The sequence below is a fragment of the Phragmites australis genome, chromosome 6, assembly GCF_958298935.1.
Source record: "Phragmites australis chromosome 6, lpPhrAust1.1, whole genome shotgun sequence".
Classification (NCBI taxonomy): Eukaryota; Viridiplantae; Streptophyta; class Magnoliopsida; order Poales; family Poaceae; genus Phragmites; species Phragmites australis.
In genome coordinates, this window is record NC_084926.1 from 13,286,005 (window position 1) to 13,357,049 (window position 71,045).

The 71,045-nt window shown below is 43.2% G+C and overlaps 4 protein-coding genes across 8 annotated transcripts; 3 read left to right on the forward strand and 1 right to left on the reverse strand.

The window, feature by feature from the left end:
• Positions 1–5,640: 5,640 nt before the first annotated feature.
• On the forward strand, positions 5,641–10,015 carry LOC133921762 (uncharacterized). Its single transcript, XM_062366769.1, has 8 exons — positions 5,641–5,837; positions 6,422–6,529; positions 6,838–6,963; positions 7,090–7,200; positions 7,280–7,396; positions 7,979–8,084; positions 8,161–8,218; positions 8,337–10,015. Exons 1-8 carry the CDS (start codon positions 5,708–5,710, stop codon positions 9,774–9,776), a joined length of 2,196 nt encoding a protein of 731 aa, XP_062222753.1. The 5' UTR covers positions 5,641–5,707; the 3' UTR covers positions 9,777–10,015.
• A 19,912-nt stretch (positions 10,016–29,927) lies between these two features.
• On the forward strand, positions 29,928–36,068 carry LOC133921763 (uncharacterized). 3 transcript variants are annotated; one of them, XM_062366770.1, is made up of 6 exons: positions 29,928–30,085; positions 31,681–31,812; positions 32,208–32,272; positions 32,809–34,617; positions 34,847–35,033; positions 35,119–36,068. In XM_062366770.1, the coding sequence occupies exons 2-6, from the start codon at positions 31,770–31,772 to the stop codon at positions 35,769–35,771; spliced, it is 2,757 nt and encodes a 918-aa protein (XP_062222754.1). In that variant the 5' UTR covers positions 29,928–30,085; positions 31,681–31,769; the 3' UTR covers positions 35,772–36,068. The 3 variants fall into 3 exon arrangements, with proteins under 3 accessions (XP_062222754.1, XP_062222755.1, XP_062222756.1); XM_062366771.1 differs by having other exon boundaries at positions 29,929–30,085; positions 35,122–36,068; XM_062366772.1 differs by lacking the exons at positions 29,928–30,085; positions 31,681–31,812 and having other exon boundaries at positions 32,223–32,329; positions 35,122–36,068.
• Positions 36,069–45,680: 9,612 nt separating this feature from the next.
• Positions 45,681–47,972, forward strand: LOC133921765 (uncharacterized). The gene is made up of 2 exons (XM_062366773.1): positions 45,681–46,986; positions 47,073–47,972. Exons 1-2 carry the CDS (start codon positions 45,978–45,980, stop codon positions 47,558–47,560), a joined length of 1,497 nt encoding a protein of 498 aa, XP_062222757.1. The 5' UTR covers positions 45,681–45,977; the 3' UTR covers positions 47,561–47,972.
• Positions 47,973–50,020: 2,048 nt separating this feature from the next.
• Positions 50,021–56,219, reverse strand: LOC133921766 (filament-like plant protein 7). Of its 3 annotated transcripts, none has more exons than XM_062366775.1 (4): positions 55,720–56,219; positions 51,142–53,015; positions 50,976–51,036; positions 50,021–50,862 (listed from the first exon to the last, which is right to left on the reverse strand). In XM_062366775.1, the coding sequence occupies exons 2-4, from the start codon at positions 52,932–52,934 to the stop codon at positions 50,395–50,397; spliced, it is 2,322 nt and encodes a 773-aa protein (XP_062222759.1). In that variant the 5' UTR covers positions 52,935–53,015; positions 55,720–56,219; the 3' UTR covers positions 50,021–50,394. The 3 variants fall into 3 exon arrangements, with proteins under 3 accessions (XP_062222759.1, XP_062222761.1, XP_062222760.1); XM_062366777.1 differs by lacking the exon at positions 55,720–56,219 and adding an exon at positions 55,543–55,630; XM_062366776.1 differs by lacking the exon at positions 55,720–56,219 and adding an exon at positions 53,091–53,396.
• Positions 56,220–71,045: the final 14,826 nt, after the last annotated feature.

Below are 71,045 nucleotides of genomic sequence, written 5' to 3' on the forward strand. Positions count from 1 at the left end.
ATCGATGACATAGGAACCGGGGGTTCCGAGTCCCTAGGTCAGGACAGCAGAGTGCCACGTGACGCTCTCCCTTAGGGATTATCTTCCTGAGATTCGAGAAAGTCCAAGTTTCGAGAGAGGGTGCTCGGGGCCATAAACAGTGGCCCCCCGAGTACCCGAGTTCCCCGAGGACCTGAGAAGTACAAGTTCCGGGAGAGAACGCTTGGGGCCATGAATAGTGGTCCCTGAGTACTCGAGTTCTCCGATGACCCGAGAAGGTTAAGTTCCGGGAGAGGGAGCTCGGAGCCATGAACAGTGGTCTCTGAGCTCCCGAGTTCCCCGATGACAAGAGAAGTCACAGTTCCGAGAGAGGGTGCTCGGGGCCATGAACAGTGGTCCCCAAGCACCCGAGTTCCCCGAGGACCAAGAAAGGGCATATTCGGGAGAGAGTGCTCGGGGTTGTGAAATAGTAGTCTCCGAGCACTCGCAGTTCCCCGAGGACCTGAGAAGTCCTTCACCGGTGGTCCTCACAAGAGCTCAGCGGTGAGGTGTCAATTGGTGAAAGGCCTGATGCTGCATTTAAGAGGGCGCGTGGCCTGTCACTTCCAACCACTCCCCCCACGTCTGCTATCAGTCCCTGCCACGGTCTGGCAGGGAGACGTGGGGACATTTAATGCGCGGGTCCCATCGCACGTCATCCGGCGCGCCTCGGTATAACGTCGCAGGGCTCGAGACATATCGCCTGCTCGCTCTGATCGGGCGGGCACGTGGGGCTGCTCGGTGGCTGCCCGGCGGGCCCTCCCCGCGGCACCCGCGTTTTCAACCCCCCGGCTGCTCTGATCGTATAAGCAGGATGATGACGATAGGACCGGACGGGGGCGCGTTTTCAACCCCCGTCACATCAGATTGCAGCCCATGATGGTTGCTTTCCATTTATAGTGCCTTGGAACTCGCGTCATCCTTTCTGGACACGCTAACCGCCCCAACGGGTATAAAAGGAGGACGGGCTCCCTGGAGAAAAGGGAGGCAAAACGAAGATAGACGAAGCTGGAGAATAGTACGATCGAGCTCACGACGGATCAAGTTCTTCAGATCAAGACAAGCCAACGAAACTCTAGACTTAGACAAACATCCTTGTAACACGAGAGATCATCAGAGAGGCATTCCCTGAGTATTTATAGCATACACACAGGAATAGGGTATTACGCTCCGCGCGGCCCGAACCTGTTTAAAATCTACTGAGCATTTATTTCCTCTTGCATCTGATCATCTAACCTACCTGCATCTCATTACTCTCATTTATTTCACGTACGAGGTAGATTCAGTAATACGGACATTCTTTCAACTATGATCTATGCATTTGACAAGAAGAAAAAACACTCCAACATCTCTTTCTCTTTTGTAATTTTGACAGGAGATGTTAGGATATTGTCGATCTTCAGGTCTTGATATGGTCCCAGTCTTTGGATATTCTGAACACTTTCAAAGCTTTCCTATCGGCTCCATTCTTTATGGAAATCAATATACTTCTGGCATGAAGTATATGGTGGACCCCTAATGCTTGGATCTTTACCAATAAAGAGCCGACAGTTTACGTTTAAGTATGAATTAACTATGGTTGTCCATAGAGCTAAACCAAGACTGAAACCTCTTATTTCAGCATAGCTTGATGCTCTAGGCTGATTTTTTTAATTCTTTTCTGTTCTTTGGTTTTTATAATATATAATCTGTAGGAGTAACCCCTCCGGTTCCCAAAAAAAGATCATGCAGCTTGTCGGGCGGCTCTCACAGGAGGAATTGGTGACTCAACTGCCTTCATTTTTACCAGCACTCTTTGATGCTTTCAGTAATCAGAGTCCAGATGTTCGCAAGGTGCTTAACTATTTTTCTGGCAAATGTCTTTCTTATACAGTTCTCTTACGCCTTGCTAGTTCTTCAAACAGGGAATCTATAAAGGTTATGTTAAGAAACAATAAGAACCAGGGTTTCATGTATAACGGTGCTAAGCTTATTTACAATATTAAGGACCTGAATTTCACAGTAATTTCACGGAGCCGATTAGGAACATGGAGGTAGGGTGGTAGAACAGGGATAAGGATGGTAGGGTCCAGTGGTCTCCAAATAGAAGTAGAACCCATATATGGTCATTCCTTGATTCAATATCAAATTGAAAATCATCATAAATTGCCGGAGATACCGCAGATCTGCTATGACAGTACAACTCCAATGTTGATGTTCTTGCCGACTTAACTACACTTAAGCTTTAGAACGTTGTCTGTTTTGAATTTCTAATGGGTCATCTGTCCATCTTGGGCCACTGTTTTTTTTTTCAATTACTGTTAATGAACAACATTAATACTTGGCTTGCACTTGCTGGCCGCCGTTGTCATCTGGGTCATGTATGACATATTCATCTTTTATAATTTTATTTGGTATTTCTGGTGGTCCATATCTGATATCATTTACACTTTCCTTCAGGCTGTTGTATTCTGTTTGGTGGATATCTACATCATGCTTGGGAAAGCATTTGTACCATATCTGGAGGGTCTTAGTAGCACGCAGCTGCGCCTAGTAACAATCTATGCGAATCGGATATCACAGGCACGGTCTGGTGCACCAGTTGATGCTAACCAATGAATCATGTCGTTTGTGTACCATATGAATATTTGTTTGTATGAGCTGCCCTTTGGGCTTCAATCATTTGTATATAGAGCAGATGAGATGCCTCCATGTAATTTGCTTTTGGCTTTTCTCGTGTGATACGTGTTATTCTTGTTTGTTTTGTCCCCTGTATTTTTGGGGATTATGTTTTGTGTTGACATGTGCCATCCGCACTGTACAAAGAAAAGAAATGTAGCTTCAGGGGAGCTTCTTTCCCCACATTTTCCTGTGGGGGTTTGACAGGTCGATTGTTGAGGTAAACTGCTAAAAACTGCTTGTGAATATATAGCAGCTTTATTCAGAATATTGTTGGTTCAATCTTTCGATTATTTTCTTTCTACAGTTTTACATGTGACATGGTTATTAAATTTGTGAGAATTTTTCTTTTGTATTTGAAAATTATGTGTGCCACGTGCTAGACAGATGCACTGAATCAGATGCTGTGTTTGTGAACCACAATTGCTAGATGCGAATGCGCTACGTTTAGTTCATATGATTGCCATCATTTCTACCCGTTTGAGGTTGATGCCAATAGAATGCATTTGGCTGTGATCTTACTGCAGGATCATGTATTTGTTCTATCACTAGTACCAATGAATTAGATGTAATCTATACATTACTTCCTTTGTTATTTATAGATAGGAGTATCTGAAGTCCTGAACTGAAGTTCGCCGCCATAGTTTGTCGTTCTTTGAGTAACATGTTGCACAAGTTAAAAGGAGATAGCTCCGTTGTAAATTAAACCTTCCAACGTTAGGTCGCACTGAAGTCAGAAATCGACCGCGACCATAACGTGGACCATACCATGTGTTATGTGCTGGGATTTCAATTTCGTTTTATAATTTATAATTTTTTTACCGATGAAAAGACCGAAATTTAGTTATTTTTCGTTCTCAATTCTGAAATTAGATATTTCATTCCCATCTCAATCCTTCACCGTTGTTCTCTTTATGCCGCCGCCGCCGCCGTCATCTTCCTTTCACCAACTCCCACGGACATTCGCGCACATCTGAGCATCCTACATTTCTTCGGCATGGTTTCAGGGCTCCAAACCAACCTACAAAAATGTGCCACCGTCCCCATTTGCTGTGATGACAACGCAATCAGATCCGTCAGTGATCATCTCCCTTGCGCTAATACAACTTTCCCAATTCCCTACCTCGGTGTGCCTCTGTCGACTGGTCGGCTTCGTAGACATCACCTCCAGCCTCTCGTGGATAAGGTTGCCCGCAAACTTCCTACATGGCAAGCCAAACTCATCTCCAAGCCCGGACATGCTACATTGATGAAGGCAGTGCTCTCCTCCACGTCGATACACACACTCATTTCCATCTCGGTCCCACCTTGGTTGTTAAGGAAATTCATCGAGTTCGGAAAGGCTTTCTGTGGACGGGCGACAGAGTTGTTTCTGGGGGACGTTGCACTCTAGCATGGCAACGTGTATGTCGCCTGGTGGTTTATGGCAGCATGGGAATATTGGACCTCCAGAAGGCAGGCTTAGCTCTTCGACTCAGATGGCTATGGAGCCAACGAACGGACCCTTCCAAACCTTGGGCAGCCCTCCCTCTCCACCATGAGTAGGCCGTTAATGCTATCTTCAATGCATCAATTGTGTTCATTGTTGGTGATGGCAATTCCACACTCTTTTGGAATGACGCTTGGCTTGCCGGTCACTCCATCCATTCCCTGGTGTCGGAGCTGCATCATTGCATCAACCCATCACGCCGGAACACAAGGACTGTGAAGGGGGCGTTGACCAATCGGCGCTAGATCTCAGACATTTCAGGCCCTCTTTCTGTCCCGGCGATTGCTCAATATCTAGAGCTTTGGTCCAAGCTCCAATCTGTCGTTCTAAACGAGGAGAGAGACCGCATTATTTGAAGATGGTCTGCCTCCGGAGTATACTCGGTGAAATCAACATACCAATTCTTATTTCATGGATCCACATTTTTTGCTGGCGCCGATTTGGTCTGGCGAGCTTGGGCACCAACTAAGGTGAAATTCTTCGGATGGCTCGCGCTACACGGACGTCTCTGGACTGCCGTTCGCAGAAAGAAGCGTGGACTCCAACTTGACGACGATTGTGCTCATTGCTCCCAGTTGCCGGAATCAATCGACCACCTCCTGTTACATTGTGTTCTACCTCAGGAGATATGGTGGCAAGTCCTCGGTGTGACTGATCCTTCAGTGGACGTCACTTTCATCAACTGGTGGCTGGACCTTTGGAGACGTGTGGCTAGTGAATTCCGCAAAGGTCTCGATTCCATGATACTCCTAACATCCTGGCGGATTTGGCTCTCACGCAACGACATTGTCTTCAACGTCCGTCGGGCTTCTACTGACGCTCTTACAACCCTAATTCGAGAGGACATGGAACATTGGTGTAGTGCCGGCGCAAAGAACTTGGGCGCCTAGCTGCAGAGGCTGCATACCTTTGGTTCAATGCTCTAGCCATCGAGTCGCTTCTTGTCCTTCCTTAGGTCTTTTGGTTGTTTTCAGTTTGTAATAGTCCTATAAGAAAACATGGAACCGGTCTTAGACATTTGTCGGCCAATCGTCGGTCGTTGTATTAAACTTCTTCTCTACTTAATGCAAAGATACACAACTCTCCTGTGTATTCGAGAAAAAAAATTTGGTAAAATTTTAATCCCTAGTTACATGTGCTGGCGATAAATCATACAATGCTTAGTTTTACTTCCGAGCTTGTTTATTTACTCTCTTTTTTTATGCTTATTATTTGACTCTCTTTGACTCTGTCTGTCAGTGAAAATTCGTGGATATGGTGAATTCTGTCAAGTGATGCATGACTTGGTTTATTTTTTTAGAGAGAAGAAGATACACGACTTGGTTTTCTCATTACCGATTACTAATTTACCATACCGTTACAGTGGTGTAACCGTCACTGTTACGGCGCAGCAATTACCGGCTGCCAAGCCGCCACAGTGTAGAGACTTGTGCACGCATCTGTAACAAGCGCAAGAGGCGAAGGGGCAAACCGCAAAACGGCTCTTCCTTTCTTGCCCTCGAGTTTTGGCGCGCACCGACCCAAGCGTCGGCGGCGGCGGCGATGGACCGGCTCCGGCGCCCAAACCCTAGCAGCCGGCCCTGTTCCGCTCCGCTGAAGCCCCCGCGGCCCCCGCGAGGCCCGACCTTTCATCCCCCGCCGGCGCCGAGGACATTCCCAGAGTCCTCCCCAGGTCTCGCCCAACCCCACCGCTTTGAGCTTCTTGTTTCGGGTTCAGGAGTCTCCCTAGTTTTCATTCGACGTATGTATGCTGATTTCTGGGAGTTGGGGGGTTCTTGGATCGGAGCCTAAGGTTTGAGCTTGCGGTTGAGTTAGGGTTTTGACGTTTTGTGGGTTTGGGTTGGATTGGTAAATACGCAGTTCGATTGCAATTGAATTGGAATGCGAGATCGGAGATCCCGCGGTTCGTTCAAGAGGGAAAAAACGTGATCATGGAGGGTTTTGTGGATAGATGGAATCATAGAATCGTTTGCCTCTTTTGATATGTAGTAGTTTCCGGTGTTGTTTACGGTCGTCTGTTTCTGATCCCTACCTACATGGTTGTATTTTCCATTTATTGAATGTGATATGTAATGCTCTCTTTATAATTATTTACTTAGGATTTTCTAGGACTTCGCAAGTTGATATCTGGCTAATATCCTGCTAATTTGCCCTCAAGTACCATCAGTTGATTATTGTGGCCTTTGTTCATTGAGACATCTCTCTTTTGGAATCGTTCTGGGTTTCTGGTTTGATGCAATTAGTACCTAACGACAGATGGAAGGCAAAGGAAAAAGGTTCGATTTTCGGATGAAGTTGGTAGTCATCACATAGGTGGGAGACGGGTTGCTAACGTACATGAAGCTGCGAAAAGCAAACCTCAAGGTAGCCCCTAGTCTCAGTGTAATTCATACGTTTTCTACCATACTGAATATAGATATCTGTCTCCTTCGATTTTTCATGGTACATTAACTTCGTGTTACACACCATCTGTTTCTGCATCTTGGATTCTTGGTATTTCGGTACATTCGGGGATATTAATTTGTCTCTGATGGTATATTATGGGCTTTGTACCACTGTAATATCTTCAATTCCACATTGTTCTTATATAAGATCAACTGATCTATTTATCCAACATTTTCAGTCGTAAATAATATTTTCTTTTATATGCTAAACCGTAATTTCCTGTCCAGTTTGTGATGCGAAAACTGCCGAATACAAGTTCTTTAAGAAATTGTGCGAACAGTCAGGCCATAGCTCCCGTTCATACAAAAATTCTCATCAAAGCATTGAGCCAAAGATCTCCAAACAAAAACAAGGTATGGGATTGGGTTTGTATACTCTTTCCTTGCTGTCCTATTCTGTTCGTGCCTCTTACTTTAAACATCAGAATGACCCACAGTGGATAATTAGAATGAACTTCCTGTGTTATTGCTGTCTTGTAGAATCACATAATGTTCACCGAAATACTGTGTGTTGTGATGACCCCCCTGCTACACCTTCTAAGAATGAGGAAATCCCTGGCCAACAAGTGAACGTGCGATCCTCCCATTCTGGTCTGATATCCTTTATCTGACCCTCTCTGATCATGATGCATCTCTAGACTCCTATAACTGTGGATTCTCATCTACGCAGAATATGACGATAAGGATACACCTCAGTTCAACCCAAATGATTGCTTGCCGAGTATTCATGTTCTCACACCTATAGCTCAGACACCATTTGAAGTTACAGGGACTTCAAGAAATATTGGTGAGCACATGCTAACCTTCGAACATAAATATATAGCTTTAATTATTGCTGTTGAAGTTTTAGCATATCCAATGTCTACATTGCTAGAAATTTTCCAGCCATATCACCACACATGAAAAACCTAGGAGAGAGAAAAAAAAGATACTTCTGATTCTTTAGTCTTTATTTAGCAAGGTTAGGAGAAAAGAAAAAAATAAAGATATCTCACTAAATGAGAATAAAATTAAATTATGCCCACAATCATGGGCTGTTCCTTAAACGTGTTTTCTCCTTGCATCTTTTGACACATATGAACAAAAATGGATTTCTAAAAATGCTCATATGCTACTTGCAATCATGAGCTGGTACAAGCACAAATACGGATTAGATCGCTCATCTTTCTGACATGATGATTCTTCATGTATGAATTCAGTAGTAATACTTAAGTTGCAAATAGCTTTCTTAAATTAGTTCTTGCTTTTGACTATTCACATTTGTCGTGCATCTCAAAACATGTATTTGCATTATTATTTCTTTATGAATTGGCATTTGCTACACTAAGCTGGGATGCTAAGTGCATGACACCTATACTTGTGTTCATAGGAAGAGAGCCCGTCAGTGGACGGATTTTTTCAGAAAAGAGAAACAAATTATTAAAGCTAGCTGCAAAAACAGTGTCAATGGGAAGTGCTGAGTTGTTGCAAAGAAGGTTGTAATTATATATTGAATAATTCCATTGGCTTATATTTTCATATACTGGTACCTAATCATTGTAAATTTCTCAGGTCAGAATTTGTAGGTGACATCCTGCAAAGGCTAGGTGCCAACAACATTATAAGAAAGGTATGCTTTGCACTTTGTAATTCCACACTTGGGGGCAACAATGTACTGCCACCTACTAAGCATTAGTTCTGTTTATTATTTAGCACTTACACCATTGAAATTTATTAATGTAATGCAGCACCATGGAGGGTCTATGAGACACAGGAAAATTGACTGCAGACAAGCTCCTGCTATTCCCAAAGGCCATTTTGATAACTTGTTAGATTACGAGCGAAGGGACTTCAATTCATTGACTAGACTGAGAAGAATGGGTGGAAAGTCATCTTCTTATGCAAGTGATGAAGCATGTGAATTCATGGCTTTACCGTGGGGATACAATCGGGGCCTTCCAAGTTCTATTGATTGGAAAAATGACTTACCTGGTGAGGGTAAGGAAGCACGTGAATTCATGGCACTGCCATGGGTGTGTATTAAGGATATTTCAAGTTCTGATCAGAAGAGAGGCAGTATTCACAACCAGGTTTCAAACTTGTTACTAGAGGATGTCAAACCATACATCCATGGAAGATCAGCTTCAGCTAATGAGTTGAGCTTGAACGTTCAAACTGCTTCATATGATCAGCATGGATGGGGCCCTATGTTGTCGGTAACACTCGCTGGGTCATTTCGAGATAGATTGTCCTTGCCCTGTCAGATTGAGGAGCAGCATCACGCAGTACCATATGCAATTTCAAATACTTCCTTGCAACCTGATCTCGGCAGCTCCATAGAACAATGTATTTCTAGTTCAGTTGGACTGGAGAGGGAAGACCCAGAAGAGGCAGGATTGTGTGATAATTCTGACGCCGGGTTTTCAACTAGGTTTGATCAGTTACTTGCGAAATCAACTGCTTCAAGCTTTTTGGACGGTGGAATGGAAATTCTGGATCATAACGATTTCAGATATATCTCCAACTTCCATGTAAGTGAAAGCAACAACATGGTGTTGAATGCAAACACAAGTTGCCTGAGTGCCATGTGTTCAACTCCAGAGCATCCATATGAGCTGGGCCCAAAGCGCCTGCATGATTCTGCTGTTGGTGTATCTTGTTTGTTTGGACTGGAGGAGAAATATTCCAGAGAGGTAGAACTGTCTGATAATTGTGATGGGCTTCTGCAGGTGTTGGATCAGTTACCTATGAAATTGGCACATTCATGTTTTTCAAACGACAAGTCTGGAATTTGGGATAATCATCATCTCCGATATATCACTAGCTGTCCCCTGAAGGACATCAGCAGCACTTTGTGCCTGGATGCAAATGACTGTGGTCTGAATTCATTGTCTTCATATTCAGAGCATCCTTGTAAGCAAGATTGGAATAGTTTGCATGATTCTTCAGAATTGTGGTCATCAGTGCATCAGCTCCAATCTAATGCTAATTTGGGAGCCGTGCTTGGTTTCATGTCAAATGAAAGTGCTTACACTGATTTGGAAGGTCACCAGAGCCTCATGCTAGTCCAAGGCAAACCGAACAATGACGTTCTTGGTACAACCGATCTCTCATTCTTTGGTTCTTGCTCTGCTATGGATAACATCAGGGAGGCTCCCGTGTTGTCTTCTGATGGCATAACGTGGTAGTCCATCTGAAATTTTCATCCAGGTGCCTTTTTTTGGTTCACTTTGATTCTATTTGTTGCGATACATTTTGCTATATGCAATTTTAACTTTTGAACGTACATATGTGGATGTTACCTCAAATTACATACTTGAAGTTATTAGCTTTCCACTTCAGTTCAGAAAATGGTCAGCAACATTGTTTGGACTGATGTACTATGTTTGAAATTATTGCTACATGCTGTTGAATGAGGCTGAATAGCGGAAAGAGTAAGGGAACTAAAGGAAAGATGTTCTATTTCAATTTTCCTTTTTAACCGATCTATGCTATTTGTAAATGTTCCTAGAAATTCTATACTCTCTTTCGTTTTACGTTCCTTTTTGTACAGCCAACTATTCCCGTTGATGTTATATCGATCCCATAATTGGCCAACATCGTAATACTGGTTAAAAGTAGTTAGACAACTCCACGGTCAAGGTAAATCCTCGAGCTGTGTCCATGTAAAGGCCAGTTGCTTCCATAGCTTTTTGACTGAATATTTTTACCCTCAAACACGCGAGACTTTGTTCTAAGAAATTCAAACGGGATAAAAAGAACTCGACAGTACCATCTTCACAGTAAAAAGCTGCATATTCTCTGCACAGTTGAACGCTTGCTTTCCTTGAGGTTTTTGGCGACCAAAACTACTTTTTACTAGACCCAAAGGCACAACTTGGCCTCATCATCTGGTATGGCAGAGAAGCCAGAGATATTCCAAAAATCACGGCAAGGCGTGACTGGTATTGAATTGGTAATCATTTGCCCACTCCACTCCTACTACTCCATATAAATACGCATCCCCTTGCTTCAACCACGTCTAAGATGAACGGTTGTTTCATCATCCTGATCCTCACGTTAAAAAAGGATGGGTATTGTCATGGCTTGCTCGAAAACAGAACAAACGTTCTCATGTAGAGGCACATATCGAGCTGGTCCTCACGACTGTGAATCGGCCACGCGAGCCCCACCCGCTCCCTGTACGCTTGGCTGCATCCGACCGACGCATGCATGGACAGCAGCTAGGTGGCCAAAAAACTGCGATTTGACTGCTCATCATTTGATCCCAAAAGCGCCCTGCTGCTGCTCAGCGAGGAACACAGAGACGCTTATCGATGCTTAAGCTCAGCATGTGACCCACTGTCTGACTGCCAATGCACGGAGCAGCAGCATCAGCATCAGCTTCATCCCATCGGCCGGCGTCGCGTAGCGGCAGCGCTACATTATATTCGCGAGCTGGGCGGCCTGGCGGTGGGCGCGGGCGTTGTTGTGCCGTCTTGCCGAGCCATCCGCGCCCGTGCCTGCCTGCCCCGCGCGCGCGACCGACCGTCGTCACTGTTCACCGTGCCGGGGCCTGCTCGCTTCGCGGTGCGGAGGCAGAGGCAGCTAGCTGCTTACGCATGCATGAGCAGCAGTGGCCTCTCTGGGATGGACCGCGGCGCGGGAGGGGCCAAATGCACCACTTGCTGGAAACGGATAGATCCAGTGTAGCGAGTTGGGCACACCTATGCGCTACGGCTCCACTCCACCACCGTGCAGTTGCAGCTCACTGTTGAAAGGGACGGTTCTGTTCATCTTTTCCGATCCATTTCCTTTTAGAAACGAAAATAGTTGTGGCAAAAGATATTGGCTCTCTTCCCCGCAGAAAAAAAAGATATAGGTTCTCTGTTTACCAGACAGATTTCCTTATTGCACTATAGTATGGTGAAATGTCAAGTATCTTCCCGCAAAAGAAAAGAAATGCCAAGTATCTAAGTGACTTTTATGTTTATTTCTACGGTTCATGGTTAGAAATTGGGAATGACCCCATGCCGATGTATCTCGTCCCTTCCCCTGTCAAACCCTAGTTATATATCTAAACACTATGCATGATGCCTCTATCGCTTTTGGTAAGGGGCACCACCTCTTCCTCATTCTCATTATCGAAAGGAGAAAGGTGGATTTCAAGCCAGTGGGAAAGCCAAGATTTGATCGTTGAATGTGCTTGCTAAAAATATTCAAATCAAATAGATAATTATAAAATGTGTTAAAATTACAATATAAATATATTGAAGTTCTCAACGTTGTAAATTCAATAAATAAGTTTGGAATTTGTGAAAAGTACAATATAAATGGTCCAAATATAAAATAAAGCTATTTCTGGAATGTATACAAACACATCTCCGAAGCAATTAATGGCTCTAAAAACGTGTTTAGCAATAGAACATAACTTGCAGCAGTGTTCTTCGAAAGCACACATTGCAATTCCAACATATCCATATATGACAATTTCTAAATTGAAAAGGTGTTGCTACGATTTAGTTAGGCCATGCTATAATGAAACACTACGTATAAACCACCATAATAACAAAAGTTTGCATAATCAGCATGTGCAGGGAACCAAGAAAAAAAACAGCGCCGGTTAAAGAACTTACTTTCTGATCTCGGTACGCTTCATCAACCTGTTCCTGGCATTCAATGTAACTTGGGAAATCCTTACCAACAAGAAAATAATCTGCACGTCCATAACCTTCATTTCCTTCCAAAGAATCCATCAATTCACCATAAGTCCCAAAGACACCATTGCGGACAAATTCCTTAACCTCTTCAAATATTGGGTTACAAACTACAAGTGGAAAGGAAAATGGTGAGATTATGAATTTGCTTGAGCTGCACTATGTGGACTGCACATAGTTAGAGGGAGAAGAGATCTTACTAGCTTGCAAGAAGGCATCAATATAAGAACAAAGACAATACCTTTCCTTGAGCTCTCTCTTTTCGCAAACCAGCAATTTCATGTGACTTTGTGTTGGTAATATGCGCAAAAATCTAATTTCAGATTCTATACAAAGGCATATTTCACAATCTATAACAGATAAATATACTTCTAACCCTAGCAGCAAGCAACAGTACCAAAAATCCATCAGTTTCATCAAGAACTCACAGTCGGGTTGATGAAGGGATGAAGTTGACGATGTGTCGATTCGCTGCCGTGCAGATCGTAGATGAAGCAGTGCAGAGCGGTCGCGCAGGTGCGCTGCCCAGAAACCTTATTGCCGTCCCTCGTGCGGGCTTCACGACGGCAGAGGCTTGGAGATACCGCTCACCTTCCAACCTTGTGCACGGCAAGGAGAAGGGCCGACGAGATCCGGCAGCACAGCACACAAGACAGTGATTTGGATGGGTGGAGAAGAAAATGTGGAGCAGAGAGATCTATACTCAAAAGCCTGAACGTCTCCAGGATTTATAGGGAAATGACTGCCCTCTTGGAGGCGTTTTCTCTCATAAATTACCCACAAATTGCTGCCTCCATAACTGACCAATAACTCTCAGAATTAAGGCATTGATCGTGATTAAAATGACTGATTATGACATTGATCACAATTAAAAAAGGAGAGCAACAAAAGGGCTTGCAATTTTGTGCTGCCACGCCACACCACGTCCGCGCGTCGCAAGTCACAAGTCACGCAGAAATTCACGCGAAAAATACGCGAATACGCGCGCGAGCGTGCGTGTGAATATAGCAAAGTATACTCTCTCTTTCTCATTTTCTCTATTTCAAAGAGGCGAGAGAACTCAAGTATTTAAGTTGATCTACATCCCCTTGCCTGGCAATACGGGACTAAACCTTCTTGCTTTGCATTCTCATGAATGGGCTTTAAATGGGCCACATTCCAACAATCCCCCACCAATGCCAAAGCGAGAAAAAGAAGGAAAAAGATCACTGTATTATAGTGTTGTTAATATACCAGTCTTTTAGTATAAGTCCCGTACGGGTTGAACTTACACCTAGAATATCAAGATTCACCTTTCCACAACTGATGAATGGACTATGCCTTGAATTCACAGTTTTGTGTGGGCAGATTTCACTTGAAATTGCAATTGATACTAGGCTGCTAAAACAACCTCGCTTAAATAGAGCGTTTATGGTCTGCTCCCATATCTTCTCATGAGCTTTCTAAGAGAATGCCCTGTTCTCATGAACTGCGACCAAACAGTTAGGCTCAAGTAGGTGTTTTCCTTCAAGATATCTTGCAGGCTAATATCTTCTGCAACAAAAAATATTAAGGCTTTACGCCAACCTTCCATGCAGTCAAGAGTACTTTTATTTTGAACATGTGTAATATACTCTTTGGTTACATTATCAATTTGTTTTTCCTATTACCTAATTCACGGGATCTCCACTCAAAAGGATAGGTTACCATTGTGATGCACTAACTTAAATGGGCCTCATTCCCATGTCCTTGGACATCACTGAAATCACATTTCGTGGTAATCCCTTTGTAAAAGGGTCTGCCAGATTTTTCTCAGTACGCACGTAGCTCACAGCTATTACTCTGGAGTTTCTCATTTTCCTGACAGATTTAAGTCTACGCTTCACATGTTTGGAGGACTTAGTGTTATCCTTAGTACTCATAACCTTGGCTAGCACATTTTGATTATCGCAGTACATAAGGATTGGTGGTATTGGTTTCTCAACCAATGGTAAGTCCAATAGAAGCTCTCTTAGACATTCAGCTTCAACAGTGGCTGTCTCTAGTGCAACAAGTTCTACTTCCATGGTTGACCTCGTCAAAATGGTCTGCTTACAAGACCTCCATGAAACTGCACCACCTCCAAGTGTGAATACATAGCCACTGGTGGCTTTGATCTCATCTGCATCTGAGATCCAATTGGAATCACTATATCCTTCTAACACATATGGCTATCCTGTGTAGTGAATCCCAAATGCTGTTGTGCCTCTCAAATAGCGCAACACTCGCTCAAGTGCCTTCCAATGATCATCTTCTGGATTTGATGAGAACTGACTTAATTTGCTCACGGCAAAGGAAATGTCAAGTCTCGTTGCACCAGCCAAATACATAAGGGACCCAATTATTTGTGAATATCTCAATTGATCTATTCCTTGTCCTTCATTCTTTCGAAGTTTCACACTCGCATCATATGGAGTCGGAGAAACTTTACAGTCTTCAAAGCCAAATCGGCTAAGAATCTTCTCCACATAGTGGGATTGATTTAAAGTGATCACATCTTCACTCTTGATCAATTTAATATTCAAAATAACATTTGCCGGGCCCAAATCTTTCATCTCAAAACAACGAGACAAGAAGGATTTGATTTCATCAATCACGGCAATATTTGTTCCAAAAATTAGTATGTCATCAACATACAAGCACAAAATTACAACTAGACCCCCACCAAAGCGATAGTGTACACACTTGTCTGCTTCATTGACACTGAATCCAGCATATGTTAATGTGTTATCAAATTTTTCGTGCCATTATTTAGGTGCTTGTTTAAGACCATACAGGGATTTTAACAATTTGCACACCTTATTTTCCTGGCCAGAAATCTGAAAACCATCTGGTTGCTTCATATAAATTTCTTCCTCCAACTCTCCATAAAGGAAAGCTATTTTTACATCAATTTGATGAACATGAAAACCATAGGAAGCTGCTAAAGCAAGAAGCACTCTGATGGTAGTAATTCTTGCGACAGGAGAATAAGTATCAAAGAAATCCTCTCCCTCTTTTTGAGTATAACCCTTAGCCACAAGCCTAGCCTTGTACTTTTCAACAGTACCATCGAGCCTTAATTTCTTTTTAAAGATCCACTTACACCCAACTGGTTTACACCCGCTTGGAATATCAGTAATCTCCCAAGTCCCATTAGACATGATAGAGTCCATCTCGCTATGGACCGCCTCTTTCCAATACTCTGCATCAGGAGATGCAAAAGCCTCCGAAAGAGTTTTTGGCACATCATCAACAAGATATACAATAAAATTATCACCAAAGGATTTTGCAATCCTTGGTCTTTTGCTCCTCCTAGGAGCCTCATCAACTATATTGTCATCCTTGTCAGATATCTCATTATTTGATTCAGGTGGTATAAAGGTTTCAGGAGTATCTACATGAGTTTCATTATACTCATGATAGTTAGAACTGCATGCTGCTCTCATGGGATAAATATTCTCAAAGAATGAAGCATCTCTAGACTCCATGATTGTATTAGCACAAATTTTTGGAGTATCAGATCTCACTACTAAAAATCTATAGGCCATGCTATTTTGAGCATAACCCAAAAACACGCAATCAACTGTTTTGGGTCCCAGCTTTCTCTTTTTCGGCGTAGGTATATTGACTTTTGCCAAACACCCCCAAGAACGCAGAAAATTGACATTGGGTTTTCTCCCTTTCCATCCCTCATACGGAGTGACATCTCTATTCTTTGTCACAACTCTGTTTATGACGAAAGTGGCTATCAAAATAGCTTCCCCCCCACCATTCGTAAGGCATACCGGCACTCTCTAACATGGCATTCACCAAGTCTGTAAGTGTCTGGTTTTTCCTCTCAGCTATCCCATTCGACTGGGGTGAATATGGTGGTGTAACTTCATGGATAATTCCATGATCAGTACAAAATTGAGAGAATTCATTTGAGATATACTCTCCTCCACGATCATCACGTAATCGCTTAATTTTCCTCTCAAGTTGGTTCTCAACCTCAGCCTTATAAATTTTAAAGTAGTTTAGAGCTTCGTCTTTTGTTTTTAGTAAATAAATATAGCAATAGCGTGTTGCATCATCAATTAAGGTCATGAAATATATCTTGCCTCCTTTAGTAAACAATCCATTCATCTCACACAAATTAGAATGAATAAGATCTAGAGGTGCCAAATTCCTCTTTTCCTCTAATCCTTTAAAAGGTTTTTGAGGTTGTTTAGCTTGAACACATGATTGACACTTTGATCCTTTGACAAAATCAAATTTCGGAATTAACTCTAATCTGGACATTCAAGCAATGGTGTCAAAACCAATATGACAAAAATGAGAGTGCCAAGAGCTGGTCTCGCACATATTATTCATGGATGCAACATTCAAATTATAATTAGACTCAATAGTACTTAGGCGGAACAAGCCTCCGCTCTCATAGCCTTTATCAACAAAGTTCCCGAATTTAGACATGACAACTTTATTGAACTCGAACACTAACTTATAACCATCCCGACAAAGCAAAGAACCACTAATAAGGTTCCTGTTTATTGTTGGAGCATGCTACACGTTCTTTAAATGGACAATCTTCCCTGAAGTGAGCTTCAGTTCGACCGTACCAACACCAAGAACAGAAGCAGCAGATCTGTTTCCCATCAGGATGGAGGAAGACCGCGCTCCCTGGTAAGAGGAAAATAAGGAAATATCAGAACACACATGTATATTGGCACCAGTATCAACCCACCAATCTGTTGATTGTAATACTGAAAATACAACTGGTAGATTACCATACCCAGAAGATCCGGCCTCATTGCCATTGTTGCCAATAGTAACATTCACAGTCTTCTTGTTTGGCTGTCCATCTTCTCTAGTTTTGCTGTAGCGGCAGTTCTTTACAAAGTGTCCATCTTTGCCACACACAAAACATGCTTTGTCCTTCAATTTCTTCTCAGTGTTCTTCTTTTTGAAGTTAGTGGTTTTCTTTGGCTTTCCACCATCCTGCATCTTGCCCTTGTTCTTGTTGTACAATTTTTTCTCTATGATGTTTGCATTAGCACCATTTTCCGCTGCTGCGGATGTAATCGGCATGTCCTTTGCTCTTGCCTTTTCCTCCACATCAAGGGCTATAATAAGATCCTCGGTGGAGATCTCTTCCCTCTTGTGTTTCAGGCTAGTGGCAAAATCCCTCCATGATGCACGAAGTTTGGCAATAATAACTGCTGCCACAAACCTATCAGGCAGGACACAACCCAAACTTGCGATCTCCCCAACTAGAAGCTGTAACTCATGCGCCTGTGCAACTATCGACTTCGCAGCATCCATGCTGTAGTCATAGAATTGCTCACAGGTATAAAGCAAGCGACCAGATTCGGAGACCGCAAATTTGCGCTCAAGTGCATCCCACAACTCTGTGGGGTTTGTGTAATTCATATACACATCGTACAACTGATGTGATAACAAGGTCAAGATGCAACCGAGTGCAGTGTCTCTTGCACTACCAAAGTTGGTATTCTGATCAACCGTGAATGGCATCTGTGGATGGATTACCCACCACAGTCCCAACGACATGAGCCCAAACTTGACTCTAGTCTGCCAGCTACGGAAGTTCATGCCACTAGTAAACCTCTCAGGTTTCATTGCATCTGAAGCACCAGCCATTGCTGAATAAGAATTAGCGCGATAAGGTTTCTGGAATGTTGGTAATATGCGCAAAAATCTAATTCCAGATTCTATACAAAGGCATATTTCACAATATATAATAGATGAACATACTTCTAATCCTAGCAGCAAGCAACAGTACCAAAAATCCATCAGTTTCATCAAGAACTCACAGTAGGGTTGATGAAGGGATGAAGTTGACGATGTGTCGAGTCGCTGCCGTGCAGATCGTAGATGAAGCAGTGCAGAGCGGTCGTGCAGGTGCGCTGCCCAGAAACCTTATTGCCGTCCCTCGTGCGGGCTTCACGACGGCTGAGGCTCGGAGATACCGCTCAACCTCCAACCTTGTGCACGGCAAGGAGAAGGGCCGGCGAGATCCGGCAGCACAGCACACAAGACAGTGATCTGGATGGGTGGAGAAGAAAATATGGAGCAGAGAGATCTGTACTCAAAAGCCTGGACGTCTCCAGGATTTATAGGGAAATGGCTACCCTCTTGGAGCCGTTTTCTCTCATAAATTGCCCACAAATTGCTGCCTCCATAACTGACCAATAACTCTCAGAATTAAGGCATTGATAGCGATTAAAATGACTGATTATTACATTGATCACAATTAAAAAGGGAGAGCAGCAAAAGGTCTTGCAATTTTGTGTTGCCATGCCACGCCACGGCCGCGCGTCGCAAGTCACAAGTCACGCAGAAATTCACGTGAAAAATACGTGAATACGCGCGCGCACGTGCGTGTGAACATAGCAAAGTATACTCTCTCTTTCTCTTTTTCTCTATTTCAAAGAGGCGAGAGAACTCAAGTATTTAAGTTGGTCTACATCCCCTTGCCTGGCAATACGGGACTAAACCTTGTTGCTTTGCATTCTCATGAATGGGCTTTAAATGGGCCACATTCCAACACTTTGCACCGATAAGGGAAAAGTTTTCCTCTCCAACCTCCTATCTGATTTCCACATTCGCACCATTCAAAGTTCCAATAAGAATGCAGCAATTCATTGCAAACTTCATGTTGCTTATCCCAATAGTGAGTCGGCGTGGCGGCTCGGCAGGTCATTGCCTCATCGAGTGTGGATGCACGGGTTGATGGGCGGCGGCGGCCTAGGATCAGCGAGATAGGGATGCTTGCTGGCCGTTGGTGCAGATGGGGATCGGATCAGGACCGATGGGAAGATGTCGTGCGTGGAGGCATGGAGCTACCGTCACTCGTCCGTAACAAGTGGTCTCCTGTCTACGGTCTGCCGAGCTCAAGCTGGTTTTTTTTTTTTTGCTGTCGTGCGTTAGGCTGCTAGAAAAAGTGAACTACTAACAGAAAAAGGCCAAAATTACAGGGCAGTCCTGGACCTACCCGAACTACCCTGTAGCTCCGCCCATATTTCAAGCTAAATCGTTTGGAATTTAAAGTTTTTTAAAAAAACACTACATGCGATTTTGGAGTTGAAGATATAATTTTAAGTCAAAAATCGACCTTAATGTGCCCAAACCCTTGTGAAAGCTTGAAATCTTATTTTATACTTTAAAATCCAATATTTATGTTGAAAAATTCTAACATTGCCGTTAAAAGTTCTCAACATATCCGTTACAAACTTAAATAATTGATCCTTTTGTCCAAATGAAAATTGGATTTTTGTCGAAACGACCATAAAGGGGGAAGGGGAAGTGTGGAGGCATTGAATTTCTATTTTCATGAAAAGAGCGCCTTTTCTATCAACGCAGGGCTTAGACCTTTTTACGTATAAGGTTGGCTAGGGAGTCATCAGGATAAGACTAGATGGTTCATACGCAAAAGTTGGCGATGGCGGTAAAAATGGAGGATACGACGGATTAGTTGGTGGAGGTGCGAGTGTATACTACCTTTTGTTAATAAACCGGGAAGTTTATGATAGAATTTGGGTCCATCTCGATCTCTAAAGATTTGATCTTTTAGGAATAAGTCTTTATCTTTTGGAGATTGATTCTATCTCTTAGGGTTTTTTCACTATATATACGGGGCATCACTTCTCATTATAAATATAGATAAATAAAGAATAGACAGCCTTTTCCCTATATTGTGTCTCTATTTTACAATCGTTCTCTCGTGAAATTATTGGACTACGCTCGGTAGCAGCAGTTTCTCAACACGTTATCAGCACAAGACTCTGCCCGGATTGAAAGGATCGTATCGTCTCGCTCGCAAGGATTGAAAGGTACGATCTGTTCGTTACGTATACTCGTTGCTACTGTTTTCTTTGCTCCAATTGATCTGTATCACATGAACAGTAGCAAATACGTATGAACAGTAGCGAGCAAATAGAGAATATCGCATGAACATGTCGTAGTGTAGAATCGAATCATGAACAGTACTAGCATGATGAATAGTAGTGTATCGAGATCAATCTGCACGACAGCGTGACCACGACTGGTGGGGCCCGCAGCCACAACCTCACCGCCGATCAGTACTGGCAACCACCGTCTCTGCATAGATCCATAAAGAAGAAAGAATTTGGAGGGGGGGGGGGAGATGCATCACCGACATGAAAACCGGCGACCTCCCAACTATGCTCGCAGCACCACCACCTCGCCGTCGTTGGCAAATCGGCAAAACAGCAAGTCAGCAACCATCCCTGTACAAAATTGTTGTGGCTTGAAGGCCACCACCACAGATAGAAAAGAAGAAGAAGAGAAAAAAGGGGGGAAAGGCGCTGCCCAAAGTAGTGCCACCTCCCCTGTGCCGCCTTGATGCCGACACCGATTTGTTTTGCACCACCGTGCTTCGACATCCGAGCCGCCCAGATCCGGTGACTCCCTTGCCTTGCCGTGCTTGACCCCACCGCTCCCGCACGAGCGCCGCCACCCACCGCAGGCCACTACTCCCGCATGAGCTCCGCCGTGTACCGCCCCGCCCGCCGCAGGCCACCGCTCCTGCACGAGTGCTGCCACGCGCCGCGCCTGTGCCACACCGCCCAGCATCGACCCTGTTGCTCCCGCACGAGCGCCGCTGCGCGCCGCACCTCTTCACCCGTCGTCGGCCCCGTTGCTCTCGTAGGAGCACCGACCAGCACGCCGACGCTGACCCAATTTATGGAGGCGCCACGGGCCGGGCCGACCCAATAAGCTAAGGAATCTGGTAAAAAGGAAAAGGAAAAGAAAAAAAATCCAAAATTTATGTTTAGACCCTTGGTTTTTTGCTTAATTAAGTGTAGACCCTAAAATTTTATGTTTAAACCCCTGGTAATTCTGAAAATTATCCAGATGCCTTGTTTTTGCATAGAAATACCCCTGAAATTCAAATTTTGTATTTGTTTTAGCATTTATGCAGTACTTGATTCCGTTATTATTGTTTCTATGCTGTTAATTATTGTTTTTACTGTTTAAATTGCCTATTATATGTTTAAATTCAGTAAAATTCAAATAATAGCATCGAAAATATCAAAAAATTTGTAGTAATCAAATTTAACAATATGATGCAACTTTACTAGTAGTAATGCTTGCGCTATTAAATATATAGATGGCTGGCATCACGAACAAGTAGTTCACTGAGCTAAGTGCTGATGGCCACAACTATCTTACTTGGGCATCGGATGTCCGGATTGTACTGGGAGCGAAAAGACTCCACGCTGCAATTGGCCTAGGAACAAGTAGTGCAATAGTTCCCACAAAGAATGAGAATGACCATGCACTTCATTTTCTCTGCCACCATCTCTCTCCCACTTTGAAGGATGAGTACATGGCAATGATCAGGGCTAAGGCACTATGGGACGCATTGCAGGAGCATTTTGAGCACCTTAAGTACACCATCAAGCCTCTCGCAGAGTAAGAATGCGTTTGTTTCTGTTTATATGACTTCAAGTATGTTAGAGAGTACAACTCCACGCTGCACCGTATTTGTACACTACTGTGTCTCTATGGGAAAGAGATCATAGAAGAGGAGAAAATTGAGAAGACTCTCTCCACTTTCCACCCGAATGCGGTAGAATACACACGCAATCACCGTCAATCGAATTATAAGAAGTATTCTGAATTGATTGATGTGTTGCAACTCTATGAAGTTCATGACGAAGTCATAAATAAAAACTTCTTATCCCATCCGCAAGAGTAGTCTAGAAGTCAATCACAGCTCTTTCAAAGCTTCCAAGAATCACAATAAGAAGTGGGGGAAGGGAGGAAAGAAAGTGGTGACAAACAAAGTCAAGCCTGATGATGATAATGGTAAGACAAAGAAAGAACTCAAGCCATATGATGAGCAGAACCAGACATGCTATAAGTACAGTGTTTGGGGCCATTGGTCCCGAATCTACAAAGCACCAAAATATGTTGTGGAAGCATACTAAAAGAAGAAGAAGGAGCAGCTAGAAACACACCTCACCATTGCAATGGGGATGAAAGTGGACAAAGCAACAGTAGTTGAAAGGGAAACATCTCACATGGAAGTTGATGACGCTCCCGCACTGGTAGTGAAAGAACTCCCAATGAAAGATGTGGAGGCCTCTACTTTGCCCTCCTCCACTGCCATAGATGATGCCGTAATGGATGAAACGGAAAAGAAAGCCATTGAAGATGAAGTGGCCGGATATTTCGCAGACTCTATCTAGAATTAGAGTAATTAGTCATTTACTTAGTTGCTGAATTTAGAAGGATTAAGTGAATAAATATAAGCTCTAGAAGAGCAATCTTAGTTGCAAACAATTTTTTTATAGTTAATAAAGTATTTAGTCTTGTTGCTACTTTCTTGCATGTGAATGATTGAATGCTTTATTTATAGAATATGTGTGATGCCTGCATGAAGGAAGTGTGTATTATAGATAGTGGAACCACAAACACGATCTTAAGGAAAAATATGTATTTTCAGTCTATTAGAAATAACTCTGTAAAAGTAATGACTGTCATTGGTAGTGATAAATGCATAGTAGGTTCTAGAAGAGCCACAGTCATATTACATATTGGAACTACTTTGCACATTAAAGAAGCATTGTTGTACCCTGAATCTACAAGGAATATCTTAAGTTGTAAAGACATTCGTGCTAACGGTTTTCATGTAGAAACTGATGAAGAAGATGGTAGGGGGTACCTATACATCACTAAGCGTGATAGTGAAGTGAGAATACTAGAAAAACTTCCCTCCATGAGCAGTGTCTTGTACTAAACTCGCGTTAGAGCACCTGAAGTATTCACTACCTTGAAGACTGTGTTTTGTAGTGCAAAATTATTCTCTTTAGGTCACTCTGGTCTTAGAATGATGGGGAACATAATTACTAACTCACAATGTCATGACATAAATTTGAAGAATTTCCTGAATCATGAAGATTTTGTATGCCCAGCATGTGCTACCAGAAAATTAATAATAAGACCATCTACCTTGAAGGTACAAGATGAAATCTCTGCATTCCTGGACCGAATCTAGGGGGATATTTGTGGTCCTATTCAGCCGCTTTCTGTTCCGTTTCTGTATTTTAATGTATTAATAGGCACATCCTCGAAGTGGTCGCATGTATGTCTTTTATCTACCTGCAACCATGCCTTTGCAAAGTTGATCTTGCAGATCATACAAATTAGGAATAATTTTTCAGATCATCGAGTGAAGTTCATTAGAATGGACAACGCTGGAGAATTTACTTCTAAAGCGTTTGATGATTATTGCATTGGTATGAGAATTAAAGTTGAACATGCTATATCGTATGTCCACACTCAGAATGGACTAACCGAAGCGCTGAAAAAGAGAATAAAGTTCATTGCTAGACTATTGTTGTAGCACTGTAATTTGCTTGCTACATGTTGGGGACATGCAGTCTTATATGCGGTAGCCTTCATTAATTATAGACCATCCTCCTACAATATTCATTCACCTATGCAACTAGTGCAAGGAGTAATTTCGAAGATTTCCCATTTATGCAAATTTGAATGTATGGTTTATGTGCCAATATCGCTACCACAGTGAACCGCTATGTGACCTTTACGGAAAGTTGGAATATATGTCGGTTATGAGACTGCATCTATAATCCGATATTTAGAACCAACAACTGGAAATCTGCATATGGCTCGCTTCGCTGACTGCATTTTTTATCAAAATAATTTTCCATCATTAGGGGGAGGAAATATACCCTTGGATGAAAAATATTGGAAAATTATATGGTAGGCTGAAGGAATTGCAGCATATGATCCTCGCACTAGTGAAGAAAATGATGAAGTACAGGAAATCATCGATTTTTAGAAATCAGCGAACAATCTGCCTGATCATTTTTGTGATTTGTAGAGCGTGACTAAGTCGCATATGCCTGCACGCAATGCACTGGAGAGGGTGAAAGTGCCAAAAGAAGGTACCCCTCATCTTGTCCTAGGAGCTCCGAAAAACAATAAAAGGACAAGAAATTCAGTTTTTCAAGTCCCAAATAGCCAAAGACGTCTGATGAAAATGGGAAAGAAGAGATTACCACAGCCGATCACAAGAGTACCCCGAAGGAAAAAGAAGGGGAGCTAATTGAGACCTGGCGATGGTATGGGACCTTAGGAAGTAGGCATACCAGATTTGAATCTTCCCACACGGGAAGAAACCAGTGAAAATACGCGCGCTGAAATTGATGTTGGTAAACTGAAGGACCTTGCTCCAATAGTAAAAAATTATGAAGAGCAAGATGAAGAAACACCTGAAAGTATAGCGAATTATGAAATAATAATAAAATATGTGAGTTCAAGGGAATTCTAGAATAAAGCAACCACAATAGTCGACATATACTTCGCAAACAAAATTGCCACAGTTATAGATCACGACCCTGAGCCTGCATTGCTCACCGAATGTAGAATTAGGTTAGATTGGGAAGACTGGCAGAAGGCAATAACAGTTGAACTGTTATCCCTGAACAAAAGAGAGATTTTTGGGTCAGTATGCCGCACACCTCGCCATATCAAGCTAGTAGGATATAAGTGGGTTTTTGTTTGTAAGAGGAATGAAAATAATAAATTATGAGGTACAAAGCACGACTAGTGGCATAAGGTTTCACTCAACGACCAGACGTTGATTATGAAGAAACCTATTCCCCAGTGATGGGTGGCATTACCTTTAGATATTTAATCTCAATGGCAGTCAACTTAGAGTATAAAATGAAATTGATGGATGTTGTGACCGCATATCTTTATGAGAGCCTAGATTTGGATATTTATATGAAGGAACCTGAATGAATACCATTGCCGAATCAGGATAGAGAAAATAGACACCTTTATAGCGTATAGTTGAAGAAGTCGTTATATGGGTTGAAACAGTCAGGTAGAATATGATACAATCATTTGAGTGAACTTCTTGAAAAATAAGGCTACACAAATAGCACAGATTGTCCCTGTGTATTTATAAGAAGGTCCCAGAATGGATTTTGTATAATATCTGTATATGTAGATGAACTGAATATCATCGGTACAGAAGAATAAATAGAAGAAGCAAGTTCATACTTGAAGTCTGAATTCAAAATGAAGATTTGGGTAAAACCAAATTTTTCTTGGGCCTGCAACTGGAGCATGTGGCATATAGAATCTTTGTACGTCAATCAAACTACACTCAAAAGGTGTGAGAGCGGTTTGGTTTTAAAAAATTATTTCCCGCTAAAACCCCCATGGTCGGAAGATCATTGCAAGCACATCAAGATCCCTATAGACCTAGAGAAGAGGGGAAGGAAGTATTGTGACCTGAAGTCCCATACTTAAGTGTAATAGGTGCGCTGATGTATCTGATTAATTGCACTAGGCCAGGCATAACATTTGCAGTAAACCTACTTGCATGATATAGTGCAGAGCCCACTAAAAGACATTGAAAGGGCTTGAAGGATATTATGTGCTACTCGGAAGGTAGCAAATATCTGGGACTGTTCTATAGAAAGAATCAAGACCTAAGTCTGGTTGGATACGTAGATGCTGGGTACCTGTCAGACCCGCATATAATGAAATCACAGACTAGCTATATTTTCCTATGTGGTGGAACTGCAATTTCCTGGAAATCGTCAAAGCAAAGTCTTATATCTACTTCGACGAACTACTCGAAAATAATAGTTTTATATGAAATCGCATGGAAATACGTATGACTTAGAAGAGTGATCAATCATATGCAATAGTCATGTGGTTTGAACACTACTAACACCTCTACCATTATCTATGAAGATAATGCTACATGTGTCGCACATGTGCAATCGGGATATGTGAAAAGCAAATTAACTAAGCAAATCAACCCCAAGTTCTTTTATACTTATGAATTGCATAAGATGAACGAAATAAAGGTAATGCATACCAAGTCATATGAAAATCTTGCAGATTTATTCACTAAGTCTCTCCCTGCATCTACTTTTAAAAGATATGTTCGTGGCATTGGGATGATGAGGCTTAGAGAATTGCATATTTCAGGGAGAGAATTTTCACATAATACTGATATGAAGAATTAAATCTTAGTCAAGAAGATTAAGTTCCAAAGTTAATCATGAAGATTATATGAAGCATTTTTAGGTGAATTGTACTCTTTTTCCCTTAGATGAGTTTTCCTGAAGTTTCTCATGTTAAGATTTTTAATGAGGTAATTCGTGTGAACATATTATAAGCTATGTACTCTTCCTCCCAATTTTTCCACTCAGTCTTTCGAGAATTTTGGTAAGACATATGCCTTTCACGAGAAGTGCCTAAGGGGGAGTGTTACGAAACCTGGAAGTTTACAATAGAATTTGGGACCGTCTCGATCTTCAAGATTTGACCTTCTAGGAATATGTCTCTATCTATTGGAGATTGATTCTATCTCTTAAGGGGTTTTGGCACTATAATACGGCAACACTCCTCATTGTAAATATAGATGAATAAAGAATAAACAGTCTTTTCCCTATATTATGTCTCTATTTTGCAATTGTTTCTCGTGTAATCACTAGACTACGCTCGGTAGCAGCAGTTTCTCAACACCTTTGTCACCCATATTCTAGTACTTTTGCTACCTTTGTTCCTATGCTTTTTCAGAGAAAACTTCTCATTGCGCTTGCTTGACCAGCAACGCCCCAATTCAGCAAACCCCAGCCATACTCATTAGTCGCCATCATCGGTTCAGCACCCGTCCCATGCCCTTCGCGCGCGGAATTTTTATTTTTTTATATATATTATGTTTTCAATATTTGCAAAATTATATGACCATTTCAACAAATTACAAAAATATGCTACCATCATCCATTCATCGTGCGAGATCAAGGTCTCGTCCAATAAACGGGTGATACCTTATGGGCCCTGCTGATTAGAAAATTAAAAAATACGGTCAGACCACATCTCGCCTATTCAACGGACGAGACCCCACTGGACGGGTGACTGTGTTGCTTCCTCATATGTGTCTATTTCTTTTTTCATTTAACTCGCGATTTTATCTAAGAGTACATGAGTGATCCAAAAATTTTAAACAGTTTTATGAGCAACCAGAGGCCACTAGGAACTCATTTTAATTGGTTTGATCTGAAAAGACTAAGCCAATAATTAATTAAAATTCTCTGAAGAAACCTACTTTTATAGCTTCTAGCAATTTTTAATACTTTATATAAATTCCAAAAATCCGGAAAGATTCACTAATATTCTTCTCATGTGATATAGCAATTTATAAAAATGTTTCCAACCCTAAATTATTTGGTAAAAAGGTGAGTTCCTTTTAATACTCTATTTATATGTATTTTTATCATTTCATGTGATATTCTTTTAGTGAACTTACCTTAGATTATTTGATCATCATAAAAAAGATCATCACTACCTTGATCTTTCCCAGTGAAAAAAAAGAACAAGGGCATGTGCCATCATTGGTATAATAATGGCTCACACAAGCTTTAAGTTGTTGGTTAAACTTTGGCTATAATTGGAACATAGCTTTTGTAGGTAGTGAGTTTGCTCTACACAATAGCAAGGAGCTTACGTATTATTCATATAATTATATTTATAGCTTATCACGTGTTATATATATATATCTCAATTGTTTTAGTTCAACTATAAGTTAGACATTGAATCCAAATTATTTTTTAGTTGTTTTATTGTTATTTTGTTTAACTTTATTCTTTCAGTTATATATGTATATTATACGTATAAGTTACCCCTATCCTACATTGCAAACTTATGATTTATGAAGCCATATCAGTTATCTTCCACGATTGTACTTTCTAAATGCATGTATATTAGGTATCTATCTCAATTGTCTATCAGTTTATACCACATTGCACCGATAATCTTTTAGCGAACTTACCTTAGATTATTTGGTGCAATTTTTTATGATAATCTTTTAGTGAACTTACCTCTTGATTGTGCAACATTTGGATGAATTTGTGTATGTTAGAATTCGAATTGAATTAAAAACAGAATATCACATGAAATGATAATATATATATATAAATGGAGCATTAAAAGGAACTCACTTTTTCACCAAATAACTTAGAATTGGAAATATTTTTATAAATTATTACATCACATGAGAAGAATATTAGTGATTTTTTGTGACTTTTGGGATTTATTTGAGACATTAAAAATTGATAGAAGTTATAAAAGTAGTTTTTTTAGAATTTTAATTAAATATTGGCTTAGTCTTTTTGGATCAAATCAATTAAAATAGGTTGCTAGTGAGCTTTCAGTTTGCTAATAAAAATATTTAAAAATTTTGGACCACTCGTGTACTCTCAGATAAAATCACAAGTTAAATGAAAAAAAGAAATAAACTCGTATTAACACAACCCGAGCACGGACGTGTGAAAGTCCTTGATGTCGAATAGAGGTGGGGTGAATAGTTGTTTATAAAATTTAAAACTCAGCAGCGGATCAGACAGTGTTCGGAGACTTCGGCTCAATCAGGATACTCCGGGTTCCGGAGTATCCGAGTTCACCCGGATTATCTGGACTATATAGGAACTCAAAATCAAAGTAAGTTTAAGTAAATCTATTAAAGTCTACGAGTTACCACTATCTCTATAAGTGGATAAGTTCCTCTCAACAATAATCCTTCACTCAAATACTCACAAGAAACAATATTGAGGCAAATCCTCAAATGACAATTTGAACGAGTAAATTGCAAGAAATTAAATGGAGACAAGATTTGTTCCCGAAGTTCGGCCACCTCACAAAGAAGTGCCTACGTCTCCGGGCTCAGACTTTAAAGCGAAACCGAGACTCTCTCTCAGAGTCTCACTCGGAGACTCCAGAGCACTTGCATAGTCCGGAGTATCCGGGCTAACCCAGAGACTTCGGACTCAGAATTAAAACCAAACAGAGAGCTCTTCTCGGAGTCTACTCGGAGACTCCGGGGCACCTAACAGAATCTAGAGTTTCTGGACCAACCCGGAAACTCCAGGCTAAGACAACTTTGCCTTTTTTTCGGTGTTCGTGAGTGATGATGTCTCTAAAAAAATATTTTTCACAAAATACTTTGGGCATTAAGACACTACCAAAACTATAAAAAACATCTCTCTTTATAGTATAATATTCCTAAACTCAAATTCAAAATTAAAATGAATTGGACTCTATGAGTTTCTTCATACCGCTTCTCCTTTATTTTTGAGGGACATTAACTTTTTTTTTAGCCTTTTTCAATAGAACTAAAACCTGTTCATAAACTTGATAAATCCATTAGTCCATTAATCGTTTATCATCAATTAGCCAAAACCCACATGGAGCTTAGATGCACTTTCAACGTATCTCTCTCTGCCGTCCAATGGACGAGAGCAAAATCTCGCCTACTGAACTGATGAGACGTGGCTTGATCAAATTTTTTATATTTTTTAATCTTTTAATTAGTGGGCCTATAAAGTCTTTGCTCGATGAACAGACGATATTGACCTATTCTTATAATTTGTTACCGTAGCGTGTAATTTTGTAAATATTAAAAAAATAAAATATATTAAAAATAAAAGGTCTCTCGCGCGCACGTCGCACGTACGCAGCAGCCCACGAACCACGACGGGCCGCGGGGTCAACGGAAACAAATGAAACGCACCCGCGGAGGAAACGGAAAAAAAAAAAACAGCTCCCTAAAGAAAAGGCGGCTGATAAACAATTCCGCTTCCCAGCACTCTGCTTCACTCCACTCCTCTCCCACTCCCTCCCACCGACCCCTACCAGCACCCTCCGCCGCGTCGGCAGCCTGCTGTTCCCTCTCCCGCGGCGGCTTCGCCGGCGCGGGCTGCGAGTGCTCAGCGTCCGCATCGCGCGAGGTTAGCATCCGTCTCTTATTAAGATCCTCCCTCCCTCTCTCTCTCACTCTCTCGCCTCGGCGTGCCAGCGTTGCTTGGGATTTTCTCGCGCTCTAGCTGTGACTTCCGTGGGGATGTGCCGATCGGGTTTGATGTGCAAAATGCCCGCGCTCAATTCATTTCGAGTTTTCCTCTGTAGGACTCGGCGCATTTTTTTGTTGTCAATTCGTGCTCGGCTGGGGTTTTGATGTGCTCAATGAGTTGAATTATATAACTTGCAAATTTGGGGACCAATAAAAATAACGTTTGAAAAAACGAGATAGTTATGATTCTGTGCTTGGTAAGTAAGAATGAATTATGATTCAGTAACTGGAATGCAAATACACATCGATTCGCAACACGTATTTGTTATGTCATATTATTTCACCTTCTCTCTATGCAGTTCGTAGTTTTTCAAAGAGGGATGAGCAATGAGCAAACCAAGACAATGTTTATAGTTCATCATGTATTTTAATCTGCAAAAACTGCAGAGTTGGGGATTTGTCTCGATTTCAGGGCTCATTTGGAGACGTACATGCCTAAACGTCTCGTTATTCTCATTCTTGGCAGTGTATTTTATTCTACGCAGAATGCATGTCCTCTATTTTACTACAGCATCCTTCTCTTTTCTTATCTTACGCTGTCATCTGTCAAGATTCGAAGTGCTGACTAGATTTCCAGAGAAAATCTGGAGTCTTTGGGGCGGTGCTGGTGCTCTTGGCAGTATTGTTTGCGCATGGTGTCGTATTTACTCCGTGTCTATTCATTTCTCGTTGTCATATTTGTTTGATCTAAGAAGTGTTAAAAAAATCGTGTTCTTGATGGGTATTTTTCAGGTTACTCTTGCTGCCATTCTGCCTTGCATCAGCTGATTTTATCTGACAAAGAAATGCAGTCTTTCAGAGATTACTTTTTTTTTTTTGCAGAACATAGATTATTTCCCCCCTGCAAGATTCCTTCTGGGGGTACGTACGAGCTCGTTACTGTCATGTCCTCATGGGTCCATATATTTGTAATTACTTGTGTTCATTTGCTTCTGCAGACCTGCTTTTATTGTGTCCTTTTATCTGCTAGACTGCCAACCTTGCACTTTCCATCTTGCCAAGTGCTGCTCTCCCCCCCTCGAATATTTTGGTTCTCGATGTCATTTTTTTAAACAAGAGTGTCGACTTTAATTTTCGTGTAATATTGAACAAGAACAGGCCATAAACTGTGCTATTCTCTTGCACCTATCTGGCCTACAAGTGCCTGCAAAAAGTTCAGCCTTAAGCATGTGTCTATTGAAGTTTTCCAGAAAAGGAGCATCTTCCTACAGTATTATCATCACACTTTTTGTATCCTATAAATTTAAATCCTAAGGGATTCAAATACTAAGATCTTTGTGAAACTTATTCAACCTACTTATCCAATCCTTTCGAGTGTTAGTGCGAGCTAGCCACTGTTCTGCTGAAAATTTTCCTGTACTTAGAGTTTCTTCCCCCTGAGGAGCGCTGTGGTATAATTAGCTCACCTGGTTTTAGTCATACAACTCACATCAGGTTCATGGAGTTTCACTGAATCATTTGTCTATTTTTCAGGATTCCATGTTCCAAATGATTTGTTTTAAGCTGGGTGCAGCACCTATTATCATGAGGAATTGATCAATTGACTTGACCTAAGCACCAGAATGTCTGAAGCAAAGTCAGTTATTGGTCAAGCTCGTGGAGATGGTATGTATATCGCTCTTACATTTGTTTCCTGTTATCCTCACCCTTGGTGCTTCTTGAGTGGGTGCTATATTAATTGTTACTTTTGTGATTTGGTGGGGGTACTCGTGCGAAATAATAGTGGGAGCCATTGGGACTAAGGCCCGGGGGGGATTGCTGCTAAAAAAATTGTTATCATCATGCTTTATAATGGGGCTAGATTACATTGTATTCAACGGATAGTGAATTATAGCATTCTATCTTCTTTTGCTTTCAGATAATGGCCGAATTGACAATATTGTCTGTGGTTTCTGTTTATTTCTTGCTTGGTTTGTTTTTCCTAGTCAAGTTTTTCCAGGTATAAATGTTTACCTTGTGTTATGGTAACAAAATATTTTATTCAATGTTTCTCCTCTCAGGGTCTCCAGTTCAAAGAATCATCTCAGAAATGAAGAAATCTACCAATCCTGTGCAGGAAAAAGTTGTGAGTGTCATATACAAATTTTATTAATGCGACTTTTGCACCCTCACACTCATACAGGTGAATATCACTTGATATGAAGAACTGTAGGGACCTTTCTGTTACGACACATCGTAGAAATAAAAAGGAAGAGAAATATATGACTAGATGTAAACATTACCTATCAGTTTTTTAGGGGAAAACAGTAGGGGAAACCCTACTGTGGTATATTTATATATATATATATATATATATATATATATATATATATATATATATATAGAGAGAGAGAGAGAGAGAGAGAGAGAGAGAGAGAGCAGGCTGTACAGAGGGAGGAGCAGGGCTACAACTCCACTGAAAGCAAGAAAGAAGAAAGAGAAGGACATTACCTATCAGTTAGTGCTAACCGGGAAAAAAAGAAATTTAGTATTATTTTCTCCTGAACGACATTAGGAAGAAATAGAAATTTAGAACAATATATATGCTTCTGACTGACCTGATCCAGTTGATACTTTTTCTTGTCTTGATTCTTGTTTGTGCTACTACGGGTTTGTCTACAGGCAGCCGATGACAATTCTTCAAGAAGAAAATCAAATGCAACTTCATTGAAAATGTTATTAGCAAAAGAGATGGCTAAAGAAGTGGGGTCAAAGAGGAGACCTCCGAGTGTCATTGCCAGACTAATGGGTCTTGAGGAGGATTTACCCACTGAAGAACCAATTGTACACCGTGCCAAAAGCGACTCTAGGGAAAGAGACTTAAAAGCAACAAACAAGGCCTTAGAGCGGCAAGAGCCGCACCAGTCCATAAGGTTGATGTCACAAGATATCCACCAATTCCGTGATGAAACAATTGAATATAATGATGTTCGTGAAGTGTGTGAAGAACAATCAGGAACAAGCAATTTTCAAGATCGAACATCAAACAAAGGATGGTCTTCTGAGAACAAGAGTGAGCAATTAGATTTTGTGCAAGAAAAGTTCATGGAACCAGAACTATTCTCCATGGAAGAGAAGCTCCTTCATACAAAGGAGTCACAAGCTCTTGAAGTTCCAAGTTCCAATAAAGATTTATTTCTTGAATTGCCTGAAGAACCTAACTCCACTTTCTCAAGACAGCTGAGCGGGCTTCATACAAACCAAGCACCACCTCAGACAAAACGCATTACAGTGCTGAAACCAATTAGATCCTCTGGGATTAATGGCGTAACACAATCTGGAATGGAACAAGTTGCTAAGCAAAGTGGATTGAAGATGAGAAAGTTTCGTCAGGTTCCTAGTTCAAAGGAAGAAATACCCTCCCAGCCAAGTAGAATAGTACTTTTGAGGCCTACCCCTGGGAGGCCTCGTATATCAAAGGCAAAGCTGACCCCCAGAGCAACTTCATTTCAGTTAATTAACCGGAATAGTCCCGGTGGATCACTAGATGATAACGGGTTGACCTTAGGATCTGCAGGACTAGTGCATGGTATCATGCAGCACTTGCAAGATGGCTGGCATCAAAGAGATGATTCTCTATTATCTTCTGCATACTCAAATGGATATGGGGGAGATGAAAGCTCATTCACCAATTCAGAGGTCGATCATAGCAGTGGTTCTGAAATTGACTATAATGAAGAAGATGGTGGTACCTTCAGTGACTCCGAGGGAGGTAGTCCCCTGTCGAAACATACATGGAATTACATCAGAAGATATGGAAGTCCATACTCAGGCTCATCTTTGAGAAAGATGTCCCACTTTCCTGAGTCATCAGTTATTAGGGAAGCCAAGAAGCAGCTTTCAGAGAGATGGGCAATGGTGTCCTGTGATGAGACCAGTCATGAAAAAGTGCAATCATCAAGGAGAACATGCACCTTAGGTGAGATGCTCTCCATTGAAGAAGCGAAGAAAGAAGTTTTCGCCACTGGGATACTTTCTGTTTCTAGCAACCGGTCATGTGGCATGGAAAATAAACCGACTACACGATCTACATATGTAACTACTTCCAGAAAGAATGATGAAAATGGGGAGAGATCTCCTATGAAGTTGCCTAGATCAAACTCCGTTCCAGTTATTTCATCCACGTTTGATGACATGGTGGTGGATGTGCAACTTTCAAATCCTGAGAGCTGCAAACCAAAAGTGGTTATAGTGTCAAATACAGGAAAATCATCTTTCAAGGGAAGAGTTTCAGATTTTTTCTTGTCTACAAGTAAAAAGCTAAGAAAAAGCACTTATCATCCACCTGATTGCTTTGCTGAGAGGGTTGAAACTTGTGTTGTTCACAGTCAACCGGATTACAATCATAATCTGGATGCCAATGAAAAAGCAGTGCATTGTGAGGACAAAATTGATAGTTTTGCCACGCAAATATCAACCAGCACGTCAGAGGTAAGCATTTCGTCTCAAGTACGTTATATTCTTTGTTCTATCTGCTCGGTGATGTTATATATATTGCTAGTACTTCAGTTGTTGCCCTTATTCCTGTTGAGTGTGTTAGTATGTGCCTTTGCCGTTAAGTGTGTTGACTTATGACTATTTAATTATTCATGCCTAAGAATATATTGTTGAACTCCAGTTTTCTTGGCCTCAAAGCAACTGATGAGAAATTGCATGACAGATAACTCCTTCAGTTGGTGTGATTATATCATTGGACTGTCCAAGCGAAAACCTGGATAAACTAGGAGTAAACAAAGGCCTAAATATTAACCGTGATCAACCCAGCCCTACCTCAGTTCTTGATGCAGCCTTTGAAGATAGCAGTTGTAATGAACCTGAAACTTCAGGAAGAACTTCCAAGAATGCGAGTAAGTCTTGTTTTTCCGTATCGAAGTTCTCCATTACTCAATCTGGTTTGTATACTGATTGCTTTCTGCTGACCTGTGTCTGAAGCAGTATCAAGATCTCCAGCAATTGAGGCTGTTGCCTGTTCCTTATCATGGGATGATACTGCCTCAGAATCACAGTTACTTTGCACCCAAAGGCCATCTCCTCTTCTCTATGATGTAGATGATGATGAATCAGAATGCCATGTCCTCGTGCAAAATATATTGTCATCTGCTGGAGTAGGCAGTGCACAATCAACTATGGTTTTCGCCGGTTGGCATTTACCCGATTACCCTCTTGACCCAGTGGTGTGCAACAAAGTGTTGGAGCTGCGGGAGCAAAGTTCATACCGAATGCTTCTTTTTGACTGTGTGAATGTTGCTTTAATTGAAATTGGCGAGAATGCTTTGCTAAGCGCATTCCCATGGAGTAAAAGAAACTCTAGAACATGGAGGGGCACCTCATCTCCTGATTTGGGGGTATATGTCTGGAGTATTCTGAAGGACTGGATTTACGGGGCACAGGCGTTTGTGGTGAGCAAGAGAGACAATGCTGGGATCATGTTGGATAGAATTGTGAAGCAAGAGGTTGAAGGAAGAGGCTGGGTGAACTTGATGATGTCGCAGGTGGTTGACATTACAGAACAGCTTGAAGGGGGAGTAATGGAGGAGCTGGTCGAAGAAGCTGTGCTGGATTTTGCAGCATGCTTTCTGCAATGAGGTATCGTTTGCCACTGGTAAATGTCCAGGAAACAGCTGGTTTGTGCATGCTCTTGTTTTCACAGCTGCTCCTTGAATCGTTATATCCTCCTCTCCTTTATGTATGTCTTTCTGGATGGTTCTGCTTGTAGTATTCTGAAGTTTTGTAACATTCTGGTAGATGAAATCATTGTAATTGTGCAGTTCTGATGAAGTTTTGTAGGAAAAAAATTAAGCCAAATTTGTCAATGTGGCATATGCAGTTTGCTAAGTAAAATCACGGATTAAATGGTTCACCATTAATCCCCTGCACTTGAATTCCTTTAGGCAGCCACCGGGTTTTTCATTGTCATTGAGCAACAATTACGCAAAACTTTGGGAACAAAATATTCTCGGGTCGTGCATCAAACACCTCTAAATTTTATATCTACCACATCAGTTATGACTACACTATGTCTAACACCTAAATTTAATATCTAACATATGTCTAAATACTACATCTAATTGCTAAAATATGCATGTAAATATGATCTAATTGCTAAACTATATCAAACCTTAATTCTAAAACTAGATCTACATTCTAACATACGTCTAGTGAATATCCTATCAGATTTGTAAAAAAAATTTAAATCTAACATCCAACCTATGTCAAAACATAACACGACGGATTATCCTACCATGTTTGTAAAAAAACAAAGAAAAAAATATACCTCTTTTCTTCAGCAGAGCTTCACCGCACAATTTTTCCTCCCCTCCCCTCCCCTCCCCTCCTATCTTCTCTCCTCTCCTCTCTTCTCAGCTCAGTGGGAAACAAATGAGGGTGTGACATCAACAGGGCCGGTCGTGCCAGTTTAAATACCCAAAAGATCTCACCCTCTCAACAGGCGAGACCTTTTGGGTGGGCCGCACGACGGAGACGCCACAAAGGTATCGCCCGTTCAGCGGGAGAGAACTTGATCTCGCCTGCTAAATGGATGAGATCTTCCTCTCTCCAGTTATTTAATTCGCTGATTGTCGGGGCTGATAAGATCTCGCTCGTTGAATGGGCGAGACCTTGTTCTCGCTCGTTGAATGGGCGATGATAGGTTAGACCTGTGATCTTTTAAACAAACATGTATTCTTAAAAATATTAAAGAATAAAATATATAAAAAAATTCACAGGTATACTATAGAGAGACCATAGGCTCACAGGCACCCTGACCTTCAACATGAGAGCGTCCAGATGCAGTAATTATTAGAGAGTCGTAGCACTCAGGCTGCTATATCACACATCGTGATAGTGGAAAAACTTAAATCAATGAAAGCCAACATTGTTTGGATATCAAGAATTTATTGTGCAGTATCCTATTACAAAATCTTCATCCATAATTGGTGAAGAATTGCATTGTCTCAAGAGCGCGGCATGCAAGTTGAATGTTGTACTTGTCTTCTTCACCCCTTTGCAGTTGTGCCCAGAAGCGGAGCTAGTATGTCTTTCTCAATAGTACCTATATATAATTTTTAGATGGTGATTTTTCAAACACTATATCATTCCTACTAAACGATAAAATCCAACATAATGCAGATGCTGTTAACAAATGTCTCTTAAACTTACTTCTCTGGCCAACAAGCCAACCTTCTAATAAATGATCCATACTAGATGGAATGTTAACATTAAAGGCAATCTGAACTGCACACCACAAAAGCTTAGCAAAATAACAATAAAAAAACAAATATTGAATTGTTTCATTGTTACTACAAAAGCAACATTTTTTACTCACATTCCAATTTTGTCTAGTCAAGTTGTCTTTGGTTAAAATAACACATTTCTTCAGGTATATAAAAAAATCTTAATTTTTAAAGGAACTTTAAATTCCAAACCACCCTATTCGCATTTACATTGCTATTGTTTACTAGAGCCATGTACATAGAATAAATTGAGAAAAGTCCATTCTCATGTAAATTCCAACAAAACATATCATTTTGATAATTAAGTTGAACATGCACAATGTGAGCCACCAGCTGGTGCCATTGTGTTAAATTATTACCAACTAGAGACCTTTGAAAAGATATGTTCAGAGGAACTCTATTAAACACCATTGTAATGGATGTATTCTTCCTTCAAACAATATTATATAGTGAGAGATATTGCTCTCTGAGGGTAAAGTTGCACAGCCACTTATCTTCCCAGAAACGAATTTGGTTTTCATCATTAAGATGGAACATTCCCATGTTTAGAAATTTGTTTTTGACATTCATTAGTCCTGACCAAAATTACGAATCACCAGGTTTTTTCTCTTCCTACGCAATAGTTTGGAATTTGAGATACTTATTTCTTAGGAGATCCTGCCATAAACCATCTTCATTCATTAACTTTAATAACTACTTACTTAATAAACATTGGTTTTGAATATCGATATACTGAATACCCAACCCTCTTTGGTCTTTGGGTTGACACAAGACATTCCATCTAGCTAACCTATAATTTTTTTTAGCCATCACTCTGCCAGAAGAACATTGATCTGTAATACTCCAATTTCTGAAGGACTCCCGTAGGGATCTCAAAAAAAGATAGCATAAACATTGTCAAGCTAGTTAGAATTGAGTTTATTAAAACCAGTCTTCCCCCAACTAACATATGCTTGCTCTTACAGCAGCTTAACTTTTTCTCAAAACTTTTCTTCAATGATTCTCCAATCCTTATTACATAACTTGTTATGATACATAGGAATTCCTAAATATCTAAAAGGATAGGTACCCATACAACAACCAAAAAGTTGAGAATATTGTTCCTCACATTCTTTAGCTAGCCCATAACAAAAGAGCTCGCTCTTGTTGAAATTTATCTTAAGGCAAGATAATTGTTCAAAAGCGCAAAACAATAACTTTATATTCTTGGCTTGTTCTAAATTATGGTCCATGAAAATGATTGCATCATCCGCATACTGTAAGATGGACATACCTCCATCAACTAAATGCGGTACAACCCTAAAAAAGTGACCATTATTCTTAGCTCTCTTTATCATAATGGCTAGCTAATCAACTACTATATTAAACGGGATTGGAGATAAAGGATCTTCTTGCCTAAGCCCTTTTTTAGTCTAAAATTTCTGCCCTACCTGGTCATTAACCTTTATCCCAACATATCCTCCTTGAATAAAGAATCTTATCCACTCGCACCAGGTTGATGAGAAATCCACTTGTTGAAGAAAAGGCTACATGACTTTCTCATATGTCTAAATCAATTTTTAGGATGACTTCATTTATTTTCTTATGGTGAAGCTCATGCAAAATCTCATGTAGTATTACTACCCTTTCCATAATATTCCTCCCGACATAAAATCTGTTTGCGTTGGTCTTATTCCCTTTTGCGCTACACCAGCAATTCTATTCGTAGCCACTTTGGTAAAAAAAAAATTGAAACTCACATTTAATAGGCAAATATGCCTATAATGTTGGATTTGAGTGGCTTCCCTGCTTTTAGGCAATAAAATTATGGTTCCAAAGTTAAGACTATGTAGAGGTAGTAAACCCTTATGGAAGTCTTCAAACAACGGCATCAAGTCCGCTTTTATCAATTCCCAGAAAGTGACTCAAAGCAAGATGATCCAACACCTCCTCTTCTTCTATTTCCTTATCCTCCTTTTCAAGCACATATGATAATTTATCTAATTTCACAACATTATTAAGACGTGAAATTTCATTATTTTTAACAGAAGAAATAGAATGCACCACATGATTAACTGTATTACCCAACAGAACACCCACACTATTAATATTGGAAACCATATGCTCATCAGAAAAGGATAAAATATACATATTTAACTCACCTGACTTGTAGACCCGTCCATGTATAACCCGACTTCAGCTTTGCGGCACGGTCCAAGGAGTCTTGATCAACCGAGTCAACCCTTCTCTTGCTCCTGCGCGAATATGCAACAGCTGCCTCCGGAATTGCTGCCAGCTCCTCTGCAGCATGCATCAGCGCGTTGGATTCTACCCTAGCTGCTTCCTCCAAGATGGACTGCCTGCCCAGAGGCGTCATGTTACCAGCCAAACCAGAGTTGAGCCCAACCACTGTTGATTTCGTTGTCTCGGTTTCAGCAAAGCTGACAACGACTTTTGTATGGTCCAGTGAGCTAATGTGATCAACTCTGGAAGCATTGAGCCCAACCATCAATCAAATCTTTGTCCCAATTGCAACAGAGCTACTAGAACCTTTTTCCTCCGAACAAGACCTCTGTCCCCTCCTTATGATATTGCCAAACTGGCAATAGGCTCCGAATCATCTACTTCCAGCCCTCCTTCACCATTAAGTCCTCGTGTCATGGGCTGAGCGGTCCGAGCGACCCCCGCAGTGCCGATGACCGCCTTAGGGTCCACCTTTGCCTGTAGAGCTCCCGAAGCCAACGTCATGACACCGTGCTACATTGAAGCAACACCAAAAGTCAATGAACCTTGGAGTGTCACACCCACAGGAACACCCAACTGAGGAGCGTCCGGTGCAGTGGCTCTAACAGCAGGACCTGCTATGTGCCCTTGGAAAGGCTGAGCACCTTGATGCGGTGATGGAGCTCCATGGAAACCACCATAACGGTTGGCACGACCATCAAAACAGCCGCGATGATAACGGGGGTACCAGCCTCCACCACAACCATCGTAAGTATACTAGTCGCCTTGGTATCCACCGCGCACACCATAAGAATACCCTCTTCTCCATGACCCATTTGAAAGACACCTCGACCGACAACACCGCTCTGGCCTCCACCGTTGCCCCTAGCAAATCCGTGGCTAGGAGCACCACCACTACGTTGCGCTGTCAGGTTAGCACCTTCACTCTCCATGCCTTCCTTGACGAGCTTATCCAGCAAATGCGGCCCCACCTTCTTTAATTTAAAATTTGAATTCTTCTCAAAATACGCCTGATCTTCGCAAAGTACGGATCAAGATCCTGCTACCGTCGTCAGAGACGACAGCTCCAAGCGGCTAGACAACCCAGCCAACTATGATGGCCAAGATTTACCTCGCCGTCTTCCCGGTGTCGCGGTCTTTAGAATGTCGCCAAACGTGAGAGACGGCGAGACCCTGGGAGGCGGTTAACGCCCACGCCATGGCCGAGCCTGCACCCTCCTGTAGCGAAAATAGTCCTATTAGGTTATGATTGTGATTTTGGTGATTAATGATAATATAGTCAACTGGACTAACATATTTGTCAAGAATATATATTAGTAGGTCTCATGGATTCAATACATGAAGAAGTCACCGAAGCCAGGACAAAGTTTAGTTGAATTGGAGAAGTTCCAGGGAGTTTTGCCTCACCGGATGATCCAGTGTTGAATATGTTACACACACCGGATAATGCACAGTGCATCCAGATAGAGGCAGATTTGTCTCATCAGATAGTCCAATGATCAGTGTTGTGCGCACTGGAGTAATTCCACAAGAGAGGTTGCAGACGTGGAAGCCCAGAGTTCAAGGCACCAGATAGTCCGGTGTGAATGAAGTGCACACACCGGATAATGAACAGTGCAAAGACAAAAAAGAAACAGAAGACCATATCGGATAGTCTGGTGATTGATTTGAACACACCGCAGGAAAGCACTGGAGCATTGTTGACAAAGGGGAGAATGCAGTGACCTCACCGGAAGTTCCGGTGCTCTGAAGATGTGTACACCGGAGCATATTTTCCAGAGAGGGTTGCATTGGCTCGGCTGGCTGAGGATAACTCACCGGATGGTTCGGTGATGAAGTGATGTGCACCAGGAATACACCGAAGCAATTTACACATAGAAGAAGTTGGCTCAGATGGTTAAGGTATATTCACCGGAATGTCCGGTGATGATGTTGCAGTATATATCAGAGTATACGATGTTCACAGAGGCTTGAGTGAGGTTCTAACGGCTAGTTTGTGATAGTGTACTCACCGGATGATCCGGTGTTAGTACTACTGTTCTCATCGGATCATCCGGTGTTAACAACATTTTTAGAACCGTTGGGTTAACGGCTAGTGCGCGAGTTTGAGGCTATAAATACCCTTCCACTCAGTCATTTGAGTAGGCTAGAGTCCAGAGAAGTTCATATACTCCTGAGAAGACATACAAGCCATCAAAGTGCTTAAAGTGATCATCTATGGTGATTAAGCAAAGATTAGTGAGTAATTAGTGCTTATAAGCCTAGAGAGTGAGTTGCTAGGTGATTCCTACCTAGAGAGTGGATTAAGGAGTGATCCAACAGTGTATCCCTTGGTACGCCGGCACTTTGGAGTCTTGGTGACTCGCCGGCAAGCTTTTTGATCCTCCGATTTGGTGTGGAGCGGTGGCAAGGTGATTGTGCGGGAATGCGGAGACCCTTGCCTTTGTGGCTCAAGCTCCGAAGTGATCATGGTGGCAAGGAACTAGAAGAGAGGCTAGTGGTGAGACTTTGCCTTGGTGACTTGGTGGCTCATCCGGGTGAAAGCCTTGTCTTTGTGACTCGGTGGCTCAAAGACCGTGACCGAGAGCCTACTGGGAGCATATCCTTTGTGGAGCTCCAACGTGGACTAGGGGTGGTATTCATACCATCGATACCGCGGGAAAAAAAATCCTTGTGCCAAGTTTGCTCTATCTACTTTATTTACGTTTCCGCATTTACTTACTTGTAATTTACCTTCTTAGATAGGTTGCAAATATTTTGATCGGTAAAATAGACACACTAGATAAACCTAGAGCATATTTAGATAGAAATTGATATATGTTTATCTTATGTTATTTTTGGAACTGAAATAGTTTTAAGTGTCATAATTTACCCCTCTCTTAGGACGCCACCGATCCCTACACCTTTAATGAACGATGGCATCGATGATTCTCCTCACCAAATGCCCCCTTCTGTTTATCCCTGCAAATTCTGTTGAAGAAGTTACCTTAGCATCAGCCGGCGAAGGCAAATTAGCCTCTGCTACCAAATGATCTGCCTCTGTGGACCCCGCCGCCTTAGCCACCTATACCAGCTCTAGCGTGCTTATTGCCTCATAATCACTCTCCTCCTTTGATTTAGAGACCCCATCGCTATCCCAAAAACTCCCTGAAGGATGTTCAACTCCATGTGGTTGCCTTGGTATTGACGAAGCAAGGACTCCCGCCACAATGGACGACGATAGGAACTTATGATCTTGATGAGCCTCCTCCGTGCGATGCTCAGACTCTACCATAGGCACCGACCGAGCCACCAGCGGCAGAGTTAGCCACCTCACTCTCACCATGATCGCCTCACTCTCACTTCATAAATCCTAAACCTAAACCTTAAATAAAAGGCTTTAAGCTAGCCCCAACGGCTTCCCTTCGGGGATCAAATCCCGTCGTAAAGGAATTTTCGTTCCTTTCAGCGTTCCAACGATTTCTCTTCATGGTTTTCTTCACGACGGGATTTCCAGTGTCATTTCTTTCAGGACGGGATTCTCTTTCCTTTTCCTTCACGGTTCTTCTCGAAGAGAAGTTGTTGAAGATAAGAAAAAATAAAAAGAATGAAAACAAGAAAGAGAATCGAAAAAAGAATGAAATGAAAGAAATATAGTTGAAGATGATCTTACGACCAATCTATTTCTAAAGCAGTGAGACTTCAAGAACAACCACACCGTCACACTGAGCATAGCAGCGGCATGAGTCGGATGTCAGGAGCTCGCCTTGCTCGCGTCATCCGCCTGGGCGCCGAACCTCGTTGCCTCTCGCGGTGCTTTCCGGCCACTTCGTCGTCCGTGGCCCTAGTCAGCTAGCAGGTGCCCTCCGCGTGAGCACCCAGCGCTCCGCCACTGACACGTGAGAGCCCCTTCCACACCACGTGCTAGTGATTAGTGCCCAAGATTAGGAAAGGGGATACAAAAAGATGTAGGAATTCTTAACAGAATAACATGGTCTGACGTGAGCTGTAACACGGAGTCACCGACTGACCAAAGTTGGATAAAAACAACATATACTTTTCGTATGATTTGGTATCTGAAAAAAGTCTCTCACGTACGTGTTCTCTGCCTTACGTCCACCCGTTATTTGTACCTCACAAGTCCTGTCAAGACTCGTGATAAGCTTAGGGACAACGAATCAAGGTGTTACAAGGTAAAAAAAAGAAAAGCGAGCGTTGACACATTTACTAAGGTTCACCACGGTACCAACATCAGTTTTCACTGTCAGCTGAAAAGCAGCAGTGAACCCCATCACTTACCCGATGGAAAATTTTCTTTTGCCGAATTCAATATTTTTTAGAATTGGACTTCACTACAGATTTAGACAATACAGATGTTACATTGCATGGCCATCGAAATCATATAAACAAGTAGGTAGGGTTGGATTAACCAAGTATTTAAATATTATCAAACAAGAAATTGTTTAAATATCAGGAGTGCGTAATTATTTGTAAATATATGAGACAAATTATCTATCTATTATATTATTATTTGAGTATTAAAAGGAGTTACTATCTTCGTTCTCTAGATCACAAAATTATCATATTAATAGAAAAATAAAATGAATTAGACCACTCATTGTTATAAATATCTAACAAAAATCTAGATTAACTGATTAAACCAAACAATCCATATCAAATACGATTAATGAATAGTTAAATTCAAAATTAAAATTATAAAAAATTACCAATTGGATTTCTATACATATTGTGAAGCAAAATATCTAAATAAAGAACCCAAATAAAATAAAATATATAATAATTTAAATTTAGGTTATAATAAAAAAAGAAGAGTCCATATCAAATATAGTCTTAGAAAAATCAAATTATTATAAAAAATAAATATCTAAATAAAAAGTCTATGTAAAATACAATTAATCAAAGATATGGTGATACAATATTATAGTAAGGTTAACTATATTATTAACATGAGCCAGCTTGCAAAGTGATTATTATATCTAAGTTATCCTAAAAGAAAGAGAAGTAGGTGAATGTTACGTGTTCATTCTTCCGTCCATAAGCTAAATCACTTTGATTAACATATTAGTGATTACGAAAGTGATAGTAACCGGCGAACTACTGTCGATCACCGCGAATCTTACTGAGGAGTACCATTTCTTTTAGAGCAATGCTACATGTACTAAGAGTATCTTGAAACTTTTAGGTTGGGTAAGGGGGTGGGTCATTTTCTTTTCGCAAAATAGATATTTAAGAACTTTTTTCATATGTATAGTTTTTATCTTTCAGTACCACTAATTTATTTACAGGTTCTAAAAAATATTAATTGTCAATAGTTGATAGTTCAAGCTATCAAATATTCATGATGCAAAGTTTATAAGTCTGGCATGATTCTGCGGGTAGTAACGATAGTTTTGTTACAAAAGAAAAGAAAAAGGGTAGTAATAGTAAATGCCCCACCAGAATTACCATTAGACTTTGATACGTGTCCAATAAATTTAGCTTTCGCCTACTTGCCGTGCCGTTCACAGCGTGAACTGTTTCTCTGAATATTTTTTTCTACATATTTCAATTATTCGTAAATGAATTACATAAAAAAGTCAATTTTGTAGGAAAATTGCTCATTTTACTTTTCACCAATATGCTATGAAATCTGATAAAATTAGAGACATCGGATGTAAAAGATTGATGTATGGTAAAAATAGACTTAAAAGTTGCCACATGTGAATCTAAAGATTAAAATTTCTCAAAAAATGTATTGAATAACTACGCCATTTTAAATATGTGACAAGAGCAATTATTTACTAATCTTGCAACCGTCATTGAGTTTATTTTTGAAATTCCGCATGGTATAACGTACACATCCTCCCCTTAGTAAGTCCTTTGTGATTTTTTCAAAACATTCCGTCCATGATTTTCACGAAATTTGCAACATTTAACACGTTTTCACTTGATCTGCCTCCACTTCAAATCTTTCACATGTCACGTCACCAGCCTAACCCGCACCGTGCGACGTGCCGGTGTCCCCGCTGCAAATAGGCGCCGATCCGGTCAGCCCCCGAGCAAATAAACCCATCCGCAGCATCCCATCCAGAAGCGTGCCGCTTCCGCCCAATTTAAAACCCCTCTGGCTCCAACCGCTCGTCGTTTACCTGCTTTTGTTGAGCCAGTCAGCATTCCGTGCCCGCGCCAGCCTTCCTAGACCCTCCACCAAACCAAGCCCCAAGAACTCAACAACAGCACAGAGAAAGAATCAACCGGCCGCGCACCCCCAAGAGCATCATGCCCATGTCCGTGTACTCCTCTCCATCGACGCAGCTCCGATCAGGACAGTGAGTAACAGCAGCAAGAACGAGCAGTATGGCGCTGTTGCTCAGGCTGCTGCTCGCCGTCGGGCTCCCGGTCGCGGCGCTGGTCGTGGTCGCCTTCTTGGTGTACCGACGGCGAAGCTTACCGCGCAACTCTCCGCCGGAGCTGCCGGAAGTTGCTCCTGTGGCTGGTGTGGAGCCGACGGCGAGCCCCGGGCTGGCAAAGCTCAACATGAGGTACAGCGCCGCCAGCGGCCGCGCGGGGCTCCGGTTCCAGCAGTTGCAACACCACCACCACCATGGACACGTCCGCGTTGACGTGAGGCATCGGGGGCCGGGCGGCGGTGTGCAGCAGGGCCCGTTCCAGTGGGCGGATCACCCGCGGCTGGTAACCGAGGCGGCGGAGAACGGGTGGGCGCAGTTCGTGTTCGCGGTCGCGCCGCCGCGGTCGAGGTCCGCGTCGTCGTCGCCGTTGTGGGGGACCTGCCCGGTCTGCGACGCCGGGACTAGCGGCGACAAGCCGGAGGCCGCGTGGGAGGTGCCGGCAGGATCGTCGGAACGGATGCAGGCGGTGCGGCTCAACCCCGCGACCGCGTCCGCCGCTGCGTCCAGCAAGAAGTGGCTACCGGGGAGCATCCCGAGCCCCCTCCGTGGCGATCCGGACGCGGGGAATCCCAACGCCCCGTGCCTCGCCAGGATGAGCTTGCCGCTGCCCGGACCACCGCTCGCCGGTACGCCGTTCCCGCAGGACGCCTACTTCGAGATCACCATCATCTACTTGAACACGAAACGGCCGGAGTGGTCAGCGTCGAGGGCGAACAGGCGTGGGAAGGACGGCTCCAGCGAGAGCGACCGCGTCAAGCTCGTCAGTTTTGCACCGGACGCCAAGGACCCAGTCCAAGAAAACAGAGCCGCCAAAGACGATCAACAAGACAAACAGAGGCACTTGGTCATGTCGCTGGGCCTCGCCGCAGCGTCTGCCTCTCCGTCACGGCCGTTGCTGGCCGGAACGTACGCGTCGTCCATCGGCTTCCACTCCAACAGCGCTGTCTACCTCGACGGTAATTGGCAAAGCACATAACCACTCTGCTTCAATCATTCTTGAGCGCAAGACATGATCTGAAAGAGTTTCGGTGGATTGTTTCAGGGATGAAGCTGGCGTACGAATCGGACAAGTCATCGTGGGCGGGCGTGGACAAGGTGGTGGGGTGCGGCTTCGAGCCGGCGAAGCGGAAGGTGTTCTTCACGGTGAACGGGCAGCTGGTCCACTCCGTGAGCTGCAACGCGGAGGCGTTCTCGAGCCCGCTGTACCCGGTGCTGGCCTCCAGCTTCGACGTGATGGCGCTGGTCAACCTCGGGCAAGGCAAGTTCCGGTACGCGCCCGCCAACGCGCGGCGCACGGCTAACCCGTGCTTCGTCCGCGCCGCGTCGGCTGGCGACGGCCGCAGCGTCAACGGTTCGATGGACCTCGACTTCGACGACAGCGGCGAGCTCTTCTCCATGGGCCGCGTGGACTCCGGTTGGCTGGAGGCGTCACGGATGAGCAAGGGCAGGAAGGAGAGCGGCGCCGGCACGACGCCAGCCGGCGACCTGGATGCCGAGTCCGACCTCTTCGAGATCTCGCTGCGAGACTGAGACGGCCGGAGACGGACAGGTGGCCCATTTGACAAACAAGAATTAGTTGTAGTAATGGCGATACTGACACATGCCTAGGAGTTAGGACGCTGCAGGTTAATCTGGCCGTTGCTGTTGTTGTTGTATCATCTACTTGTTGTTATCTAGATGTGAAAAAGTGTTACAGCTAGGTTAAAAGGATTAAAAGCTTGTCTTATGTAATGAGCTTTTGATTCGATCTTTCCCTTTTTTTAATCTATTTTGTCCTTTCGCTATTCTTGTTATAGGATGTAAAGATACTAGAGAAAGATTCTGTGACTAGAATTTCGAATGAAGAGGAGGAAAGGTGAGGATAAAACTCCTCCGCTCAGAAAGATGAATCTCTGTATGATTCACATTTGCACTGCTAATAATGGTCTCTTTTTACCAGATATTTGCAAAGTCCATGCAACTTTATAACTGTGTTGTTTTGATTACTTCTATCATCTCACATATTCTAAGTTTCATGCGGGGTTATTGTTTCTTTTCTTCCGAAATTACGCTAGAAGCTCTTGCTTGCACTTAGGAAGGAGGTATTTGTCCAAGTTTGAGCCAGGGCAGGTGATGCTCGACGGCAATACCTGCCAATTGAGCAAGCACACAGTCCAAGGTGAAACTATTGTGGTTGCAAAAAAATAAGCATATTACGATAAAACAAATATTATGCGATTGGGCATATGTAGATGTTCTATATGGGCTTTGTATTTACACTGGCATCTATTAACGCCATACTCTTTTACTTGTCAATTTAGGTACCGACACAGTCTCCAATAAAATTAAACTAAATCTAAGTAAAGATAGGTCATGTTTGTTTCAGCTACAGATTGAAAATTGATTATGAATAACAATCCACGATCTGTAGCTGAAACAAACATGTCCTCATCACAATACAGCTTATAACAATTCAGTCTCTGGATTGTAACAATTTAGTCATTCGGGTTTTACCAGCTTCTTACAATTCACAATCTACAAGTTATTTTTTATAATCTCCAGCTGAAACAAACAGTCCTAAGAGAAGATAGGTACCTAAATTGCTAGGATTTTTTTCGAATTTAAACTAAATTCAAAAATTATTAAAGCAATCTCCTAAATTCAAAAATTATTAAAGCAATCTCCTTTTCCAAACATGCGCTTAGCATCACAAGGATAACCATACCAAGAAAAAAGTTTGAAATTCGGATCAGTGGCATCTCAAGCAAGCAGTATACCCCTACCTGAATGGGCCCAGGACTTGAGTAACATAGAAACCCTATGGTGATAAGAACCATATGGGAGCTCCCATCAAACCACACGGTATATGCAAAGCAAAAGAATCTGAACCGTTCCACAAGTTGCCATTTGGCCACTTGTTTGCACAAGAACTCCACGAAAAAGCCTGCAAAATAAGATACCATGGCTTGCTACGCTACAGAATAGCGCTATCCAGCACAGAAGTACAGGAGAGAGTACAAAGCTGGAGAAGTGACAAACAATTGCCGTCAGTCCATTAGAAAACGGCAAGAAACAACAAGCTCTTGCCGTCCCAAACGTCACTGCAGCCTGAATGATAATCTAATTATTGGATTTGAACTGCACTCGCCCAGTGTTATATCCATGAGGGGCAGACGCAGACTAAAAAATGAGCGAGACGTAACAGAGGTTGAGCCTTTGCAACTTCATAAAAAAATAGCTAAGTTTATTGAAAAACAAGAATTTGAGCCTGTGCTCTCGCTTGCTTTATGCTGGGTCCGCCCATGATCTCCATAACCTCAAGGAATTAATAGCGTTGCAAATTTGGAGTAGCATGCGTGATTAGTGATGTTTCTTTTTGTGTTCTACGGCACCTAACTGCACTGCAGACTTTCCATGTTTTTTAAAAAGTGGTCAGCATCTGAAACCCCTTTGGATTCAAGGTGTTGTGTTGTCTCCAGTCCATTCAGCCGCCTCTAGAATATGGCCGTCCGTTGTGTGACCCGGTTTTGGACGACACTGCTTCTAGACGAGGAAGGTTTGGGCCAGCCATGGTTGTTTTCTTTTGTTGAGGTCGGCTGGTCCAACCATTCTTCACAGGATTATCATCAGCATGATAGTATTTTTCAACTGCTTAAAGTAATAAAGTCAGAAGATCACAGCCCTGTTGGAGAATCCTTCTTGGGATGAGCACATCTGGCTATCTCACCAGTCACCCCTACCCATAGAATCTTGCAATGTTTTTGCATTCAAATCCCTACGGGCAATACCGTTAACATCCATCCCAAAAAGGAACATTAGATTTCTACTGCATTAGAGACTCCAGCTAACTCAGATGTCAAAATGTCAATGCCATGTGTATCCATGTTTCCTATTTATGGCGAGAAAAAATGCTGCTATGGTGATTTATTTGTAGTCCTTCTGAGTTGCCACTACTTGGAGGCTTGGAGCTCTAGTCCGCTCTCTATAAATCCAGGCAAGTGCAAGAACATCTCAGGAATACAAATGTTCTATTACTGTACTGTTCCTGGAAGGAAAAATAATGAATTTTCCTTCATTAAATTAACATTTACACAGCCATGAGGTGCATAAATACACAAAGAAAACCGTTCATGTACGCCAAGGAAAAAAACAGATGGTTGCTCACATCATGTGCCAGAGCCTGTGTTGCCATCTGTCACTACCAGGCTCTGGAACAGAATGTATGGCCAAAGAGATCGCTCACTGGGAGCAGGAATGCAAGAATTTGTAACAAACAGAACAAGCCCAAAATCACTGGTCATAACGTAGCAGTAGTGCAGTGCTAAATTAGATGGAACACATGCAGCACCAGCAGCAGTGCGTCCACCATGTTGATTCAGCGCAGCCTAGGAGCCACCTTCCACTTTCTTTCTGAACATTATCCTGCCCAGCAGGCTTGGACCCCGCTTCTTCTTCCTAGGATCAGCCGAAACGTCGTCTTTCCGTGGCTCGGCGAACACTGGATGGGCAACGATTAGCGTCGATTCCTCGTCATCAGCGTCGGCGTTCTGCTCTTGTGCTATGCTCCTTCTCGGTGTGGCATAAAGCTCGTCTTCTTCTTTCTTCAATTGCATTTGTTTGGGTGTAGCAGGAGACCTAGAACCCTCAGCATTAGCGAACTCTTCGGCGAGGATGCTTGCGAGTGACTGGGGCTTATAGTCGGACTTTGCTGAGCTCGGCCTGGGGTTGCAGATTGGACTGTCCAGAGGACCTGATGTTGCTGGAATCTTTAGAGCCTGCAACTGCTTGCTTAGAGTTGTGATCGTCTCCTGGCACTCGGCGAGCTTATCGGCTGCTGCCAGTATCTCTGAGTTCTGCAGGAAGTGCAGAGTTTGAGGATTCAGTTTCTGATTATATAGTGAAAACTGTAACTAAAAAACAGTGCTATTTTTCTGCAAAATTGTAGAGCAAGGGTAGGATAACTTACTGTTGCTAACTGATTTTCCTCTTGTGCTGCCCAATCTTCCACACTTGCCTCAGCAGCAGGGCTGCATGATAAAGAATATGAATCAATTTTATCAATAAGAAGTCCATAACCAGTTTTGTTTTTAATATAAATGTTGTGTATATAGCAGCTTCTGAGTTGTAGCTACCTTTCTATCTCACAGTACGTAGATTTTCTTCCCGGCAGGATATTTTCATCCTGAGCATGTATAATTTGTGTCAGCTCTTTATCAAGCTTCTCTTGATGACTGACCATAATCTGGCCTTCAGCTGATTGAACTTGTTCCTCTTGTGCTTCTGTCTGAATATCTAGAGCTGCTGCTGGTTTTGCACTTTGGATGTCATGTTGAATTTCTGTGTTCACTGCACCTAGTGACTTATCACCATCGAAATACTTATCACTATCCACAGTGTCAGATGGATCTTGGTTTGAGAAGTATTGGCTCACTATGAACTTCAGGATCAGGCAAACCTCGTCGATGAACTTTTCAAGCTTAGCTTTCCCATGTAGTAGATCATGACAGAGTTCAACCAGGTACTCAAGGCGACCGCAAAGTTCAGACTTGTTATGCAACAGTGATCCTGACCTTGAAACATTATCTTCTGCAGATGTGCCAATCATGGAAGTGACTTTTTCAACCAGATCTCTGACTATCTTCTCTATTTCAGACCGGTCATACCATACATCCGAATCTTCTCTTTTGGCAGAAACAGCACTCTGATCCAAAACCAGTGCGTGCCTTATTTCCTCAATGATGGTTTCAATGCTTTCCTGAGTTGATTCATGCTTATGCATTACCAGTTCCCAAATATCCTGAACCCTTCCAGGATGACCGCTGGAGATACTACCATTCATGACAAGATCATTGCCATTCTTCTCTCGCGTTACCGATCTCGTATCCGCCTTCTTCGGAGATGCAAGTGGTGCATTTCGCTTCCGATCACCTGATGCCATCTCCAGTTTCTCAATCTCGATGAAATCATCTAGCAAGCTCATGTCAGATGATGCTATGATGGACGCACCAATCTGGTTCCCGGACCTGAACTGCTCGAGTTCAGAAATCAGAGCAGAAGCCCAAGATTCAGACTGACAGTTAGCATCACTCAGCTGTCTGTTCTCTTCTGTCAGCTCCTTGAGCTGCCTCTGCACCACTGTCAGCTTGCAAGCCTCGTCGGCGTACTTCATCTGCACGAACTGCAGCTCACTGTCCCTCTTGGCGAGCTCCTGCTTCAGCTCCTTGTTCTCGTCCTCGACGGCACGGAGCTTGAACGCGTAGTTCTCGGCGTCCGAGACCGAGCGCCGCGGCGACGGTGACGCGGTGCGCGACGAGAACGGCGTCACCGACCGCGGCGAGGAGGGCGTCACCGGGCGCGGCCGCCTCGGGCTGGCCCCGGGTGTCTGCTTGTGCCCGTCGACCTCGTCTCTCATCTTGGCAATGGCCGCCGGCCCCGGGAGCCGCTTGCGGACCATGGCGCGCAGCCGCAGGCACTCGGCCTCCAGCTGCGCGATCCTCTTCAGGTGCTCCCCCTGCTGCCTGCGCGCGGCGTCGGCGGACTTGAGGTCGTACTCCCGCTCCTGGACACGGACCTCCAGCTCCTTCTGCAGCATGAGCACCTCGTACTGCAGCGAGCCGGCCTGCTTCTGCGCCGACTCGAGCCTCGCCGTCGCGTCGGCGAGCTTGTCGCCCGCGGCCGCCTCGGACTGCCTCAGCTCTCTGATCAGCGCTTCCTTGGCGTCGACGGCCTTGCAGAGGCCGCTGTTCTCGGCGGCAAGCTTCGCTGCCTTCTTGTTCGCCTCTTCCAGCTTGTGCTGGAGCTCCTGGACTTTCTTCTTCTCCGAGGATATCTCGTTGGCTGCCTCGACGATGATCTGCTCCCGCTCTTCTCTTGCAATTACCAGTCGCTCCATGCAGGATCTCAGAGCTTCTTCCATTTCAGTCATGGTTCCCTTTATGCTTCTTCAGCTGATCAGCTCTTTCCCTTCAATGGGTACTTTTGCTAGAGGCAATAGTCTTAGCTTAACCTGGCCATGAGGCTATTTAGTTCAAAATTCATGCATAAATAAAGAATCTGTGGGAAAAATAAACAAAGAATTTACGTTTACAACTTCTGTCAGTTAGTAGCGGCCAAGCCAATCAGCTTTGCATGATGCTCTTGCTGATTTCTGAACCCAACAACTACACTAATTTGCTTATCATGTTTTGCCAACCAGCGACTGAAGCTAAATTGTCCTAGAACTGAATATTTCTTCCTCATTCCATCCATCATGCTTTTGTAAAGGAGAAATGTGTGGGTTCTGAAGCAACCACTGTACTAGTTGATGTGTCTCACTCTAAGGTGTCAGTGAAGAAAATATATTTCACAAATGAAGTGTGGTGAGAGCTCATTCGCAGTAGTGTCTAAAGCTTGGAGAAAAAAATAAAGAGGAAAGGAATGTCCAATACGGTGATGGTAAAAATATGTCTCCTGATCTGATGCCTATGGGTCTATATCTATAGTGTCATTCAGAGTGTGAGTATACAACCATGTCCCTACTGTGATAATGATACACGTTTCTCCTATGTAATAGGGACCTAGGGTCGGCCGGGTAACATGACCTAGGCCTAAGTAAAAATATTGTAACCCTACTTGGAGGGTATTTTCTAACTGTGGCAGCAAGTGGTGGTAAGTTTAGTCGTCCATTGCGGCGCTGTACTATCTAGTGTGTAAGGTCGGTCACCACTTGCTCTTGGTGTGTCAGGGTGAACACCACATGACTGGCATTAAATGTCGGTCATCTCATGGCAGGTATCACGTGGCCAACGAGCCTGCTTTCGCTGATCTTTATTAGGGACTTCGCATCTTTCCTTCAGCCTCCGGGAGTCCGCGGCCTCCGAAGGTCAGGGGGCTCCACGGGACTCCTAGGCTTGGGTCTTCGGGATCGCTCCAAAGCTAGAGATTCGAAGGGGTCATGAGCCGGAGTGTTGTCGGGCTTAGGTTGGCCGAACCAAGGGGCGTTGGGGGTCATCTAGCTCTCCCAGGCTCTGAGAGTCGGTGGCTCGAGGAGGTTGCTCACGAGCTCCAGAGGCCCTAGTTGCCGCAAGGGATCTGGGGCCCTAGGACTCCGAAGGAGTCCTTGATTGCGACTCCCTACAATATTTACGGTTGGGGCATTTTCCCCAACAACACCCCTCATCTGCTAGCATCGAGGTCAGGAGGGGTGAGCAGACGCAAAATTACAAAGGAAACTAGCCCCAACCCCGCCTCCAAGTCAGGATGTTCGAACAACTTTTTACCTAGATTGACCTCTTAGCAGTGGCCACGAGTGATGGCGTCGAGGCTCAATGGAGATGGTGTGGTCTGGAGCTCCATGATAAGGTCGATGATGGGTTGAGGGGCGCCGAGGCTTGATGAAGACTATGCTCTGAAGTCCCACAACAGTTTTCAATGGGGAAGCTGACTGGGGGAGTTGAGGGAGGCACCTCGTGAGCCCCTTTGGGTTTCCGCAGGTAGGCTTGACAGAGAGGCCGTCTAGAGACTAGTGATGGTCATCGGAAGGGGGGTCGTTGGCGGCGACGTGCTCCAGAGCCTCAAGGCGGAGGCCAGAGGTGTAGTTGACATCGAAGTTGAAGAGTGGCAAGGCTCATTAGAGAAGAAATAGATAGTGACGTCGAGGTAGGAAGTCTGCAACCCCCTTAACGCTGGCCGCGATGTGGGTCAACAGAGATGACGAGTTCTGAAGCCTACGCCGAGGCCACGTGGTAGCCGATGTCAGAGCTGGACACTCCGGAGCCCATGGCCTCTTTGGTGCCCCTTTTCGTCGAGGGAGGCCAAGGAGGTTGCCGAGCAAACAGGCTTTTAGAGGATAATTGTTCTACGAAAGTGCCCTGGACTTCGTCACAGAAGTTGTCTCAGGGCTGGGCCCAGGCACAACTGCCCCTAGGTTTTAGTGCCTAGAACCTTCGGAGGGCAGCATGCACAACCGTGGCCTAGGCCATAGCCCCTTGCGGTACAACCAAGGGGTGTCGGGGTCAGCTAGCTCCCCTAGGCTACGAGAGTCGGTGACTCGATGAGGCGGCTCACAAGCTTCGAAGGCCCTGGTTGCCGCAGGGGGTTCGGGGCCCTGGGGCTACAGAGGAGTTCTCGATAGCGACTCACTACAGTATCTACGTCTAGGGTATTTCCCCAACAAAAGGGAAAAAAACGCTTGCTTTTAACTGAACTCCTTTTCAGAAGCATTGAAAATTGTTCACCTCATATTACGACGACCAAATCCAACACCACTTAACAGAAGTATATGCTGTTGTATTGTAGGATCGTACTCAACCCTATCTGTCTTTTATTCAAAAGCACGAACATTGTCTCAATCCTGATCCAAATTTTGAATCTTCGAACAACTGCCTATTGGTTTGAGTACGTGAGTGAGTTGGCATGGCACTTGGTAGCAAGGCCATAGTCTTTGATGGCAAACCGTAAGATTAATGATTAGCAGTACGCCAGTACCATTGTGCCATGTTCAGATAAATCTCCACAGATAACCGAAAATGCTACGATGAAGAAACATGGCAGACCTAGTAGACTGCATATCAACTGAAGTTCACGAACACACACTGACACTGTACCAGGCTCAGTGCAAAACTAAAGCAGAAATTCAACCTGAACGAATAGCATTTGAATAACTAGAATCAGACAGAACAAGGCAGAGCAAGACATTGCGGCGAAAAGCAAAAAAAAGTGATATACACTACCTGCTTCAACAGGGCCCGTACAACTTTTCAGACGCCACAGGGATGCATGGCTCCTCGCTCGTCGCAGAGCGGCGAAGAGAGGCAGAGCAGGAAACGGGAACACAACTAGAAAGCGGTTGCACCACCTTGGTCGCTCGCGGCATTCTATCCCCAGGCCATTTCGCGGGTGAGGCACAAGTAGTTTGGTCGGTGCCCCGATGCGTTCGAGTTGCGGAAGAAAGCGTCAAAGGGTGCAGCGCGGGTGGCGCTTTCTTCGCGAGGCGGGGCAGCGGAGGAGTCAGGGGATCGGAGCTCGGTGGTTCAAGCATGCCGTCAGTCAGACTGAAAGATGAAGCGGTTGTGCTGTAAGGTTCTTGCACGACCAGACGACCCCACTGGAGACTGGCTTCTTCCTCTCCTGACATGGCTCTTCTACTGGTGGATTCAAGCTACCACTAGGGACGCATCATGGCTCATGAGAATGATAGCACTAGCCACGAGTTCATGCTTCAGAGAATGGCATACATATACTTGAGCAGTACGTGCATGCTTTTTTTCAGAAAAATTATTGTGCATTTCCTTGTGTTCTGCAGCCTGAATTACCTATCCTAGTAGCTTGTTGAGTAGTTTTTTTTACAGGGGCTCGATGTGGCATGACACCTTGTGGGTGTTGGGGGTGACGAAGACAGGTCGGTGAAATGTTGCCGTTCATGTCAGCAGTCGCTACATCGTCATAGCACAGGAGAAATGTGGAGCACAATGTTGAACATTTTCTCCAGGAGTTAGGTGCCATGTGAATCTTACTCAAGTTGAAAAAAGTTATCACTCTAGTACATAAACGGCATCTAACCTGCCCATCTCTGACTTGACAATCTTTCTGTACCCGAGATGAACAGTATGATTCATTGCTACAACGCTTTTCAGACACTTGGATTTCGACAGTAACGTACGCGCAGGGTCCTTTAAAGGAAAAGCAGCTGCTGCTCTGCACTTGTCACCAACTTGGCAGATTGCATCGGTGGGAACGACGTAGCATCGCTGGATTCTGATGGAATGGCAGGACGATACGCGCTTGTGCAGCAGTGCGAAACCGCAAACACGTCTTAGCCTGTGCCGGTGGTGGGTGGGTCATGTGAAGTGAGCTCGGCACCAAACCACTATGGCCTTTGGCGGTGGGTGTAGTGATTAGCATGCATTTCCCACTCCGTCACAGGACGTTTTGGCTGATGGGCGGTCAACCGGTTGGTTGCACGGCGACATCCCACTGAGATAATTGGGGTGCTCTGCAAGTGAAAGGTGATGAAAAAGGATTGCTCCAACACCTCTTCCGTTTCCATGCTTACAACTGAACTGAAGTGTCGAGTTAGTGACTCTGACTTGTCGTTTGTGTTTGTCCATAAGAAATGGCTTGTCATGGTTAAAAACTCATCAATCTGGTTGACATTTTTCTTCAGAAATTGTGAGCCACTGTTGTCCATGATTTCAGAGCAACCACAATGTGGTAAAAAAAAACCGTGCAGTAAGCAATAAATGCTACTTACTGCCCGGTAGCAACCATTGTGGAAGCCGGTCTTAACAAAAGCCTGGTCATAGCTACTGTCGGCAGTAAAATATATTATCTCTGTAGTACCACTGTTTACAAAGAATAAAGAAATCAAGGTAGTTGGCGTTGGCTTCTAGCCGTTCGTTGCGCAAAGTGCTCTAGTTTCTTCCTACAAAGCAGAGACACGGCAAAAAAAAAAAAAAACAAAGAGTAACTTCACATTTCATCAAACACTACTAGATGAAATAGATCCCTCCAATAGAGATTTTATAAACTTGCCGAACCAAGTTTTCCCAAACCAACATCCTATCAATGCTAGCCAAAGCTCCCCTCCTACTCAATTCCCCACAACTTTCCTCCAATCTCAGTTTTCCCAATACTCAACACCTAATTTTCAGAACTTCCACCCTTCTGGTCCTCTTAGCAACTATCAACTATATAGCCATTCTCCTCCAAGCTTTCATAGTGTTCAGCAGCAAGGGAATTGGTTACAATATACTCCAATCGGGTTTCAAAGTTTTGGACCTCAAGAAAGTTTGGTGCACACACCAAATCAAAGTGTTTGGAGCTACAACCAACACTTCTTCTCATGGATCAGAATCAGTCTCTCTATGCCCTGCAAGACAACAAGAGAAACAACTTGTTAACATTGAAGATTCAAGTGAGAGTAGTGAAGAGGGAGGGAGGAGAGGGAAACACGTCAACTGGACTGAAGAGGAAAACCTATGACTACTTAGTTCTTGGTTGAACAACTTCATATGCAAAGTAATAAGGCTAAATTGTTTGCAAAGCATCAAGAATCAGCAAGAAAAGATATCGAATGAGCTTTTGGGATTTTGCAGAAACGTTGGCCCATCATACATCAACTATCATATCTTTGGGAAAGGGAAGAACTTGCAAATATTATGTATGCATGTGTTATTTTGCACAACATGATAGTTTAGGACAAGAGAGACTCCTATGGGATACCCGATGACAACACATATGAGCAAGGGCAATTTCCATTCAAATAGCAGGACTTTGACAAGAGTCTAATCTATGGATTTACATAGGTCCTAGAGAAAAACATGGATATTCATGATCGAACAACCCATCAATGTCCCAAGGAAGATTTGATAGAGCACATATGGCAAAAATTTGATGGTCAGCAACAACAAAATTAAAGTTTATTAGTTTCTTGCCAGCCTTCTACTTTACTAGTTTGTCTTCAACCATCAAATTTAGAATTTACATGTTTGCTTCAATACTTGCATTTGTAACTGAGATTTACTATTTTGTCATTTTAGTAGAAGTATGTACTAGTACATCATTCATCCCTTAAGCATTGAAGCACAAGTCCTTTTGAATAGATCTATACCTTCTCTAGATTTTAAAGAACTGAATTAGCATAGGACTAGCAGGATGCATACATGTACTAGCACAAACACATACTCAATAAAAAATTGCCAGAGAGATAAGTGCACAGGACTAGCAGGATGCATACATGTACTAGCATCTCACTGGATCAACACTTGCATAGCACAATCATGAATTGAACCACCCGACTGATCATATGCACAAGCAGCGAGCTAGCGAGACTTACCGATAGCCTCACTCTCCGATTTGCATCAACACCTGCTACCGATTCTGTTTGAATCGCTCACCATCTGCTTAGCTCCACTCAACTCCGTTAGATGCAAGGATCTTCAACACGCTGGTGCCCACCGTCACCGTGCCTACTGCACATCCGGGGGCACTAGTCGATGTGCCTACAATATATCTGGATCTGAGCCCATCGGGCTATGCTATGCTAGGGAAGGAGGCACATGAATGCGGAAGGAAGAAGCGTTGGAATAGATCTTCGGATTAGGGTGGTAGTGATGGAGAGGATTCAGGGGATTTGGGGTAGTGGCAATAAGAGATATGGAATTGAGAGAGGATTTGGTGATGGAAGCTTCTCGTGGGAAGGGAACACAGGTGGTTGGGGACAGACGATTTTTTATTCTATATGGGGTCCACCTTATTTCTCATCATATACATAAAATATTGTAGTATTTATCACAACTATTACCACTTATCATAAATCCCACCCTTAGTACCGATTTGGGCAAGATACATTCCCTTGCTCTCATAAGGTGACTTCTTTGCTACTGTTATACATCCTCTAGCCATTTTTTTATGGTGGTTTCGAATAGAACCGATCTCATTGTACTTGCTTAAGGTTGATGTGGTTTGGGTACCCGGTCGGCGGTCAGCACATACGCTAATACTCTTTGCAGTAACGAGAAGACAAGAAGGCTGTTTTGGTTTCAAATTCCATGGTTCGATTATCATAGGTTGACGTCCTAATTGAACCTATGTCTAATTAATAAACCCCATTAAGTACAGTTTTTATCTCTAAATTGTGGGACGACGGGTGATGACAGGGATTAAACAAAGTAAGCTTCATGTAGAGTGTAAAATTTCTGCTTCTGGCACTAGTCTTTTTACTGCCATACGGTTAAAGTTGTTGATATTTGAAAAACTTGGGTTTGGATGTGAGCTAAGTTCCACATGTGTCTTATGTGTGGGCTCCGGGATGTCAGCCCACGTCCAAATTTACGGCTAAAGGGTGCAAAGTTCACATATTTTTATGCAAAAAGTTTAAAATTATAGTTTTATCATAATTAAAAAAAATTGATGTAGCGTATTTACCTAAAATTGGGCTCGAGCACTCTCTACTCGGTGCAACCAAGCCCGAGTCCACGAATACTCACCAATGGAGACCACAATCCACTCATTTTCCCTGAGTCTTGTAGGGCTTTGCACCGACCTCTGCACCGAACATGCCTCCATCCAGATCCAAGACCTTACACCGTAGCTCTGCCTCTCTTCCTCCTCTGGTAGTCATCCTCGCCTCCCACCTCCCCCGCTCACCACAGTGGAGTGAAGTGGAGATCCATCGAACCTGGATTGTTTTCTACTGTTTTAAGTGATACAATAGCGAAAATCCCTACTAGAGAAAACTTTATTAAAACAAAACGAGAGGAACCAGTACAAGAAGATTATACAAAACACAAAAAAAAAGAACTACACAGCAGAAAGAATCCAAGAGGAGACTAAGGCACTAGGGGAGTTGTTCATCCTATTCAGATGTAAACGAACATTATCCATGAAGCAAGACCTCTAGCTGTTGAAAGGAGTTGTATTTTGGAAGATCTTTGAATTCCTCTGCTTCCAAATTTTCCATGATGCTATAGTTCCATGAAGAAGCGATGATGGAATTGATTTTTTGCTTCTTAAAGCACACTAAAGAAATCAACCTGATGATTCCATGTAATGCCAATGGAGGACCAACATCTTGCACTAAAAGGGCAGATAAAAAATAGGTGATAAGTTGTCTCCTCCACATTGTGGTTGCATAGGATGCAGCTGTAATCATCTCCCTCACATTGTTTTCTGAAAGCTAAGCTAATCACACGTGATTGTGTATTATTGTATTTCTCAAGTAAGTTTTGCATACACAGATGAGGTATATATATAGGTAGTACAAGGTCGCACACATGTGCTAATACAAATGGCAAGAAGCCGTATAGGTAGGAGCCGGACAACCACGTACGGGAGCTGGACATGCCATGCACGGGAGCCGAGAGCTGGACGGGCACGAAGGGGAGCTGGACGGACAACACAGGTACACAAGGGAGCTGGATGAGCAACACAGGAGCCGGACAAGCGTAGGATTTATTGTCTAACACACCCCCGTAGTCTAAGCGTCGGTAGGGTGGATGTTCAGACTAGATCAAAACTCCGTGAAGACAGAAGTAGGCAGCCCCTTTATGAAGATGTCGGTGTACTGTGAAGATGTTAGAACATGTAGCACATGAACATCACCAGTAGCAACACACTCTCAGATAAAGTGAAGATCAATCTTGACATGCTTAGTTCGCTGATGCTATATCGGATTTGTCTATAGATATACCAGACTAACATTATCACAGTATACCAAGGTGGCGCAGCGAAGAGGAGTGTGAAGCTCCTAGAGTAACTAGCTCAACCAACATAATTCGGCAGCAGCATTGGCAACAACCCGATATTCGGCTTCGGTGTTGGAGCGGGACACTATGTTATGACGTTTGGAGGACCATGAAACAAGATTGTCACCAAAGAACACAACATAGCCTGATGTGGAATTACACGTGTCCGGGCAACCGGCCCAGTCAGCGTCAGAGTAAACAACGAGGTTCTTCGGCGCAGAAGGATGAAGAACAAGACCGCGATCAATGGTGCCATGGAGATACCGAAGAATATGCTTCACTACCATGAGATGAGGTTCCCGAGGATCATGCATATGAAGACAAACCTATTGTACAGGATAGGAAATATCTTGACGAGTGAAGATGAGGTACTGAAGCGCGTTTGCAAGACTATGGTATTATGTCAGATCACTGATAGGAGGACTAGCATCAAAGGCGACCTAGGAATGAGTATCAACAGGCGTACTGCAAGGCTTGCAATTTGACATACCAGCACGATCCAAAATATCCAACGTATACTGACGTTGAGATAAATATAGGCTGCTACCATGGCGCTGAACTAAAATCCCCAGAAAATGATGAAGGGTGCCCATGTCCTTCATGGAAAACTCTCGCTGTAGAGCATCAATAGTGCGACGAAGAACAACAACTAAAGATGCAGTGAGAACAATATCATTGACGTAGAGGAGTAAATAAACAGTGTCTATGCCCTGATGATAAACAAAAAGGGAAGTGTTGGACTTAGCTTAGTAAATCTAAGAGTCAAAAGATGGGAGGCAAAGCGATTGTACCATGCACGGGATGCCTGTTTGAGTCCATAAAGTGATTTGTTCAGATGGCAGACCAAATCAGGATGGGAGGAATCAATGAAGCCAGTATGCTAAGAGCAGTATACTATCCCAGTTAGAGTGCCATGAAGAAAAGCATTCTTGACATCCAGTTGATGAATTATCCACTATCGAGCAAGAGCTAGTGACAAAATTGTGTGGATTATGGTTGGCTTGACAACTGGACTGAAGGTCTCATCATAATTGACACCCAGACACTGTGTGAAACCACGAAGAACCCAACGTGCTTTATATCTATCAAGAGTGCCATCAGCCTTGAATTTGTGCCAAAAAATCCATTTACCAGTGACCATGTTTGCCTTGGAGGGGCGTGGAACAAAATCCCAGGTGGTGTTGGATTGAAGAGCAGCGTACTCTTCTTCCATAGTGCGGCGCCAATTCTGATCAACATGGTGGCTTACTTGAACAAGGTGTGAAAGCTTGAGGAAAAGTTTGAAGGGCTAGAAGTAACTCATATCAGGAGGAGTGACAACTCTAGTGCGGATGAACTTGCAAGACATGCTTCTTCTCGAGCTCTGGTACCCGTAGGAGTCTTTATCGAGAAACTCCTCAAACCATATATCCCGATAGTTCGGCGAATAGATGTTGCCGAACTCGACCAGCAGTCTGGTCTAGTTAGCGAGGTAGAACCCGCAGACACAGATGCTGCACTACTCGAATGCGAACTGACTTAGATGACTCCATACCAAGCCTATCTCAAAGGTCGAGACATCCCTGATGATGATGCCTCTGCAGAGAAAATTGCTCGTAAGTCCAAGCTCTGCGCATTAGTAAATGGCAAGCTTTACTAAAAGGGGAGTAATAGAATCTTAATGAAGTGCATCATGCAGGAAGAGGGCAATAAAATATTTCTCGATATCCATAGAGGAAGGTAAAATACATGTAGGTCAATTACATTTGATTCAACTACACATTTTTTTCTTTTTCTTCTAACTTGTGTGGCTAGTGTAAAGTTGACAAAAAGGATTTGCCTAGCTCTTGAAAACAGTGTAGGTTCTACTTTCCCTTAAACGAGTCGAGGGGCCTTTTTTACTCATCCCTTGGATGGCAACTGATTGCGCCGGGCACCGGGCACCGTCCAGCGTAAGGGATAGCGAGAGTGGCTGAGGTGAAGACCTTGCTAGAGCCACTGACCGACACGGACCATGACGAGTAGTCCTTCGCAGGATGTGAAGACGATCTAGCTGTTGTCAACGGAGAAAGCGACTGCATTCTCTCTACCACCGGAGGTTCGGGAGCTTCATCATCGAAGACCTCGTTGGTGACCTAGTCAATGATCTCATGAAGATCACCACCATCTTCATCTCCCTCCTACACGACTCATGCCGCTGGCTCTTGTGTAGATTGTTTCATGGTGTCGGCATCAAGGGGATGCCGACCTCCAACAGACTTTCTGCTCTTTCTCCTCTTAGGACTCTCGATCGATTCCTCCTTGCCGGAAGAAACAATGATGACTCCCAAAGGAGCCATGGCAAGGGGCCTTGGGGTGAGAGATTCTATCTCTTCACTTTTTGGACTGGACTTGGGAGACGATGATGCACTGGAGGCTATGGATTCAAGCTATATAAGTTCTACTGGGCGTGTAGGAGAAAGGAGGAAGATGAGGTGAAAAACAACAGCCTTGAGTCCTTCTATTTATAGCGACGGGAATGGGTCGCACTGTACACATAGAGCCGCCAAGATCCTATATCGTTGGACGTAATAGAGAGACTGCCTCTATTGTGTGGCACGTCTGGCAGAAATCGAGGCGTCGCTACGTCGTTATGACCTGTCTAGTCTCTATAAAGAGGAGTGCATAATTGTGATGATGTGTCAAATCAAGGGTTTTGGTGAAAACAAGCACGAGAGGGAGTGGGTTTTCAATGCTCACCTACCTGCCGGCTCGACATCACTCGATGAACGTGGAATAGTCACAGCCATGTGCTCGGGGGCTAGAGCTCTCGAGCGTGTGGTTGAGAGTAATGTGTTGATTCTTACACCCTTTTTCCTGTCTTGAATATCATATCGACCAGAGAGTCGGGGGCTACATCACGCGTTTTTTGATTCTTATGCCTTACTCTCCACTCGGGTAGAGAGCCGGGGGCTACATCATATAATTTTGATTCGATGCTTATGCTCTACTCTCCACTCGATTCATTCATCGAGTAGAGAGCCGAGGGCTACATCATATAATTTCGATTCGATGCTTTTGCTTCACTCTTTGTCTCTAGTTATTGCACCATTCAGAGAATCAGAAGTCACATTGTGTGTATACTTATGCTCCATTTTATACTCAAATTCAGTGAGCGAAGAGACAAGGGTCACGTCAAGTATATTTTGATGCTACGACTTTACTCTCTGTCTTGATTATCACATCAAACAGAGAATTAGGGGTTACATCCTATGCTTTTATGCTACGACTTTACTCTTTACTTGATTCAGTCATCAAGTAGATTATTAAGAGCTATAACAACATATATCTTCAATGGTACAGATATGTTCTTTTTCTACTCTTAGATCGAGTTATCTTCTCCTCAACCATAGAGTCGGGGGCTATATAATAATACCATACTTTTTATAAATTATATGTGTTTTATGCAAAAGTTTATCTGGTTTTGCATCGACTGCTTTGGATAAGAGCCAGTAGAGGCATATGTCAGGTTAATGACGGACAACTACAACTAATTAAGCATAACGACACAAGAGATTGTCAGATATCTCACACCTAATGACTAAAAAAGGGTTCTGAAGTTCTAGTCGATCCCATGTGTGTCCTCTGTCGAGTTCATGTCCAAACACTGGTTAAACATGCAAGTCAGTACAAGTTTGCAAAAGACCATCATGTTTTATGTTTCTAGTTTTACACTAGTCTTTTCATTATTATTATAGTCTTCTCAAGTGTTCACTCGAGGGCCGTACATCTAATGGCTTGTTTAGTTGACTTTCCGTATATCAATGGATATTCGATCAGCAAGTTGATTTTGTGGATGATTCTAACATTTTCTAGCTGGTTTTGCATCTACTAATGCCAAATCTATTTCATCGATAAGGAAATAGCAAGTAGTAGCATGTTAGATAAGCAAAATAATAGTAGTGCTTACAAAAATCCCCAAATTATGGATCAAGCTCCAAATGTTACGAGTCAGGAATAGGCATGTCAACGGGGAAAATTCCTGCGGGGAATGGGTAACCATCCCCTTCCCCGACCGGGGGAAATTTCCCCGTCCCCGCTCGCGGGGAAAAAAATTCCCCCATCCCCGCCCCCGCGCGGGGAATGGGTACCCGACGGGGTCCCCGTCCCCGCTATCAAGAAGGAATTTTGGGCTGGGCCGATTGTAGTTAGGTAGAAATTTTTGGGCTGGGCCGATTGGAGTTAAATAAATTCAGCTCAATAAAAAAAAAACTTAATATTTGGGGCCCCGTGGGGAAACGGAGACGGGGGATGGGGAATCATCCCCGCCCCTGCCATACCCGACGGGGGGGGGATTTTTTCCCCATTAAACTCCCCGTGGGGGGAAAAATGATCCCATCCCCGTCCCATTCCCCGTCGGGGAACGGGGAACGGGGCCCCGTTGACATCCCTAGTCAGGAACTGCGGACCATTAGTCAGAAGGATTTCCTTCACTCTCATAGTTAGACAGGTTGAGCCTTAAAGAAGTTCGATGAAGGCAGAAATCAGAAGTTTGACCCTTTCCATAATCTTTGTTGCCTCCTCTGCAGAGCATCCGAAACCCGCTGTCACCACTGAGGTGTTGAGACTTGGGTCATAATTGTTGAGGAGACCAAGCATCATTTTGGTGCTGATGGAAGCCGACTGGGTCATGCGGTTGAGAGTCTGCTCCTTCAGCTCTTGGAGGGTTGCAACTGTAGTTTCCCGACTGGTGATCGCGGCGTCTCGATCAGCCTCTGTTTTCTTCAAAGTCTTGACAATTGCATCTCGATCAGCCTTTGCCTTCTTCAAGGTCTCCGCCATTGCATCTCGATCAGCCTTTGCCGTATCCGAAGTATCTTTGAGCTTTTTTTATATTTGTCCTTCTGTCGAGGACTTTGGTCATATCATCGAGAAGGGTTACCTTTCTCTCTATGGAGGACTCAAGATCTCAAGGAACAAATGATAAAGTTATCGTTAGTTGCCCAGTGCACGAATCACATATTAGTGATCTAGGCATGAACTAACCTTCAATTATCCTTTGTCGAGTAACTAGCTCATTATCTTTTTCTTCGGGAACCTTCTAATAGCTTAGGGGGTCAATTGACTGAAGCTGGGACTTGACTGCTGCTGCCTAATCATAAATTGCCCCGATACGAGACTTTTGTTGTCACCCAGAGATCGATGACAGGGAAGCTTGCAGAAGTTCCAGATTCGTTGAGCTTTGAGCTTGATGTGGGAACTGTTGCAAAAGGTTGTTCTACTCGAGGAGGTGGTGGTGGGGAAATTGTGGGAGAAGGACCCGGTTGGCTGACCAAACCACCTTTGACTTGTTCCTTTGACTTCTTTAGAATTGGCAAGCTGCAAGAAAAGGGATCAGAAACCGAATAGAGCTGTAGATTAGTATAAATGTCTAGATCTAACCTTTTGGCAACTAGAATAAGTGTATGGACTTTTGACTTTTGTCTCTTGATTACTATCTTCCTCGACAGACCGGCAGTAGGGTTCAGTTATGTAGGAGGAACGGTCAGGGGATCAGATGAAGCCAAAGTCGCCAGTGTCTACAGGAAACCAGCCCATAATAATTCACCATCATTCTGAACTTATTAAGCAAATGCTCAAAAGAATGGCCAATTAAAGGGAGATGACTCAGTAGAAGTTACCCCGTTGGTCGAGTCATTGGACGTAGCAGTCTCTCAAGATGGTGATCGCGAGGATGCACCAGATGTCCCCTGAGAAAGGCCACCCAAGCGGACCTGGTGTCAGCAGGCATATGCTCAATAACAGAAAAAATATCGACTATTGGAATATTTAATTTCAGTACCAGAGGACTTCTTCACTTGCGCTTGAGAGGCGTCGAAGCATACAATGGATTAAAAGATGAGGATGATCTCTTTGATTGAAGGGACCCTTTAGTCTCTTGATCAACTGTACCTTTCCCTGCATCACCAAAATCAATGGGGGGAACTACTGTCAAGATCCAATACATCGTTTGTAAGGACATACTCTTGACGAAAGACTGGAGCCTAGGGTCAGAAAAACAAATCAGATCGAGTAAACCACATCAGCCTTGATTTCTTACCTAAGAAATTTCCATCTCCGGTCTAGGATTTGCAAGGGAGTAGGGCAGAATGTGGCATTCTAGTGCTTCGTCAGACAAGATCTTGTTTAACTGAACAATAACATCTTGCAAAGATAGAGCTGAAACAAGAGCACAAAAGTCATTCGAAAATACTCGACTGCAATAACAAAAGCAGCAAAGTGCAAAATAAGTCTTATATCCAGCCACGTCCTTGGAGCTATCTTTGTCTCCACTAAAATCCCAGGCCAGGTGCTCTCGTTCCTTCAAGAGACTCAACCTTCGATTGATAAAATCTTTGTCCACATACCACCTGGTTAGGCTATACTATCTTAGCAAGATTTTGTTGGCATAGTAAGAAGTATGGTCAGACTCGTGGTGTTTCTTCGTCCAAGATGAAATTTGATGGGGGAGGAGCCTTCTATAGACTAAGGCAGAACGAACTGGATCGGGGTTAGAAACATAAAACCTATGTTTTTTCCAATCTCTCGACTAGGGGGATATCAGGGGGATTGGGATATAGGAATTCTTCAATCCGTTCCTCAGTTGGAAACCACATCTCCTACATACTTATTCTCCTTAATTCCCTTCATTTGATAGAAGTACTAGAAAAGATTCAAACTTGGTTCGATGTCAAGGAAAGCTTCACTAAGTGGACAAAAACACTGATGTCACGTCCCAAATTCCATAATCGCGTGATTAAGCTTAATCATGCATCATTAGCGTCGTAATTATTTTCGAGGTAAATTATTTTGGTGCACTAGAGCATTTTGTTTGAAATCAATTGGATGAGAAAAGAAATTTGGGAGAGAAAAGAATTAAAGTCGCAGTTAAAACGGACATCTTTCTCTCTAACATATGGGACCCACTCGGCCCCACACCTCAACCACTCAAATGGGCAGCCCCCACCTGCTCCCTCTCTCTCCTCCCTCACTCCCACCAGTGCAGCAGGAGCTGCTACTCCCCCTCTCACTCAAGCTCTCACTCCCTCTCTCCATTTCTTCCAAAATCCGAGCTCAAGAGAGGGATTGAATGTATGCATGTGGTACCATTGCATTCTAGAGCTCATAAGCTACTCATCCATCCAATTCATTTTTGTTTTCTAGAAAGATTCAAGCCGGATTTGATGTCTTTTGGTGTTCTTGGTTGAAGCACAAGGAACACCGGAGTTCTTCGATTTCCCTCCATTTCCTCCACTTCCCGACAGTTACCTAACTCCACAAGCATCTTGAGTAAGTCTCTTAGGCTCCCCATGGCAAGAATTCGTGATTTGGTTAATCGATTTCGAGTTTTAGCAAAGTTCATGAGTTTTTTAGGTTTTGGACCAAAATGAGGATTTAGATGAGATTTGAGTTAGGAATTGAGTTGCTAGGTTGATGAGTGAATTATAGACTCCAAAAACCATCTCAAACATGTTCCCCTTTGGATTGGAAAAGATCGCAATTCGATTTGGCAAATTTTTCCCCAAATCAGAGAAGTTCTGGGCAGTGCGGAGTATCCGCATAAAAGTGCGGATAGTCCACATTCTAGGAAAATGGCAATTTGAATTTTATTCAAGATTTTCTTAGGGTTAAGCTACAAAGTTAGTCTAGAACCCTTTGTATGGTATATGCGCAGGAGTATGTAGCATAGATTCAAGTTTGGAGTTAAATCGATCGACGAATCGTCGAAAACATATTTTCAGCCCAGGTCCGGAGTGTTCGGAGGGTCCGCAAATGTCCGGAGTATCCGGAGAATTCTCCAGATAGTCCGGAGTTTGCCTGAGTTGCGCAATGTCCAGATGTTCCGCATAATTTTGCGGATAGTCCGCATATGTCCGGAGGTTCCGGAGAATTCTCTGAAGGTTCCGCACTTTCGGCAACTTTTCAAATTAGTTTGAGTCCCAATTTTGTTCTAGCTCGCATGTTTGCACTTTTAACATGTTTTGCACATCTTATGGCATGCATTGTTGCATTTCATCCATACTCATGGTATTGCACGTGTTATTCTTTTTAGAGAACGCCGAACCGACGATCCCGGCGAGCGAGGGCAATCCGGAGGTACCCCACCTTTGTGAGCCAGTGTATCAAGGCAAGCAACTAACAAATTTCACCCATGTCAAATTTGGAAGTCTCAATTGATGAATATGCTTATGTATGTATGCATGTGTCGGGTACCCTTGGGTAGAACCTATGCCGATTGCATCTTTCTACCTTGGTCAACTGTTCAAGTAATTTTCTTGTAGCCTAGAGATGGTGTTATGTCTAGGTACAAGTTTGACTTATATGCTTAGCCATGCTTAGGTCTCTCGGTAGAAGTCGAACGACGACGTTTTCCGTTGTTCGTGAGCATAGGATTTACTTTTGTCGCACAAATACATGGTTGAGGTTGTTATGGTTGGTTGAGTGGTGAGTATGAGACGAGATGTGGGCGGTGTTAGGGGTGTCATATGCCCTCAAGGAAAGCCCGAGGGTAGTTTGGGAAGGAAACTTGGACACCGTAGACCGCTTGCATCATTTAAGGCCGTCCGTCGGTACAGTTGGCTTTAGCACTTACCTTACTCACCACATGCCGATCTAATGGTAAGGCAAGCCGAATACCTTCACAACTATGGCTTTGTGGGCGTGAACATCGACGGTGTGAGCGGGCGGGCTTGTAAGCGGTACTAGTTTGCTCCGGGAGTAATTCTAGTGTCGCCGCGCCGAGCGATGCATGCTCCACACGGATGAGGCTGGTTAGGAAAGGTTGTCACGGGTACCCCTTGTGTGCACTTTAGCGGGTGGTGCAAGCCGTATGGTCCTCGTATCGTGTGGGTCCAGGAGTATCCCCCTGCAGGGTGTATATATAGTTCGAACTGCCACGCTCTCAGTCATGAGCATGCTATTGTTTCATCCGTATCGCTTGTAGAGTTTCGTTGTGGATTTGTGGTTCGGGTTTGTGGTGGTGGTATGGACATGGTGGTTATGTGCGAGTGGTTAGAGTTAGTACTTGTTATACTTTTGATACACATGTTGATTACATTTACTTATGTTCAGTTGGTGGTGCAGGGTAGTTTCATATATGTTGGTTAAGTTAGTTGCACACACATATATCTAGGTTGCTTACCGCTTTAATTCACTTAACTGCATGTTTAATCCTTGCTACTAGCTAATGCATGATCCTTGGAGTCGAGCTATGTATATGTGCTCTATATTGTGTAAGAGTGTGCCTGCCGATCAGGGTGGCGAGCAGGAGTAGTGCATCCTACTCCGAAGCTCGAGCTTTTGGAGTGGAGCCTAAGGGCATGCGGCTCCACTCTCTTTTGTTGTCTAGTTTATTCTTTCCGCAGCGTAGATCTTTGGATAGTTAGGAGTTGAGGGGTTTTTGTCTCCTCCTAGCTCACTTTTGTTATAAATTGTTGGAATCAGTTGCATGCTTAATATTTGTAATATAAATGTTTATTACTTGCTCTTTATTAAGCTATGTTATGATGTACTATGTTGGAGGCATGTGTTCCGATCCTTGTGTACAAAACACGTGCCGGGACTACCGGAATGGTATTCGGGTTAATCGTCGAGGTTGGGGTATGAATAATGATCCTCCTGATGATTAATTTGAATACTGTTTGGACGGTTCCTCACAACTGAGCATGGTGATGGAGTTAAGATTCAAATGGTGAAGTTCGATTTAGTACCAATCGAGTATATTGAGGAAAAACTTAGAAGGAGGAACGTTGAAACGCAACAGAAAAATTGTTAAAAAACCATAAACTCGTGTTTAAATTTGCAGGTTGAGAACT

Excerpts from the sequence above, each read along its gene's own strand:
- LOC133921763 (XM_062366770.1), top strand. The coding sequence starts at position 31,770 with ATGTCTGAAGCAAAGTCAGTTATTGGTCAAGCTCGTGGAGATG. Across the intron at positions 34,618-34,846 it reads TATCAACCAGCACGTCAGAG|ATAACTCCTTCAGTTGGTGT; the intron begins GTAAGCATTTCG and ends ATTGCATGACAG. Across the intron at positions 35,034-35,118 it reads AAGAACTTCCAAGAATGCGA|CAGTATCAAGATCTCCAGCA; the intron begins GTAAGTCTTGTT and ends CTGTGTCTGAAG.
- LOC133921766 (XM_062366775.1), bottom strand. The coding sequence starts at position 52,934 with ATGACTGAAATGGAAGAAGCTCTGAGATCCTGCATGGAGCGACTGGTA. Across the intron at positions 51,037-51,141 it reads ACGTACTGTGAGATAGAAAG|CCCTGCTGCTGAGGCAAGTG; the intron begins GTAGCTACAACT and ends TTTATCATGCAG. Across the intron at positions 50,863-50,975 it reads AGGAAAATCAGTTAGCAACA|AACTCAGAGATACTGGCAGC; the intron begins GTAAGTTATCCT and ends CACTTCCTGCAG.
- LOC133921762 (XM_062366769.1), top strand. The coding sequence starts at position 5,708 with ATGGACCGGCTCCGGCGCCCAAACCCTAGCAGCCGGCCCTGTTCCGCT. Across the intron at positions 5,838-6,421 it reads ATTCCCAGAGTCCTCCCCAG|ATGGAAGGCAAAGGAAAAAG; the intron begins GTCTCGCCCAAC and ends ACCTAACGACAG. Across the intron at positions 7,201-7,279 it reads CGTGCGATCCTCCCATTCTG|AATATGACGATAAGGATACA; the intron begins GTCTGATATCCT and ends TCATCTACGCAG.
- LOC133921765 (XM_062366773.1), top strand. The coding sequence starts at position 45,978 with ATGGCGCTGTTGCTCAGGCTGCTGCTCGCCGTCGGGCTCCCGGTCGCG. Across the intron at positions 46,987-47,072 it reads CAGCGCTGTCTACCTCGACG|GGATGAAGCTGGCGTACGAA; the intron begins GTAATTGGCAAA and ends GGATTGTTTCAG.